The sequence below is a fragment of the Triticum aestivum genome, chromosome 1B (genome assembly GCF_018294505.1).
Source record: "Triticum aestivum cultivar Chinese Spring chromosome 1B, IWGSC CS RefSeq v2.1, whole genome shotgun sequence".
Taxonomy (NCBI): domain Eukaryota; kingdom Viridiplantae; phylum Streptophyta; class Magnoliopsida; order Poales; family Poaceae; genus Triticum; species Triticum aestivum.
Window position 1 is genome coordinate 439254502 of NC_057795.1, and position 72089 is coordinate 439326590.

General features: G+C 43.1%; 2 protein-coding genes and 1 pseudogene across 6 annotated transcripts; 2 read left to right on the plus strand and 1 right to left on the minus strand.

Annotated features, from left to right (window-relative positions):
* The first annotated feature begins 14620 nt into the window (after positions 1-14620).
* LOC123129620 (uncharacterized) lies at positions 14621-23739 on the plus strand (annotated as a pseudogene).
* A 1370-nt stretch (positions 23740-25109) lies between these two features.
* On the minus strand, positions 25110-28654 carry LOC123129654 (chaperone protein dnaJ 49). 2 transcript variants are annotated; one of them, XM_044549734.1, is made up of 4 exons: positions 28477-28654; positions 26085-27310; positions 25583-25592; positions 25110-25491 (listed from the first exon to the last, which is right to left on the minus strand). In XM_044549734.1, the coding sequence occupies exon 2, from the start codon at positions 27250-27252 to the stop codon at positions 26152-26154; it is 1101 nt and encodes a 366-aa protein (XP_044405669.1). In that variant the 5' UTR covers positions 27253-27310; positions 28477-28654; the 3' UTR covers positions 25110-25491; positions 25583-25592; positions 26085-26151. The 2 variants fall into 2 exon arrangements, with proteins under 2 accessions (XP_044405669.1, XP_044405667.1); XM_044549732.1 differs by having other exon boundaries at positions 25110-25592.
* On the plus strand, positions 28552-33615 carry LOC123129630 (serine/arginine-rich-splicing factor SR34). 4 transcript variants are annotated; one of them, XR_006463679.1, is made up of 15 exons: positions 28552-28900; positions 29305-29399; positions 30125-30190; positions 30810-30884; positions 31001-31100; positions 31182-31228; positions 31297-31354; positions 31494-31543; positions 31632-31688; positions 31816-31925; positions 32058-32099; positions 32482-32655; positions 33070-33100; positions 33173-33241; positions 33328-33615. XR_006463679.1 is itself a non-coding variant. In XM_044549727.1 (15 exons), the coding sequence occupies exons 3-15, from the start codon at positions 29310-29312 to the stop codon at positions 33340-33342; spliced, it is 810 nt and encodes a 269-aa protein (XP_044405662.1). In that variant the 5' UTR covers positions 28746-28900; positions 29030-29080; positions 29305-29309; the 3' UTR covers positions 33343-33615. The 4 variants fall into 4 exon arrangements, 2 of the variants coding, with proteins under 2 accessions (XP_044405655.1, XP_044405662.1); XM_044549727.1 differs by lacking the exon at positions 32482-32655 and adding an exon at positions 29030-29080 and having other exon boundaries at positions 28746-28900; XR_006463680.1 differs by lacking the exon at positions 32482-32655 and having other exon boundaries at positions 32058-32121.
* The last annotated feature ends 38474 nt before the right edge of the window (positions 33616-72089 follow it).

Consider the following 72089-nt stretch of genomic DNA (forward strand, 5'->3'; position numbering starts at 1 on the left):
CTCAAGTGATACGATCAAATGCTAAGCTTACGGTTGGGTCTGTCAATCACATCATTCTCCTAATGATGTGACCCCGTTATCAAATGACAACACATGTCCATGGTTAGGAAACCTTAACCATCCTTGATCAACGAGCTAGTCTAGTAGAAGCATACTAGGGACACGGTGTTATTTATGTATCCACACATGTATTGAAGTTTCCGGCCAATACAATTCTAGCATGAATAATAATCATTTATCATGAACGAAAAATATGATAATAACCATATTATTATTGCCTCTAGGGCATATTTCCAACAAATACATGGTGTAGCTACAATGCACACACACCATGTCAATTTTATAATTATGTTCGATACAACATACAAGATATAAGTGTAGTTAGCTAGCAACAAACTGTCTTTGAGAGTTGTCTAGGTATGCAATCATGGATCCATCAATATAATATACATAACCAACACATGCATCAAACAATCCTTCAGGTCACATAAGAAACTAAAAAAGCAATGCATCCATCAATATACATGACTAGCACACAACACCAATAACCATCAAGTTCATTGGCAGCAAATCAACAATTCACCATATCAAATCCACATGCTCATACCTAAATCGACATCAGGGGAATCCATTTTTTTAGCAAAGTTTGCAACAAGATACAAGTATGGTTAACAAAATCTACAACAAAAAAGGACTAAGGGAAGAGGAAGAAGTGCAACAACTGTTAGCAGAAAAGGGGAGGTGTTGGAAATATGCCCTAGAGGCAATAATAAATTAGTTATTATTATTATATTTCCTTGTTCATGATAATTGTTTATTATCCATGCTATAATTGTATTGATAGGAAACTCAGATACATGTGTGGGTACATAGACAACACCATGTACCTAGTAAGCCTCTAGTTGACTAGCTCATTGATCAATAGATGGTTACGGTTTCCTGACCATGGACATTGGATGTCGTTGATAACGGGATCACATCATTAGGAGAATGATGTGATGGACAAGACACAATCCTAAGCCTAGCACAAAGATCGTGTAGTTCGTATGCTAAAGCTTTTCTAATGTCAAGTATCATTTCCTTAGACCATGAGATTGTGCAACTCCCGGATACCGTAGGAATGCTTTGGGTGTACCAAACGTCACAATGTAACTGGGTGGCTATAAAGGTACACTACGGGTATCTCCGAAAGTGTCTGTTGGGTTGGCACGAATCGAGACTGGGATTTGTCACTCCGTGTGACGGAGAGGTATCTCTGGGCCCACTCAGTAGGACATCATCATAATGTGCACAATGTGACCAAGGGGTTGATCACGGTATGATGTGTTATGGAACGAGTAAAGAGACTTGACGGTAACGAGATTGAACAAGATATCGGGATACTGATGATCGAATCTCGGGCAAGTACTATACCGCTAGACAAAGGGAATTGAATACGGGATTGATTGAATCCTCGACATCGTGGTTCATCCGATGAGATCACCATGGAACATGTGGGAGCCAACATGGGTATCCAGATCCCGCTATTGGTTATTGGCCGGAGAGTTGTCTCGGTCATGTCTGCATGGTTCCCGAACCCGTAGGGTCTACACACTTAAGGTTCGGTGACGCTAGAGTTATTATGGGAATTAGTGTGCAGTTACCGAATGTTGTTCGGAGTCCCGGATGAGATCCCGGACGTCATGAGGAGTTCCGGAATGGTCCGGAGGTAAAGATTTATATATGGGAAGTCCTATTTTGGCCACCGGAAAATGTTCGGGATTTTTTGGTATTCTACCGGGAAGGTTCTAGAAGGTTCCGGGGTGGGGCCCACCTGCATGGGGGGACCCACATGAACGTGGGTAGTGGGGGCAAGGCCCCACACCCCTGGTAAAGGCGCACCAAGATCCCCCCTTAGAAGTAATAAGATCATATCCCGAAGGGATAAGATCAAGATCCCTAAAAAGGGGGGATAACAATCAGTGGGGAAGGAAATGATGTGATTTCTTTGCTCCCACCTTTGCCAACGCCCCGATGGACTTGGAGGGCAAGAAACCAGCCCCCTCCACCCCTATATATAGTGGGGAGGCGAATGGGAGCTTCACCCTTGCCCCTGGCGCAGCCCTCTCCCTCCCCAACACCTCCTCCTCCGTAGTAGTGCTTGGCGAAGCCCTGCCGGAGAACTGCAAGCTCCACCACCACACCGTCGTGCTGCCGGAGCTCTCCCTCAACTTCTCCTCTCCCCTTGCTGGATCAAGAAGGAGGAGACGTCCCCGGGTTGTACGTGTGTTGAACGCGGAGGTGCCGTCCGTTTGGCACTAGGATCTCCGGTGATTTGGATCACGATGAGTACGACTCCTTCAACCCCGTTCTCTTCAACGCTTCCGCTTAGCGATCTACAAGGGTATGTAGATGCACTCCCCTCTCTCTCTCGTTGCTAGTTTCTCCATAGATAGATCTTGGTGACTCGTAGGAAAATTTTGAATTTCTGCTATGTTCCCCAACAGTGGCATCATGAGCTAGGTCTATTGCGTAGACTCTTTGCACGAGTAGAACACAAAGTAGTTGTGGGTGTTGATTTTGTTCTATATGCTTACCGTTACTAGTCCAATATTGATTCGGCGGCATTGTGGGATGAAGCAGCCCGGACCGACCTTACACGTACACTTACGTGAGACAGGTTCCACCGACTGACATGCACTTGTTGCATAAGGTGGCTAGCGGGTGCCAGTCTCTCCCACTTTAGTCGGATCAGATTCGATGAAAAGGGTCCTTATGAAGGGTAAATAGCAATTGACATATCACGTTGTGGTTTTTGCTTAGGTAAGAAACGTTCTTGCTAGAAACCCATAGCAGCCACGTAAAACATGCAAACAACAATTAGAGGACGTCTAACTTGTTTTTGCAGGGTATGCTATGTGATGTGGTATGGCCAAGAATAATGTGATGAATGATATGTGATGTATGAGATTGATCATGTTCTTGTAATAGGAATCACGACTTGCATGTCGATGAGTATGACAACCGGCAGGAGCCATAGGAGTTGTCTTTATTTATTGTATGACATGCGTGTCATTAAACAACGCCATGTAATTACTTTACTTTATTGCTAACCGGTAGCCATAGTAGTAGAAGTAATAGTTGGCGAGACAACCTCATGAAGACACGATGATGGAGATCATGATGTTGGAGATCATGGTGTCATGCCGGTGACGATGATGATCATGGAGCCCCGAAGATAGAGATCAAAAGGAGCAAAATGATATTGGCCATATCATGTCACTATTTGATTGCATGTGATGTTTATCATGTGTATGCATCTTATTTGCTTAGAACGATGATAGTAAATAAGATGATCCCTCATTAAAATTTCAAGAAAGTGTTCCCCCTAACTGTGCACCATTGCGAAAGTTCGTCGTTTCGAAGCACCACGTGATGATCGGGTGTGATAGATTCTAACGTTCACATACAACGGGTGTAAGACAGATTTACACATGCAAAACACTTAGGTTGACTTGACGAGCCTAGCATGTACAGACATGGCCTCGGAACAGAAGAGACCGAAAGGTCGAGCATGAGTCGTATGGTAGATACGATCAACATGAAGATGTTCACCGATGATGACTAGTCCATCTCACATGATGATCGGACACGGCCTAGTTGACTCGGATCGTGTAATCACTTAGATGACTAGAGGGATGTCTATCTGAGTGGGAGTTCATAAGATGAACTTAATTATCCTGAACATAGTCAAAAACCCTTTGCAAATTATGTCATAGCTCGCGCTTTAGTTCTACTGTTTTAGATATGTTCCTAGAGAAAATATAGTTGAAAGTTGACAGTAGCGATTATGCGGACAGTAGAAGGCTTATGTCCTTAATGCACGGCTCGGTGTGCTGGACCTCGAACGTGGTCTGTGGATGTTGCGAACATCTGACATACACGTTTTGATGACTACATGATAGTTCGGTAATGTTAAATGGTTTAGAATTGAGGCACCAAAGACAATTTTGAAATGTCGCAGAACATATGAGATGTTTCGAGGGCTGAAATTGGGAATTCAGGCTCGTGCCCACGTCAAGAGGTATAAGACCTCCGACGATTTTCTTAGCCTGCATAATAAGGGAGAAAAGCTCAATCTTGAGCTTGTGCTCAGATTGTCTGAGTACAACAATCACTTGAATCGAGTGGGAGTTGATCTTCCAGATGAGATAGTGATGTTTCTCCAAAGACATTGCCACCAAGCTACTAGAGCTTCGTGATGAATTATAACATAACAGGGATAGATATAATGATCCTTGATATATTCGCAATGTTCGACACCGCGAATGTAGAAATCAAGAAGGAGCATCAATTGTTGATGGTTAGTGAAACCACTAGTTTTAAGAAGGGCAAGGGCAAGAAGGGGTACTTCATGAAACAGCAAATCAGTTGCTGCTCCAGTGAAGAAACCCAAGGTTGAACCCAAACCCGAGACTAAGTGCTTCTGTAATAAGGGGAACAGCCACTGGAGCAGAATTACCCTAGATACTTGGTAGATGAGAAGGCTGGCGAGGTCAATAGAAGTATATTGGATATACATTATGTTAATGTGTACTTTACTAGTACTCCTAGTAGCACCAGGGTATTAGATATCAGTTCGGTTGCTAAGTGTTAGTAACTCAAAATAAAAGAGCTACGGAATAAACGGAGACTAGCTAAAGGTGAGATGACGATGTGTGTTGGAAGTGTTTCCAAGGTTGATGTGATCAAGCATCGCCTGCTCCGTCTACCATCGAGATTGGTGTTAAACCTAAATAATTGTTATTTGGTGTTTGCGTTGAGCATAGACATGATTGGATTATGTCTATTGCAAAACGGTTATTCATGTAAGGAGAATAATTGTTACTCTATTTATTTGAATAATACCTTCAATGGTCTTGCACCTAAAAAGAATGGTTCATTGAATCTCGATCGTAGTGATACACATTTTCATGCCAAAAGATATAAGATAGTAATGATAGTACCACTTACTTGTGGCACTGCCATGTAAGTCATATTGGTATAAAACGCATGAAGAAGCTCCATGTTGATGGATCTTTGGACTCACTCGTTTCTGAAAAGTTTGAGACATGCAAGCCATGTCTATTGGTGTATACGCATGAAGAAACTCCATGCAGATGGATCGTTTGGACTCACTTGATTTTGAATCGCTTGAGAAATGCAAATCATACCACATGGGCAAGATGACTGAAAAGCCTTGTTTTCAGTAAAATGGAACAAGATAGCAACTTGTTGGAAGTAACACATTTTGATGTGTGCAGTCCAATGAGTGCTGAGGCATGCAGTGAATATCGTTATGTTCTTACTTCACGGATGATTTAAGTAGATACTAAGTATATTTACTTGATGAAACACAAGTCTGAATTATTGAATGGTTCAAGTAATTTCAGAGTGAAGTTGAAGATCATCGTGACAAGAGGATAAAATGTCTATGATATGATCATAGAGATGAGTATCTGAGTTACGAGCTTTGGCACGCAATTAAGACATTGTGGAAATTGTTTCACAATTAATACTGTGTCCGAACATCATAGTTGCACCCTATTGGATATGGTGCGTACCATGATGTCTCTTACCAAATTACCACTATCGTTCATGGGTTAGGCATTAGAGACAACCGCACTCACTTTAATAGGGCACCACGTAATTCCATTGAGACGACACCGTTTGAACTATGGTTTGGAGAAACCTAAGTTGTTGTTTCTTAAAAGTTTGGGGCTGCGACGCTTATGTGAAAAAGTTTCAGGTTGATAAGCTCGAACCCAAAGTGGATAAAATGCATCTTCATAGGACACCCAAAATAGTTGGGTATACCTCCTAATTCAGATCCGAAAGCAATAGGGATTGTTTCTTGAATTGGGTCCTTTCTCGAGAAAAAAGTTTGTCTCGAAAATTGAGTGGGAGGATGGTGGAGACTTGATGAGGTTATTGAACCATCACTTCAACTAGTGTGTAGCAGGGCACAGGAAGTTGTTCCTGTGGCGCCTACACCAATTGAAGTAGAAGCTTATGATAGTGATCATGAAGTTTTGGATCAAGTCACTACCGTACATCATAGGGTGACAAGGATGCGTACTACTTCAGAGTGGTACAGTAATCCTGTCTTGAAGGTCATGTTGCTAGACAACAATGAACCTACGAGCTATGGAGAAGCGATGGTGGGCCCATATTCCGACAAATGGTTAAAAGCCATGAAATCCGAGATAGGATCCATGTATCAGAACAAAGCATGGACTTTGGTGGACTTGCCCGATGATCGGCAAGCCATTGAGATAAATGGATCTTTAAGAAGAAGACGGACGTGGACGGTAATATCATCGTCTATGAAGCTCGACTTGTGGCGAAGAGTTTTTCGCAAGTTCAAGGAGTTGACTACGATGAGATCTTCTCATCCGTAGCAATGCTTAAGTCTGTCAGAATCATGTTAGCATTAGCTGCATTTATGAAATCTGGCAGATGGATGTCAAAACGAGTTTCCTTACTAGTCTTCATAAGGAAAGGTTGTATGTGATACAATCAGAAAGGTTTTGTCGATCCTAAGGATGCTAAAAGCTATGCTAGCTCCAGCGATCCTTCCATGGACTGGAGTAAGCATCTCGGAGTTGGAATATACACTTTGATAAGATGATCAAAGATTTTGGGTTTATGCAAAGTTTATGAGAAACTTGTATTTCCAAAGAAGTGAGTGGGAGCACTATAGAATTTCTGATGAGTATATGTTGTTGACATATTGTTGATCAGAAATGATGTAGAATTTCTGGAAAGCATATAGGGATATTTGAAAAGTGTTTTTCAATAGAAAACCTGGATTAAGCTGCTTGAACGTTGAGCATCAAGATCTATGAGGATAGATCAAAAACGCTAAATGGTACTTTCAAATGAGCACATACCTTGACATGATCTTGAAGGTGTTCAAGAAGGATCAGTCAAAGAAGGAGTTCTTGCCTGAGTTGTAAGGTATGAAGTTAAGACTTAAAGCTCGACCACGGCATAAAAGAGAGAAAGGACGAAGGTCATCCGCTATGCTTTAGACGTAGGCTCTATAGTATGCTATGATGTGTACCGCACCTGATGTGTGCCTTGCTACATACCTGGCAAGAGGGTACAAAGGTGATCAAGGAGTGGATCACCAGATAGCGGTCAAAATTATCCTTGGAGGAATAAGGATATGTTTCTCGGTTATGGAGGTGATAAAGAGTTCGACATAAAGAGTTGCGTTGATGCAAGCTTTAACACCTATCCGAATGACTCTGAGTAGCAAACCGGATACGTATAGTGGAGCGACCATTTGGAATAGATCCAAGTGGAGCGTGGAAGTAGTATTTACAATATGACCTAGAGATTTGCGAAGTACATACGGATCTGAATGTTGCAGACCCGTTGACTAAAACCTCTCTCACAAGCAAAACATGATCAAACCCCAGAATTCATTGAGTCTTAATCACATGATGATGTGAACTAGTTTAGTGACACTAGTAAACTCTTTGGATGTTGGTCACATGGCGATGTGACCTGTGAATGTTAATCACATGGCGATGTGAACTAGATTATTGACTCTAGTGCAAGTGGGAGACTGTTGGAAATATGCCCTAGAGGCAATAATAAATTAGTTATTATTATTATATTTCCTTGTTCATGATAATCGTTTATTATCCATGCTATAATTGTATTGATAGGAAACTCAGATACATGTGTGGGTACATAGACAACACCATGTCCCTAGTAAGCCTCTAGTTGACTAGCTCATTGATCAATAGATGGTTACGGTTTCCTGACCATGGACATTGGATGTCGTTGATAACGGGATCACATCATTAGGAGAATGATGTTATGGACAAGACCCAATCCTAAGCCTAGCACAAAGATCATGTAGTTCGTATGCTAAAGCTTTTCTAGTGTCAAGTATCATTTCCTTAGACCATGAGATTGTGCAACTCCTGGATACCATAGGAATGCTTTGGGTGTACCAAACGTCACAACATAACTGGGTGGCTATAAAGGTACACTACGGGTATCTCCGAAAGTGTCTGTTGGGTTGGCACGAATCGAGACTGGGATTTGTCACTCCGTGTGACGGAGAGATATCTCTGGGCCCACTCGGTAGGACATCATAATAATGTGCACAATGTGACCAAGGGGTTGATCATGGTATAATGTGTTACGGAACGAGTAAAGAGACTTGACAGTAACGAGATTGAACAAGGTATCGGGATACCGACGATCGAATCTCGGGCAAGTACTATACCGCTAGACAAAGGGAATTGAATACGAGATTGATTGAATCCTCGACATCGTGGTTCATCCGATGAGATCATCGTGGAACATGTGGGAGCCAACATGGGTATCCAGATCCCGCTATTGGTTATTGGCCAGAGAGTTATCTCGGTCATGTCTACATGGTTCCCGAACCCGCAGGGTCTACACACTTAAGGTTCGGTGACGCTAGAGTTGTTATGGGAATTAGTGTGCAGTTACCGAATGTTGTTCGGAGTCCCGGATGAGATCCCGGACATCACGAGGAGTTCCGGAATGGTCCGGAGGTAAAAATTTATATATGGGAAGTCCTATTTTGGCCACCAGAAAATGTTCGGGATCTTTCGGTATTGTACCGGGAAGGTTCTAGAAGGTTCCGGAGTGGGGCCCACCTGCATGGGGGGACCAACATGAATGTGGGTAGTGGGGGCAAGGCCCCACACCCCTGGTCAAGGCGCACCAAGATCCCCCCTTAGAAGGAATAAGATCATATCCCGAAGGGATAAGATCAAGATCCCTAAAAAGGGGATCCCTAAAAAGGGGGGATAACAATCGGTGGGGAAGGAAATGATGTGATTTCTTTCCTCCCACCTTTGCCAACACCCTGATGGACTTGGAGGGCAAGAAACCAGCCCCCTCCACCCCTATATATAGTGGGGAGGCGCATGGGAGCTTCACCCTTGCCCCTGGCGCAGCCCTCTCCCTCCCCAACACCCCTTCCTTCGTAGTAGTGATTGGCGAATCCCTGCCGGAGAACTGCAAACTCCACCACCACGCCGTCGTGCTGCCAGAGCTCTCCCTCAACTTCTCCTCTTCCCTTGCTGGATCAAGAAGGAGGAGACGTCCCCGGGCTGTACGTGTGTTGAACGCGGAGGTGCCGTCCGTTCAGCACTAGGATCTCTGGTGATTTGGATCACGATGAGTACGACTCCTTCAACCCTGTTCTCTTGAACGCTTCCTCTTAGCGATTTACAAGGGTATGTAGATGCACTCCCCTCTCTCTCGTTGCTAGTTTCTCCATAGATAGATCTTGGTGACTCGTACGAAAATTTTGAATTTCTGCTACGTTCCCCAACAGGAGGGACATGAGCAAGGGAAGAGGAAGGGGAGTCGGGGAAGAGGAAGAAAAAGAGGTCATAAGAGGTGGGGGTCTGGCGGTAGAGCATGTGGGAACGAGCAGAGTAGATGGGGAACCACGAAGAATGGAGGAGGGTGTCTGGTGGCATGAGAGGGATGCCGAAGCAAGGGAAGAGTAGAGAGTGGCGGGTGATGGATAGGGCCGGGTTGTGGCAGCCATGGGAGGATGAGATGGGACGGCAAGGAGGAGAGGAATGAGTTGCGACGATATTCATGGATCCATCAATAGAAACTTCCGAAGACTTGGTGCATACTCCAAGACACGAAGGCGATCTTCGGCATGCTTATCCTTAGATGTAACCGACCCATGTGTAACCCTAGGTACCCCCGAGGTTTCTATATAAGTTGAGGGGTGTAGACCATAGAGGCCAACTCATTCATACAAGATCTCGTGGTAGATCAACCTGTACTCTGTACCCCATCCATTAATACACTCAAAACATGATGTAGGGTGTTATTTCCTAGAGAGAGCCCGAGCCTGGGTAAAATCATGTGCCCCTGTTACCATCGCGCCAAGGCTACCAGCTTGGGGCCCCTTACTAGAGACTGCTGGATTCGACTCCATCAACCCACTACAATGCTTAACTCACTCTGAAGAAAAACCTATCAAACTTGGCCAAATAAGATGGTAGATCGAAAAACATACAAAGCTATTCAATTATACAACAAATAAACCTCAAAAAATTCAATTGTATTCAATGAACAATCTAATCATAACATGACAATTCATCATATGCCAACAAACACACCCACTAATTTACATCAGATGGGTCCTGATCATGTGAGGCATATATATATATATATATATATATATATATATATAGAGAGAGAGAGAGAGAGAGAGATAGATAGATAGATAGATAGATATAGAGAGAGAGATCTAGCTACTACCATGGACCCTAAGGTCCTAAGGGAACTACTTACACATGGTCATGAAGGTAGTAAGGTTGATGAAAAAGTCTCCGGCAATGGATCCCCCCTCCAGCAGAGTACCGGAATATGCCTCCAGATTGGACCACCTCGAAATAGAAGCTTGCGGCGCCAGAAAAATTCAAAGAAATCTTTCGAAGGGATTCGCGAAATATAGAATTTATGGGCGGAAGAATGGACGTAAGGTGGTGTAGGTGGGGCCCAATGGCTATGGGGCGTAACCAAGGCCTTGGTCGTGGCACCAAGTTGCGTGGGGCCCCTGTGGCTCCTCTTGTATCCCTCCGATGCTTCCTGGAACCTTCGCGCCCCCAAAAATAATTAAATCTTCAGGGTTTTTTTATCTCTATAGATATTGATTTTATGTAAAATTAAAAACATGCACAAAACAACAAATAACATTGGACACTTAATTAATAGGTTAGTCCAGAAAAATATATAAAATGACATAAAATGTGCGCAAAAGTAATAATATAGTAGCATGAAATAATAAAAAAGTATAGATATGTCTGAGACGAATCAATAAGTATTTTATATTGTTAGAAAAAATAGTGGAAAGGAAAGTTTGTATGTGATTTGTGATACATGATTTCTTAATCTGCAAGGCGAGGAAAGATATGATGACGACGTTAGGAAAGTTTGGTCTGTTGAGGATTGGAGAGGGAGGGAGGTGGGGTTTTGTTGGGGAAAAATCGGGGGGGGGGGGGGGGGGGGGGGAGTCATTCAGTGTGGTAACTAAGCAAAATGAATCGATGTATGCACTGCCCTTTAATGTAGAGATACCCACTCCCTCTTCAAATGATGTCGTGCATCACTTGTCACCATTAGACGAGATGAGAGTGACATTTGTAATGGGTACCCCTTGTCTAGTGATTTCGAAGGTGTCCACACTCATAAAATGCGTTATGTCTCGCCTATTGCAAGATGAGCCACCGTCTCACCTCTTGTGTTGTAGCTTGCACCTAACGACCGAACCAATGCAGCTTTCCTGAAGCGGTTTTGGGAAGTTTCTATCGAACGGTTTTAGTAGTTCCAAGTGATTTTTTGTTTCTATGTGTTTCGTATATCAATTTCATCCTTTTCTTTTTCAAATACATGTCGGCATTTTTTAATGCATGAACAACTTTTTTATACAAGTTAAACATTTTTCAATACATGATGAACATTTTTTAATAGAAGTTAAACATTTTTAAATACACATCGAAGATTTTTGAATACATGTGAAACATTTTCCAGACACACCTTGAACCTTTTCCAATACACATTGAACATTTTTTTTCCGAATACATGCTATTTTTTATAGATGCCATGAACATTTTTTGAAACGTGCTAAACATCTATAAAGTGTTCGAACATTTCTTCAAAATGTCACTATTTTTCTGAATGCTACGAAACATTTATTTGAAATATTATGTGAACATTTTTTTATATATATTTTAAATGGCACAAACATATTTTTAAATTGTACTCGCTGCATAAACATTTTTATAATGCATGATTTAAAAAAATTAAGTAAACTATATTTGGAAAAAATATATAATATTTATAAATATAAATTAAGTAGAGATAAATGAAAAAGACAACCAAACAACAAACATCAGAAAACCCAAATGAAGAACAAAATAACTAATTAGAGTGTACCCTTATAAATGTCACTCCCCACCTCCTTGTGATAAGTGGTACGCTGATTGTGCGACACTTATTGCAACCTAGGAGTTTTGTGATTTTTTTTGATTCATTTTTTCAACCGGAAAACCAAAAACAAAAAAGAAAGTAGAAACCCGAAAAAACAGAAAGCAAAAAATAAACCAACAACTGGAAGCACAACTGTGCCTTTTCAGTTATTTTGATAGCACAACTATGTTTTTTTTTCACTTTTCAGGAAGCATAACTCTGCTTTATGCAAAAGCACAACAGTGTTCTTTCACACAGTGTGCTTCACACGAGGAAAAGAAAGGATTCTTTTTAGAAAGCTTAGAAAAAGCCAAGCAAAATGCAAAACCCAGAAAAACCCAAAAATACGTGCAGAAAAAAAAACCATGCCCCCATACGATACAAGGTATGTGTTCATTACCAGTTGAGCTGCCGAATATTACTCATTAATTGGCCATGCAAATATTTAAAAATTAAATGCAACGGCAAATAAAAAAATATCAAAAATTTCGACCATTGAACATTTTGTGATATACACTGAACAAATTTTAAATATAGATTGAACATTTTGTGATATATGCTGAGCATTTTTATAATGCATGTTGAACTTTTTCATAAATATACGGTGAACATTTTCTTAAAAGACGACGAACACGCGGTGAAATATTTATATAACACGCAAAAAGAGAAGGACAAACATAAAAGAAAAAATGAAAAAAAGAAAGGAAACAAGAAACAAAGAAAAAAACAGAACAAAAAACCACTGAAAAACGCACAAAACATTGAAAAAACTGAAAGGAAAAATCCACAAAGGAAAAACGCAGGAAACGAAGGAAGCAGCAGCGACACGAAGAGCAGGCAAATCCTGTACGTGGGCCGGGCCAAGCGGAGGTCGGCTGAGGCTAAGGAGCGTCAAATGGATCTGCCCTCGTAAAAGGGGAGCAACTAATTAACGAGCGCTCCTCGGAAGCCTCGCAACGATCAATGCCATTTGGCGTGCTCTCTGTCATTCGCCACGTGTTGCACTCTGAGTCACGATTTTCTTCCACGAGAGCCACGGTTTTGCTTTTGTTAGAAGCACGGCCGTGCCTCAAAAACGAAAAAAATGCTTTTTCTATTTTTTCCTTTCGCGAGAGTCACGGTTTTGCTTCCACGAGAGGCACGGTTGTGCTTTCGCGAAAGTCACTGCCGTGCCTATCGGAAACGAAAAAAGAACGCGTTTTCTGTTTTTTTTTTCGCGAGAGTCACGGTTTTGCTTCCGCAAGAGGCACAGTTGTGCTTTCGCGAGAGTCACGGCTGTGCCTCCTCGGAAACAAAAAAAAAACCGTTTTCTATTTTTTTTCTTTCGCAAGAGTCACGGTTTTGCTTTCGCGAGAGGCACGGTTGTGATTTCGTCAGAGGCACGGGCGTGGTTCTTTCGGAAAGGGGAAAACTATGCTCCCGGTTCAGTTTTTTCGTCCGTTTTTTTCGTGAAAAAAGAGTTCGTCAAAACCTATTAACATGGGATGTAGTTTTGAAGATCTCGATGCGAGGAATTCAACGGCGAAAGCGGTTCGAGATTTGGACGCACGGTTTAAGAGATAAAACGTTTTGAATAAACAGATCTACGAAAAAAAGGAAAACTCCCAGGTTGCGACAAGTGGCGCGCTGGATGCACGCCACTTGTCGCAATCTGGGTAGTTGGAGTGATCTTCACAACGAGTACTCCTTAACTAGTGATTTCGTCGTAAAAGGCTACAGGCTTCCGTTTTTTTCATTTCATTAGGCCTAGTCGATCTGTGTGGTTGTTTTCTTTTCGCTTCATGGGCCGGCAGCCCAGGCGAGCGTCTCCGCGACATTGCACGCTCTCCGGAGCTCTCACACTGCGGCGGGCTCCTATATGGCGCATAGGGCCCCGCCGAGCGGAAAATCCTATACGACGCACTTTGTGTCAAACTGTCGGGGGTTCGCACAGGGTTCAGAGCGAGCAACGCGATCTGGGCCGGCCCGTTAGCGCTTACGAGAACATTTTTTGAAATTCATGAATGTTTTCTCAAACACGAAAATTGTTCTCATTTTGCCTCATCGATTTAAGAAATTGTTCACCAACTTCAAAATTTGTTCATGGACTTCAAAATTTGTTCACCATTGATTTCAAAAAATGTTCACCAAATTCAGAATTTGTTCATGAAATCCAAAATTTGTTCACATATTTTTAAAAAATAATATTCTTCATCAATACAAATTTTGTTCACCAAGTTTGAAAAATGTTCATCGTATTCAAATTTTGTTCATTAAATATAAAAAAAATTCATTGTTATTTAAAAAAGTGCTCATATAAATTTCTTTGTCAAAATAAGGAAATTTTTATTAAAATTCAAAAAAATGATCATTATTTTCAAATCACGAACATATTTTTCATAAATTCTCTTTAGTTGAAATTTTAAACTTTTATAATTACGAATTATTTTGAAGAAAAACGAAAAGCAAAAATAATAAAAAACAAATTAGAAAACTGGGGCGTTCAGCCCCGCTCATGGGCCGGCCCACTAGGGGGTGTACGGGAGCAGAGGGGTGCGCGCAGGCATGTTCGCCAGCGCGTCACGCGCCATATAGGAACACTCTTGCGTGCTATGGCACCCCGAGGTCTCCCATTCCCCACCCCTTCAAATAATAATAGTAAAAAAAACTTGGCCGACGCGCCGCCAACGCCCTCCAGATCCGCGGCGAGGTACTATCCCGCAGCACGCGCACCGCCCTTCCTTCTCGTTTGATGCCTGATCTGTTATGCATGGTTTATGTGTGTTGAAGTGTGCAGAATCTTGCCCTAGACTAGAGTACTGATGAAATTGTTAGTCGGGCCTTCTCTGACACGTTTACGGTCAACTTAAGCTGAATATAAATCCCTAGATAAATTACTACTGTCGCATCGTTCTTGATTGATCCAGTTTCCAATCTAGAGTATTAAACTCTCTGTGACGGTTCTCTAATAAAGAGCTAATGTCTCGTCCCCTCTCGTCAAGTTTTGCTGATGTTTTTCTGACTGTTGACTCACAAGTTCCTTACAAAGAGATGCCCTGGTAATTATAAGAGAAAGAAACTGGTGACAAAAAAAAGCAAGAACAACAAACTACCCTGGTAATTAACCAGTGGATATTGTTTATACTTCTTGAACTGTAACATCAAATTTAGCTTTTGGTTTCTAGATCTCCATAATGTCTATGCACCAGAGTTTCTAGCACCTGACTTGCATTTGAGAAACTTGTGCGGTCCTTCATTTCGCATTTACCATTGTTACATTTCAGGATTTTCGGAGTAAATACAACGTTTTCTATTTCCAGCATATGCTTATGTTTCAGTGACCCATGATTCATTTTAGATAGGACTCATTTTATCTCAGGGTTCTCTGGATCATGTTAGACCATTGCATGCTTTGTAGTAACCTTGTTTGGAATGTAATTCGAGATTAAACTTCCTTGTTTCAGAAAAACGAAAGGATGAAATTAAAATTTGAGGCACCATGGAAAAACGAGTTGCTTGCCCTGGACAAATACAGCGTTAATGGTAAAGATGAATCAATTATAGTAAGAAATGAGTATCCAAGCTACCCTGTCCCTTGTTTTGATGCTGAGGATTTTGATTTGAAACATGCCAAAGAGGTATGATAAATTGATAACTATCCATCTGTGTGATATTCCTCTCCCCTTGTTTTTTCTTTCCAAGTGCTGACTCTTGACATTCTCCCTTTCAGCTTATGCGAGAAAGGGCTGTTCAGATTGCCAAGTCCATAGAAAATGACATAATCATCCCAGACCCTGCTCCAGAGGTTTGTGTTACCTTCATATACATAATTTGATTGATGGGTCATCCCGTTATGTTAGTTATTAATCCGTTAACTCTGTAATATTATAGGGTAATTAAGTCTAGTAGTCTACTGAAACAATATGTTTATTGTTGTCATATATGAACCTTGGATAGGAACACGTGGATTCACATGCCTGAACCATGCTAGCTTTAGATCCCCTTACTTTCTCTTCCCTCATTGGTGCCTTGTGTTTGGTTGTTTCTTTAGCCTACACCAACTTGCTTGGGTTACAAGTTTTTGTTCTCTTCATTGTTGTTGCCATACATGCACCTTCATAGACCACAAGACAGTTTATTTTGTTGTGCTTTTAGTTGGATGACTGATGTCTTTCACCTTTTTCAATTGTGACGGATCCATCTAGTGGGTGTCTGATACCTTCTTGGAGAAATATGACGAATCGGAGCCCATCCTTGTAAAGGATAGTGTCCGGTGCTTCCTCCGATTATTCGTGAACTGTGCAGGCAAGGGCATGTCATGGGATCTTACCATCACTGCACAAACCTTAACTTTCATTGTCAGTTTCAATGCCCTGCAATGTGCAAAAGTTGTATTGAAGGGCATGGCACCTGAGCTTTATGGGATGCACGCCAATCCCAACTGCATAAACCAATATGGATACTTCGCGCTCCATGAAGCTGCTGAAAGGTTCTCTGTTGACATGATTGAGCTGCTTTTAAGCCATGGTGCATCAGCCAATGTGCGCACAGTTGGCAATAATATCATTGAGAATCTACTCCCGCTCCACGTCGCAGTTGAGAATACTTGCCTGCATAAGTATCTGGAGGACAACCTGGAGGACAATCTTTCTCGCAGCCAAAAGCCACTGGATTATATCTACAAGCTTATCCATCTGCTGTGTCTACCTGAAATGGTCTGTTTCACTTACCTCCCTATGTGAGTTACTACTTTTGCAGCATCACATAAAGAGTAACTGTGGTCATACCATTGACCCCTGATAGCTGTTATAATGAAATTATTGATACTAAGTATCGGCATCCTTTCATCTCAACTTGTCACAGAAAGTAAAGTTTTCGCTTGTTAATCCTTTTTGTCTTACTTCATGTGTTAGTGCATGCTCTTATAGGAAAGGATAAGAAGTCACAATGAAATATAGACAAATTGTTGCTAGTAATTAATTTTATTTTATTTGTCTTGGATATTGTCCCTAATCCATATTTACTTTGATAGGAGGAAACACAGCGAAACACAGCAATACATAGAAAGATTATTCCACATTACTTGCTTGCATATGAATGCTAAATGCACTTAGATTTTTGTTCCTTGTTTTACAGAAGATCTTCTTGGATACAACTAGACTGCTTGCAGAAAAAACAAATAATTTACTTCAAGAGCTCTGGAACTACATTGAGGATGGAAAACTTATCCAGTCTACAGTTCTACTACTGGCTGCTCAAGGGCAGATCCGTCGGGGCAGTTCTCCGAAGATAAATGACAGTAGTAAAAAAATGGGTTTGACATTATCAATAACTGTATAGTGAGGCTTTCATATGCCTTGAGATTGGAGAAAGGTTCACATGGAATGACACATGAGCTTCTGGAGGAAAGGAAGACACTTTTTGATTATGCATGGCTGCTTGTTGATGTAATTTCCCATGTCGGTGAAGATCTTTCTGCATACATTCAAGCGCATTCTGAGGTAAGCGTTTTTGGTATATTGTGGCTGTGTTGCCTCAGATGCTTTTTACTTAATATTTGTATTTTTACTATTGTTAGTGCTGTTTTTTTTAAAAAGGACCCCGATAAATCCCGAATGTTCGGATTTTAAGCATGTCATCCCGAACGTTTTTTCATTGCAACTTTAGTTGACGCGAGGTGACAACTTTAGTTGTTAAAACATGGCAACTTTGTCCCAGTTCAGTTTTTTTTTTGTCAGAAAATTGCCATGTTTGCCAACCTCGTGTGAACTGAAGTTGCCATGAAAAACATTCAGATTGCCATGCTTAAAATCCGAACGTCTAGAATTTATCATTCCCGTAAAAAATACATGCCCTAACCTTAGCAAGAAGAATGTTAATAATTCTAATTCTCACTGATAATAATAATTAATAATATTTTATACTTGCTCCGTCTGGATTTACTGGGCCTAGGGGCCAAAATGCTAGGACCAATTTTTTGGCACTCCGCATCCGATTAAAGTGCATGGATGTTTTGCCTCCCATCATTAACGGCAGCGGTTAATGCAAGAGTTGCTCCTGAACATACATGCTGCGCATGCATTGGCTGCATGCTCCTGATATTTATGTGCTACGGATTCCTCTTCTTCTAATTATCCAGCCAGCATATCATAGGATGATAGGAACAGACGGGCCTAAGCTGCTCGCTGGCCTAAAAAACGTGGACAGTGGTAGTATTTGACAATTTCGTAATAAGTGTCCATTCTGTTTAACAAATCTATACAGAAACTGAGCAAAATCTAACACTTTCTCGAGATAATCGGTTGTTTCACAACATGCCGACTCTGGTTGCATCGAGTGGCTATAGCATAGCCAACATATCTTCGTTCTGTTTAGTGGAGTTTCAACTTCACATTAAAAACATCACAAGATTATGCTTCCCCAAAAGTGTTGGATTCTCATTAAAAAAGAGAGCTTAAGAGCCCCGTTATGTTGATAAGCTAGAGGCCTCCTTACCTAGTGCTTGGGCACGGGCTTAGCCCATAGCCAGGGTGGTCATACCTTCCTAGGTTTGCTCCAATGATAGTCCTCATCCTTTAGATAGATTAGATATAATCTTGTCCAGTTAATCTGAGATAGGGTTGGATTAGTTATGCGAGTAGATACTATCTGTTAGGGCCTAGTTGGGAAGAAACATTCCGTGGGAAACTTAACCTTCACAAAGAACGCCCTCATCCTTAAGATAGATTAGATATAATCTTGTCTGGTTAATCTAAGATAGGGTTGGATTAGTTATGTGAGTAGATAGTATCTATTAGGTGCTACTCCCTCCAATTTTGTTTTCTCCTTTTGCTGCAATGTTTTGAGAGTTATCTTGCTTAAACCAATGAACTTTTCTTGCAGCAATTATCTGTCCCAAATTATCACTGAACTACTACTCCCTCCGATCCATATTACTGGTCGCTCACTTAGGATTGGAGGGAGTACATTTTTTAACCCTTATCCAGATTTGTACTTATTGTACTTATTGTGCTCAAGAAGAGTATTCTTTTTTCTTGCTTGATGCTATATATCAATTTAACATGTTCTCTAATATTTTTTCTCACTAAATTCTGTTCTTGTTAATTGAAAGAATCTCAAAACCCAGATGTTGCTTAGATTCAGAAAGTTTCCATCCACTTCACATTGGTTTGTTGCTCAAATAGCTGATTTTGCTCTAATATTTAGCCTGTCATATAATGTAATGAGACACAAACTCCTCTTATCTCTTAACACTTGGGAAAAGGTAATGACAGAGATAATGGAACAAGAGCAAATAATTGATGGGAGTAAAGCCGTTGTAATAGTTATTCTAATGAAATGTTCTATGTCAAAAGTATTAGTAAAAACCAGTCCATTATTAGTTATCCATATACTGATCCACATCCGATCCCCTGCCTGGCTACTTCTTTCCTTTTATCTTCATCATCGAACAGACAAACAAACTGTAATAACACCTTTTATGCTTCATCTTCTAAGACATTGTTTGATATTGTTACATTGCGAATGAGATTGCTATACGAGTTCATGATAGATACAATTATTGATGTTTTCTGCATTGAAGTCACACACTACAACTAGAAGGAGAATGGTAGTTCCTTCTCTGGTACGATTTGCATTTTTGTCATGGAAATGTGAATCTTACAATGAATACTTAATGCATGCATAAATAGTGAAAACATTGTTGATAGAAAAACTTGATCTCCATATTAATATTATCTGACACGAGTACAGAGTGAAATGCCAATTTTGTTTGTTCTTGGCTTCACTTGTGTCTATTTTCTGGTTTTGTCATTGCCTTGTTTGTTTCTAGCAGTAAAATTGCCCATATGAACATCAAGTGTTTGGTTAATGCTATTGCATGATGCATGAATAGAGAACATGCGCTTTTGTCATTTCTCTTTGTTTATTTCTGGACGCATGACAGATAACTTTGCCAAAATGAGCGCTTCCATGTTTTTATGCTGTCAACTGTTTGGCAGGACTCCCAGCTCCAAAAATTCTAGGAGCTGGAGCTGGGGGTATATTAAGGGTGTTTACATGAGCCTTCTTTGTTCATGTTAGACTGAAATCTTATGCTTAAGGTACTTTATTTAGCCTACAAACTTCAGATCCTACAAGAAACAGGGAGTTGGAGCTCATTACCTTAACTTTTTTGTGGCCCTAGAGGACAGTTCAATTTAGTTCAACAAACAATAGGTGTATGCAATTCATGACTAACCTCTTTAAGTTTGTCTGAACTTCATTTGGATCATATAGCCTGAAGAAATTGACACCTTTCTCTTTGAGAAACCAAAATAAACAATTAAAGTGATTTCAAACAATTGAAGTTTTCTCCTCCAAATAATTCTTTCCATCATCTCGCTGCTTACGATTGGTTATATACTTGCTACATCGTATATTAGTAGTTCTATGTTAGTGCTATATTTCCTTACGCAACAGCTTGTATGTCATGTAGGTGCCCCATGTGGAGGTCTTTCAACATGTTTCATCTATCCTTAAGGAGTATGGATTTTGCCCTCCTGGAGATTTCATGGACACTCTAAACCTGTACTACTCTTGTATTGCTTCACACAATAATTTTCTATGTGAATAAACGGTTATTTTGCTGATTATTTTATTTTCTGCCATTTCTTGAAGCCAGCCTTATGACTGCAGAAAGTCAAACGGAGAGTCATGTAAAGGTGTGTCGGGCTTGAGTTATTCTTTTTACATTTAACAAACTGAGTCCTATTCTCTCCCCTTCTTTCTAAATCGGATAATTGGGCTTGTAGATGCAAACATGGCAGTTACGGAAATGGCCAATCTGGATGCTGCAGAGGAAAAGGTAAAGATACTCATATCTGGGATTGGTCTAGTTTTGGATAGACTGATTATGTTCGGGAATGTGTAACGATACTGTGGCAGCAAAAAGAAAAAAAAACTATAAAATATCTGCCATTTCCTTGTTCTATTTTTTGTTTTGTTTCACATCAACTCTTCTAAAAAATATGTAAAGAAGTGATTTTTTTCCAAATTGACAAATCTCATGAACGCTTTCAGATACATAATAGAATCTTTGTTTTAAGGTATGTTTTCTTGACTTTTGACTCCGCGCATCTTGCCCTAATCTCTAGTCCAGGTAACAACTGTGGAAATGACACCCACCCTTATGGCACGGCAGCACACTACACAAACACAAGTAATCCATTATGCCTTAATACTGAGTATGGTACAGCAGCACCAAGCAGCTTTGCCTACACCTTATGGCAGAACCAATGGGTCAGCTTTGTAGTAGCGTATTCAGCCATATTTAGAGAGTAGAGGTATTCATGTTCTAAATGGACTTTCGCTACTGAACCTGGACAGGTTCAAGCTGAGCTACAAAGTATCTAAATCCTAGCCAGTGTGTGTTCACACACACGTATACAAACTAAATTTTGCTACTAGAACAGCCAAGCAAAAAAAGTGACCAAGACTTGCCTTTACAGATGGGAACTCTCTTTATTTACGGCATTGTTCATATCTGCCGCACTCGACAGCCACCATGGTTGGTTTGCCTTCCTCCTTTGAAGCAGAAAGAAATAGCTAGTTTAGCACTGCTTTGAGTTGCCTCCAAATACATATCACCTATTGCAATGCCACGACATTACAACCATGGTTCATCTCTGCCATCCTAATGTGTTTCCCATCAGGTTCTTTACCAAGGAAAGGGGGTAATAAATGCAATAATAAGTAGGCATAATTAGCCTTATAACATATCTGAACTGTGTAGATTCCAAGTAACATCAACATTGTGACTTCACCAAGGGGGCTTGCGTATTATTGTTGTTTCCAACACCTTAGTGTTCTTGGATGATCTGTTGCATCTGAAATTTATTTTGTGCCTGTGAGGAAGATTCTGATAGAAGATGCAGTGTAATATAATCGTTAGAGGCAATAACAAATGCATGTTTCTGTTGCAATGTTTGTGCCACACATTGTGCTGGTTCAACATCTTTTTCTGTTGCTTAAGCATGCTACTTGAGTACTATACTGCAGCAACATCATTCATATCTAATGAAACACCAATGTGGTTTATTGATCAACATAATACATCTCAAGCGAGAGGTGCTGGCTGGAAGTATGATTTTTCTGTTTTTTTTATGCTGTACCTCTACTGAAATATGTGACGGGCTGTGAGAAAGGAAGTAGGCGGAGGATGGGATCCCACGTATACGAAGAGAAGTTATTTCCCATATTGGAGATCAGTGTTAGAAGCCCGGTTTCCTGTGAGGGTATATCCAGCCTATGCAAGCTCAGATCCTAGGTCTGGTCTTAAACCTGGACAACTACGTGTTTCTCTGAGTAAGAACTTAATAATGGCCAATGGATCTACTCCAACTCAAAATTATAGACCTGCTCCAGTGCCAAGAATCTCGCCACTTACAAGCAATAATCAACCCAGAAGGTGCTTTATCACTGCTGCTACTGGTGCGTTCAGGCTCTTGAAGGTGCTAAAGTAGAGTAGAAAGGTATGCCGGGAGTTTCGTCTCCCTGAATCCTTGTCCCAAGTTTTCTGAATATGCCCCACATAAACACATGGGAAGAAAGAATTTGCGTGATGCACCTTTAACTAGTAAGATTATTCGTTGATCGTTCATTAAGGATTGGTGATTTGCTAGATAGGGTTAGGTATTCTATTATTGTGTATTTTTCCTTGCTGTTGTAAGTTTGTAGTCCAGGTTCTTCTACTTCAAGGGCTACGCCAAGTTTGGGTATGTTTGCTTGCTTAGCAACGTGCAGCCCTGCTGTTATTTATTTCCTCCAACTGGTCCATGTGCAGATAATTCAGATGATAGTGACATATAAATACTTGTGGATGTGAAGCAATAGAGAGTTCCACATGATTTCTAGTATGTTTTATTTTCTGAAGGCATTCTCAGCCCTGGGAATATACAACACATTTTATCCTATGGATAGGGATGGTATTAGTCAACCAAACACCCAACACTTGTTAATGCAGTAGGTAATTAGCTAACTAAACCATGTTAAAGATGCACTCATAATGAGCGTTTTCTATTGATGCTCACAGACATGAGAGTTTTTTTTTTACGATAATTATTTTGACACACACTACTCAACTCCATGTCAAAATATGGACTCTTGAGACGAAGAGTAATAGTGAACATGCTAGATAGATGTGTAAGCAGCACTGTATTATTGCAGCCCAAAAGACAGGTTCAAAATACTACATGAACAGCGACCTGTCGTTCAGAAAGGAACGATACCAAGGGGCTTGTATATCTATGGAACAAACAACTTGTTTTTCCTTGCTTATATGGCAGATGGCTCTGGATGTTGTTTACTCTTCTCTGAGGTCAGTTTCATCTTCTTTGTGATCTTTTGGAGGAAATAGCTCCTTTGCAATGTGGCTGCATGACATGAAGACATCAGTTCATCAGTGTTAGCTCCTTTGCAAGCTGCATGACATGAAAACATCAATTTATCAGTGTTCTGTGCGTTCAATCGTTCCATTGATTATTATAATCTCATTTTACTCACCCTCTTTTGATTTCTTGCCTTTAGGTAGATCATGGACCACTGGCAGTATTTTAATCGGTGGGGTGTAAGTTCACTCAAGAATTCAAGTGGATGGGTCGATGTCAGTGTTTGGTTTTTTTCTGTTGCGAGTAACACATCTTGATGCTCAGTGTGATCAATAGAGGGCAGAGTAGTAAGCGGATCGGATTGAAGTTGTTCGCTTGCTTGCAGCGAAGAGGACGAAAACTGCTCGATGTATTGTGACGTCGATGCATCTGCGAGAGGCAACGGAGCTATCGGTGGCCCGTCCTGTAGATGTAGATGTTCTGTTGCTTGCACTTGTAAATAGTACCGTATTTGTTGTTGTGTTGCAGGACATGGCCTTTGTCTATGTTTGATCTAAACAACAGTCACATTTTGGAATATTGATTGACACATTGTATTATTTGGCTCATGCTAATAGTCCATATATTTAAGTACTGGAAGGGAACTGTGAAACCAAACATTACGCATGTTAGAACCATTTCCCCTATTATGTTATTTAGCAATTGGTTCATTGATTGGAATCAAATCTAACCAAAGGAAAAAATGTCAACAAATCATTGGGAACTAAGCAAAAACTCTATTATGTTGAAGCAAATACCTAATTAAATATGGAAGCTTGTGCTTTGGTGCATTAATAAAACTAATGTGAGGGAAATACATGAGATTTTGTATATGTGAGCTACAGAATGGAAAATGTCTGTGCAACCCACCAATTCCACAAAGATAAGGATACAAATTCCAGTAGAACAAATTGTTCATAGAGCAACTTCCAGTAAAACAAATTGTTCAGAGAGGTCCATACATAGTCCGACACGGGAAATTATCACAAGGAAAAATTGCATACCTACATATTCCACAACCATGACAATTATACTACTGTGTTGAGACCTGAAATCACAAAGCTCAGTCTTAGCATGGGCATACCACCTACATATGCCCTGTTCAAAGTAGACAAAACATCATCATCGAAGAGCTTGCACACTTTACATAAATATTAGCTGCATGTTTTCATAACTTATGCTATTATAGCTCCCAACATACCGTTTAATATAGGGCGTCCTTGTATCGTCACATATCAAGTACAAATTCAAATTACTGTTCAATATAAAAGTTAAGTAGCAGCAGCAAACCCCGTCTAAACCTATCGTTGATTTAGTTATCAGCATTAAAATGACAATGCAAAATTAAAAATTAAGACAATTCTTTAGTAGATGCATCCTTCTTTCAGTTATGCCTTGAACTTGTCAATTCAGTGTACTGGCATCATTCTTTCCATGGTAGTTCCATGTTGACATGATCTAATTACTGAGTATTGTATATCTTGCTATAGGTTGTTTATGTTGAGTAAAACATAGTACAATATAGCAGCGGGTCAGATTTAACCTGGCAGTCAACCATGACAAAATCAAGTTCAAGTAGTGCCCTTGTTTTACGGCTTCTGGATATCCAAATCCTGAGGAAATGCACAACGCTAGCTCGACATCCGGCTGTCCAGATTAAAGAAATCAACTTCAACAGCACAAGCATCAAACTCGCCAAAGCGACACCAGGGGTTTCATGTTTTATAATTTTTATTTCAAAAGGTTCACAGTTCACGTTTTCTAATTTTCATTTCAAGGGGTTTACAATTGTTCAGAAGGAACAGCAACTACAACCAACCCAGAGAATTTCAAGTCAACAGTGGTTTCAGGCAGTACAATGACGATCTCATGATCGCTAGCCATTTTTCAGAGTCGTATATGTACACAATTTTGCACTCAGCAACTATAGGCAGGCGTAGCATGATAATCTGCACAAAATTTTGCACTCGCAGCTGTAGAATGGTAATTGCTCCAGAAGAATGACAGGCCGATGAACCCAAGATCACGCCTGATTGAACTCCACCATGTACACACTAGCCAGCCATCAAAGCCTCTTCATGTAGCAGACAATTTACTGGTCCATAATATGTCATCGAAACGTTATAAAAGGTAGGGCACCAGACAAACTAGAAATATATTGCTCATCCTTTTCCATAAAATCTTACCATGTTACACCTGCATCAATAAACAAAGTGCATGAGAACACCAAACAAAGTCCTATGTGAACACATTTCTAGCTCCAGATAAGACGTCAAGCTTTAGCTGCTTCTCAGATATCACATTAGAGATGACCAGAACCTCAATAAAACGATCAATATATAGTACCCCAAAAGTAGTTGATCACACATGTTAACTCAAAATGAACTGCTAAGCTTTCATGTTCCACGCCCTAGCTATATGCACCAATTAGTTCACCCAAAATTTACCGATACATCGACATGTGACTTCTATGCATAAACTTGAGAGCTTCTTTTCAATTTCCTTGAACTATTATTTTCCCAAGGACTGAAACATCATGTCATAAAATAGGACATTTTACGATTCTGTATGTCGTGTAGACACTGAATGCTCTTACTGAGAAACAGGGAAATGTCAACTTACACTTAAATCAGAATATACATTACGCGACCATACAGTTCGATTGAAATGAACATAGACAGGTTATACCTTCAAAGAGAGTGAACTTCTGCAAGACCTCAATGGAGACAACAAACTAATCACCACGTGGGAACTATTATGCCACATCAAGGCTCCGTAGCTTGTCACAGTAAGGCGTAGGGTAGTCATTGGCCCATTTACGCCGATGGAGTTCCACACGACAGTTTCTTCCTAGCATAGTCTTATAATCTCTGAAAACATGATCCTCAAGGTTATCTCTAGTAGGGCTTCCATGTGGAAACTGCTGATCAAAATCTTGTTTGCTGACAAAGTACTCCACCCCATGCTTATCAGTGACTTTTGAAATGGGAAAGTTGTATGTCTTGTGCAGGGCATATTGAGGCTGCTGCACTGGAATGAATGCAAACAAGACAAAAAGTAATACGACCGACAGGTGCATCAATACTGTTAAGTTTATGAACGACCCACCCTGTACAGGATGCTCCCTTCTCTGTTGCTCCTGCCTACCTGCTTCTCTTGTTCTGTAGACATTGTGACCACGGAACGAATTATCACGAGTACCATAGAAGAAAGACCTGAATATCTCATCTGGATCTAAATCTTCTTCATAATTATAGAAGCCATTTCTTGTTTGCCTCCTTCGCCTAGCAGTTCTCTGCCTCATGACATTGGAATATTGGTCGTTAACCTCATGCCCCTCAAGTGTGCCTGTCTGATCATAGGTCTTCCGTGACTGATCATTGCCTAGGCACTTGAAAGCCTTGCTGAGCATCTTGAATGCATCTTCTGCCCCAGGAGCCTTGTTCTTGTCAGGATGAATTTTCAGTGACAGCCTCCTGTAGGCCTTCCTAATCTCCTCCAAGGAGCAAGTCCTTTCCACTCCAAGAATTGCATAGTAGTCTTTGTTCTTCCTGATATCACGGATAACTCTAACATTCTCCTCGGTGTAACCTTTATCAACATTAGAAGGACCAACAAATTCTTTTGGCGTTTTTAGGTTTTCATGGCCTCTTGTGGTCTTGTCCTGGCAAGCAGTACCATTCAGATTCAGGGGATCAAACTTTTTGGTTGAGGTCAACAAATCAACAATTGGAAGGCTGGGATCCAATCTTTGGGCAATTCGAATAAATTTGTCTGCCCGCTGTCTATCTCCAGATGCTAGCGCAGTCTGTGCAAGCTTGACAGACCTCAAGGCCTCATCTTTGTTCCCCTCCATGACTTAAGTCGGTCGTTTCCTGCTGGATTAAATATAGGCAGGGCGCTAAACTGATGCCCTGTGAAACAAGAGTAGATAAGATATCAGAAGAAATTAAAAAGTTTTTAGTGTGACTAACAAACTATGCATTCATAAGAAAATGAACTGTATGAAAATGGTATATAATTCAAGAAATAGATCAGCATCAGGAATTAGTTGATGTAAACAAATAGCCCAACTAAGAATTAGCAAACTCCTGGGAGCTCTCAAAATCAGAAAATCCTGTACAACATCATTATGAGCAGATTTAGGTAAGACCAAAACTAAACAGATTATCGCGTTCATCCATTACACAAACAAAGTACATACGTTGAGCGAATTTTCTTGATGCCATAAACAAATTTAGCATGGAAAAACCAATTGGTCAAACATCGCCATTCCAAAATAGCACTGACCTGCACAAACTGGTGGAAGGAACCAAACAAGCAACGGACACAGTACATAGCTCAACCTTGATCTCTCCATGGAGATCCCAAGGACGCAAACCACATCCTTTTTTCTGGTCTTTAGCGCAGTTCATGTGGAGTTGTGTTAGGGAAATGTTTTCCTGAGATCCATCTACTTTTAGCCCCCTTGATTTGTTGTTTGTATTTGTTCTGCTTTGGGCCTGTAGTAATCGTAAACTGAGAGCCTCAGCGACAGCGTGTGGCGTGAGTGTGTAGGGCTGTTATGCGTGCCCGGTGTGGCTTTATTAATCTAAAGCCAGGCTCCGCTTGAGCCTTCCATCGAAAATAGGCTCAACCTAAGAACTTCTAGGCATTCAACAACTCAAGTAATCAGCAAGCAATCCGGCCGAGAAGGTCCAAACCTGCCATACATGGCCGCTCTGCTGGCCAAAGCTCCCAAGCAAGACCCACTTAAATTCTGTCTGCTCTAGAATTTGGGCTAGAGGAACCGGCAGATACTATTGAACTACACAGAATCCTATGCCTGATCGATCCAAATTAGCCGCCGAGTAGAAAAAGCAAGATCCTGGCTAAACAAGACCCACGCGTACACGAATCAGTCGACCCTACCTACCGCCCCGATTCTCGCAAACCCTAGGCCGCACAGCATCGCAATCAGGAGGAGCAGAAGAGTCCAAGTTGCCGCGAGTACCCGTGCCCGCGGCTACAGGATCAAGGCGAAACTAACAGAGTTGGGATTCTGGATTAATCTGAGAAGCGATCGACCGGAAGTTCTTACCGGGAGGAGACAGGAGACAAGCCGGCGCGGCGAGGAGACCCGCGCCACCGCCACCGTCCGACGGGGGGAGACCAGGAGAGGAAGAAGAGGATGGGCGGAGGAGGCACTTTTCCGCGGAGCCCCTCGGGTTTTACCCACTCTCACGATCCCCACCACCCAGCGGACGGCTTTCTGAGACTGGGGCTGGTTGGCGGTGGCTGGGGCCCGCCCAAAGCCCAGAAGTTTAATCCACGGCTGGTCTATGCGGCACGGATCGTAAAGCACGCGACCCCCCTCACTGCCTCACTCCACCTTTCATATCGGCCGCCGCTTTTCCCCCCGGCCCCGAAGCTTCTCGATCCCTCCCCCCGCTTCCGTTTCCGTTTCGTCCCCGCCGTCGCCCCCTCGCCGCGGCGGCGGAGTCGCCCGCACTCGCTGCGCGCAGGTCAGTCGAACCCTAGCTCTCCCGCGCGCATAAGCTTCCGCTCCTCCCTCCTGATCGCTGCTGCTCTTGCGTGTTCATTTTCTTCCTCTCTCCGCGCGGTAACGGCGTCCTGTTTTTTTTCGGGTTCAGCGATAGAGTTGTCGTCTTCGCCGCAGTCGTGGTCTTAGTGGTTTCCGAGAGGTGAGACGCAGTGCTTGTTCGTTCGGTTGTTTACTTAGTTCTTATTTCCCCTTGAGCAACTGGGTCGATTTATTTTTCCTTGACGAAATGGGTCGGAAATTTCTCTTGATTGATTCCCGAACTTGGGTCGCCACTTCTGCTATTTGATTCCCGCCGAGAACTTTGCTTAGGTTTGTGCGAGCTAGCAGCTAGTTGCTGATCTGTTTTTTTTTCCTTTCTTGCAGGAACGATGAGCCGACGTAGTAACGGCCGCACCATCTACGTGGGCAACCTCCCCGAGGACATCCGCGAGAGAGAGATTGAGGATCTCTTCTACAAGGTTAGGTTCTAAATAGTTTGGGTTCCTTCACCTGTACCTTGCCTTGGTGCTTCTATTCTGTTAAGAAATTGCCAGTTCAGTTGTAAGGTGGTCGGCATTATGTTCTGATATCAGCTTAAACTGCATACTTTGCATTAGCAGTTACACATGGAGGTTATTCATTAAAAAAATGAACCGATGTACTCCCTTCGTCCCATAATGTAAGACGTTTTTTCGTAAGACACATGTACGTATTTTCATTTTTCTTGTAGCATGGACTATTAAGAGTGTTTGCGCTTGTGTGCACTGGACAAGATAGATTGATATTGTAACGCCAGTCGAGACGTACTCTCAGTCTCTCACTGCGTCATCACCGTGACGTAATAAAAAAACTGGTGTTCAGTGTGAATTCCACAATGTCAAATTTTCAGTTCTATTCTCCACCAAAAATAATCAGTTTTATTTCACCTTAACCTAAATGGCACCTCTTGAGTTTATCATCCTATGTGGGTATTGCAAGAGGATTTGCAGAAGACAAGCCAATTTGGTTCACAATATGATACTCCCTCCATCCGGAAATACTTGTCATCAAAATGGATAGAAAGAGATGTATCTAGAACTAAAATACGTCTAAATACATCCCATTTTATTCATTTTGATGACAAGTATTTCCGGACGGAGGGAGTATTATTTTTTTTCTGTTTAGGGAAGCATTCATTTAATCTTCTATTACTTTGCTTCTGCAGTATGGTCCTATTGTCGATATCGATCTGAAAATTCCTCCAAGGCCTCCTGTTTATGCTTTTGTCGAGGTAATGTGCTGTGGTCATTGTTTTGTTAGAATATTTACTCTTGCTCACTTTGTATTCGTATTTTATAGTATAAATTATTTCATGGTTTATGCTTTCGTCTTTTGACCTTTGGGACACGTTGATTTTGCTCTCTGGCTTATAGAATACTAAAACAAGATGATTCCATCCCATCCCTAGAAGCCACTTAAAGCATAACCCCTTATAAGTGATTTTGACAACCCAAATCTTCTTTGTTCTGTACTCTGTAAAACTGTTACAGCAAAATCATGTTGTCCTATAAGACTCAAAATCTGGTAGTATAGTTAAATGGTTATACCTCCTTTTAAGAGGATACCCTGAAACCCTCATTGGCACATTGTGCAAAACAGCATGCTTTCATACAGAATCTAACCAATAGAATGTACTCCCTCCGATCCATATTACTTCTCTTAGATTTGTCTAGATACGGATGCAACATCCGTATCTAGACAAATCTAAGACAAGTAATATGGATCGGAGGGCGTATCAGTTTTGCTGAATGTTCTATTAAAAAATACTTTTCAAAATCATTCCAAACTAAAATTCTTTCTGGCTAGCACCTGTGACTATGAGTCTAACACCAAAGTGGAGCTTTTTGCAGTTCGAAGACCCACGTGATGCTGATGATGCAATTTATGGCCGTGATGGATATGACTTTGATGGCCACAAATTGCGGGTTAGTGGACCTTGTATAAATACTCTTTTTGTTTTCTGAGAGAAGAACGTTTTGCCTCGAAAAGAAAAAACATCTTTGATCTTTCTTATGAAGTTTACCTTTTATCCACTATCCAGGTGGAGTTAGCTCATGGGGGGAAAGGCCCTTATTTTATTCGACCAAGCAGCTATAGTAGTTCTGGACGTCATGGTGCAGTTAGGCGTTCTGATTACCGCGGTTTGTGTTTTTAACTTTATAAGCCTCACAAATTTGATGGTGAAATCCCCTATTCTTATTATCTCTATTTATGGGTCGCAGTTATTGTTACCGGATTACCTTCTTCAGCATCATGGCAAGATCTCAAGGTTTGGATGTGAATGTAAGTTCTTGAAGTTCATGCTTCAGGATTCTTAAATTTACTTTTATTTTTCAGGATCATATGCGGCGAGCTGGTGATGTCTGTTTCTCTGATGTTTATCCTGAGGCTGGAGGTTAGTAATGATCACTTTTCAGTTCGTATTTTGTTCTTTAATGAGTGTTGGTGGGGCTAGTTGTTTAGATATCTGACCTTCCTAGTTCATTCAAACTGTATTATCTTTTAGAAGCCTCATTACTTTTTCCGCGTTACAGCAATTACTGGAATAGTTGAGTATACCAACTACGAAGACATGAAACATGCGGTAAGATATGTTAAACACTTCTCTACGCTCATACATGTGCATACATGTCGATGAACATATATGCTTACTAGTTATTTTTATCTTGTAGATAAGAAAGCTTGATGATTCAGAGTTCCGTAATGCATTTTCACGAGCATATATCAGGGTATGGCTGTTTTTTGCCCTCCCCTTCTCTTAACCATACTGGAATCATATATCTACATGTTCGTCCCACATGCCCACCTCACTGAATTAAAGATTTCCATGCTCTAATCTACTTATGCTGCTAATAGGTGAGGGAGTACAATGCTAGGCGTAGCCGCTCTTACTCGAGAGGTAGAAGCCGAAGCTGCTCTTACTCAAGAAGCAGAAGTCACAGTTATAGCAGGAGCAAGAGTCCAAGGTATAGTTTAGTTTGTTCATACTTAAATCAGTCCATCTTGACAACCTGTTAAAGCAAGGTATTGAAGTCCATCTTTGTTCATACTCAAAGCAATGTCTATCATCTTAACATGTGTATACTTAACTGATACAGGTCTAGACCTGCTTCTCGGTCTCCTTCACCTGTTAAAGCAAGGTATTGAAGTTGACAACACTAGGTATCTGCATCCATGGTATTAGAAAACTACACGCTTTTGCAGAAATGGCGCTGTCATGTTCTTACTGTCGTTTATTCAGTATTTTAGATGATACGGTGAACTTATGTGGCCCCAGATAAGGAACTTCAAGATAAAGGGCTGTTAACAAGAAATAAAAATGACCTGCAAAATAAGAACAAGAAATAGAAGTGGCCTGTGATATTGAACTTCTGGAATCCCCTTCTGGTTTGCTTTGTGGCTTCTGTTTCCTGATGCATTATTTTGGGCATGGCCTTTTGAGTTTCCCCTGTCTGACTATTGAACATGTGTGCATAACCGGATAGCTGTCCATCTTTGAAGATTTTCCCTTCCCTTTACTAGATCTGGACCATGCGACTGTCTGGGGATTGCATTGGTAGGATATTGGCACGTTCAGAATCAAAGGATGGTTTTGGGCGTTGGATAGTTCTGCTGGATTGTGATGTACTGTATAGCAAGTGGAGTACAACCAGCGATAGGAGGGCTGGCACTAAACATAATGGAGTGGATTTTGTGGTATATTTGTATTACTGTTGACTTGAGCACTTCTATTCTCAAATATGCACTCTGCCCTGGTCTCATATATAAACAATGGCTTTAATGCTAGATTTTGTTTTCGGAGTACACATCTTTGCGAAAGAGAAAAAAAAAGGAGGTTTTACCTGTTGGATCAAAACCATCAATCATAGTTTCATTTTCATTCAAACACCTGTAGTTTTTACTCCTTGAAAAATAAAGGCTTGTAATTTTCAAATTTATTTTTTGGTGCAAAAGGCATGAGCGGCGGAGCATGGGTGAGAATCTGCCCAAATGCACACCCGCATATTTTATTGCTGCTGTGTGCATAGGTTAGTTGTAGACATATTGTGATCAAACCATACAAGTGCAAATGCTAAGTGACAATTTGTTGGTTTTTGGAATATTTTGTAGGTCATCATCAAGATCCCTATCACCTGCCGCTGTAAGTCTTTGGAGGGTATACATTCTTTTATCATGTAATTCCTTCCATATCATGATTCAAGTTTTTTTGCAGCCTGCCCATGACAAGTCTGCAAGCAGGAGCCCCGTCAGGAGCAGAAGTTTACCCCGTTCTCAGTCTCCTGTATGCCGCCAACTCCATATCTTGTCGCTCATAAAAATTTGTAAGCTTTATAGAACTGTATTTATTCGATTCTTTATTCCTTGCAGGTGAAATCTGAGTGAAGCCAGATGCACTCGAAGTCAGGGAAAAAAAACATATCAGGATTTGTTGGATTAGGACAATATAATATGGATTGTGGGTGCTCTGTCCCAAGAAGTACCATTGCTGTTCCTTGGAAGGAAAAACGTCAACTTTGTGGTTTGAGATCAATGTAGGAGTCTGGTGTTGTTTTACTTCTGCACTCAGTTGCGAGAACGTAAAAGCGTGAACTCATGGCTTTAACTTTAGTATGCTATAGTTTCGCGTCAAAAAACTTCATGCCACAGCAGAGTTTATATTTGGTGTTTTGTGATCTACTTCAACTTACATCAGTAATGTAGGGGTGCAAATGAGTACCCTTTAGGGTATTCTCTGGCCCTCTTTAGTTCAACCAAACGAACTAATTTTTCAGGAGTATCCGTGGATACCTGAGAGCCACAAATTTGCATCCCAACAGTAACGACCTCGAGGAGGTCTTGCAGCGGCCATTCGACCCGATGTGACCATAGTTGCCATGTTTCCGGTACGGTGGGAACGAGGGACGAGAGTTGGTAGCTGAAAAAATAGGGTACAATGAGGGTATACATCAAATTAGGCCTCGCGTTTTGGCTGTTGGATCCTCGAACCTGAATTGAAGAGCAGGCTGCGGGGACGCCGAATCTTCATCGAACCGTATTGAATCCGACCTTGTTCTCGAATCGATTCCGGGTCAATGAATCGGGATCGAGGGACGACCTACCGTTCCCGTTTCCGGCTACTATGGATGTGACGCTATTTGCGGTGTTGAGAAATGGTGCGAACTAGCCGCCTCGGTGCGTCCCTCCTGTGGATGGTTGATTGCGCGATCATTTGTGTGTGCTGTTGTGGCCTTTATGGGCACAAGACTTGTTGCCTGGGTGTTGCTATTTGTTGCATGATCTATGTTCCCCTTTGGTGCTCCGCTAGTGCGTGCCCCCCTTTTGCCTGCTTCCTGTGAAGAGAAAAGAGACGAATGTATGTTCTTCTGCTCGCATTCAAGTACTCCCTCCGGTTCTTTTTACTCTGCATATTGGATTTGCCGAAAGTCAAACTTAGCTAAGTTTGAGCAAATTTATATTAGAAATTATTAGCATCTATAATATCTAATAAATATAATATGAAAATATATTCCGAGATGAATCTAATGATGTTGGTGTTGTTATGTAAATGTCAGTAATTTTTTATGTAAACTTGGTCAAAGTTGGATGAGATTGACTTCAGACAAACCTAATATGCAGAGTAAAAAGGACCGGAGGGAGTATGTGTCTAGCTAGGTGGCTGGGGGAGCAGGGTTGGACAGTTAGCCCATGTATGATTGTACGATTTTGGCAGTGATATGGCAGACTTGTCTCTGCCTTGGCTAGAGAGAAAGATTGAAAGGGAGAGTGTACGACAAACTGGACCGAGCGAAAATGGAAATTCGTTGTGAAAATATACAAGGGGGGAAACGCAGGAGTTAGGTGGCATGTCTAGAATGTAAACATAAGAATTATACACAGTAAATGTTTGGCTGCTCCAGAAAAAAAAATATGGGAAACTATCTCTTGAAAAGAGAAAAGAGGAGAGCTGAAAAGACAAGTTGCGTTAGACTTCTCAAAGGAAGTGAAAAACACGAGGTCTTGAACAAAGTTTAGAATAGAATCTTCCAAAGAGTGGAGGAAATGGAGTAGTTCTCCAAGCCAATCATACAATCCAAACGACGCCGTAGGAAAATCTTCTATCGGATTTGATTCCTACGAAATTCCTATGAAAATCTTTCTAAACAGGGCCTAAAATAGAGTGCATCTTATTCTCGCTACCAAATAGGAGTTCAAAGGGATTGTTTATATATACTCGGGCATTGGCTCACAAAGCCGGTGGTCATAAAAAACACTAATATGTACTCTATTTTGGCAAAGAGGAAGTTTAATTGCAATAATGTTGGCTAAATATTGCACTCCCTCCGTTTCATATTAAGTGTCGCTTGAAATGGATGGAGTAGTAATGTTGGCAAACGCAAATACGTTGTTGGGTTTGTTGTGCTTTTTGCGAAGTTAAAGGGGATTTTGTATTCGGTAAACATTCGCGTTCGCATTCATTTGTCCATATTCCCAATTTATTCATTTCTGGTACTTACCTACTTCTATATTCATTTTCAAGATCTATGTATTCTTTACACTTCCGCTGATAAATAATAAGGAGACAAATGTAATAGCAGCAATTGGGTGTCCTGTTTGGTCCTGTCAAAAGAAGGTATACTGCCAACTGTTTGGTCCTATCAATAGAAGATGGCAACGTCAGATGAGAGTCCACTATAGTCGTTGATGTGGTTCTTGTGCCCGGTTGCTGTCGACAGCCATATGGACCGGTGTGAAGCTAGATGAGGAGTATTGCTTCTCTTCGTGGACAAGCTCTTCATGTGATGTGTGCTCTTCCGTGTACTTCCAATTGCCATTAACACTCAACCACTTTTTCATGCTCTACCTTGTACTTTTTGGGGAAGAAATCATGTTATGTCTTATCTAATTATTGGAACAAAAAACTACTCCCTCCGTTCCATAATCATAGTGTAGTGTTAAAAACGCTCTTATATTGTAGGACTGAGAGAGTAATATTCAAGGCTAGTAAGGCTCTCTGATTCACGGGATTCATCAGAATACATGAATATAGTAAAACTATATAAATTAGCCTAAAGGTATTTGATACACGGCATAGAAACATCGAGTTGAGTTGTAACAAGAATTTCAAGTGAATGTAAATTCTTCCTGTGAAAAAGGAGACAGAGGGATAGGGTTCCTCCGTCCGTTCTCAGAGGTGAGAGCCTAGACCTCCGCCGCCACCCTCTTCTTCATAATCCTCCAGTAAGGATATACTATGGCGCTCGGGTTAGTAGCGCGCCAGATCTTTCTGATTGAACTAAGAGCGCAGGGAAGAAATACAATATAACCTGTTATATAACACCCCTCCACTCCCACGTCGCCCGCGTCTGGCGACACGGGGGGAAACCCTCGCCACCGGGAGCTCCATTCGACACCGCCACGCCTGCATCGCCGCCGCCGGAGGGCCGACCAGCGAAGCCGCACCGCGCCTAGGGATGGCGGCGGCGGGGCGATTTTGTTCCTGCTCCTCCCGTCCCTCCATCGGGTCCGCCCCTCCTTCTGTAGGGGAACGTAGTAATTTCAAAAACATTCCTACGCACACGCAAGATCATGGTTATGTATAGCAACGAGAAGGGAGAGTCTTGTCCATGTACCCTCGTAGACCGAAAGCGGAAGCGGAAGCACAACGCGGTTGATGTAGTCGTACGTCTTCATGATCCGGCCGATCAAGTACCGAACGTACGACACCTCCGAGTTCAGCACACGTTCAACTCAATGACATCCCACGAACTCCGATCCAGCAGAGCTTTGCGGGAGAGTTTCGTCAGCATGACGGCATGATGACGGTGTCGATGATGCTACCGACGCAGGGCTTCGCCTAAGCACCGCTACGATATTACCGAGGTGGAATATGATGGAGGGGGGCACCGCACACGACTAAGAGATCAAGAGATCAATTGTTGTGTCTAGAGGTGCCCCCTGCCCCCGTATATAAAGGAGCAAGGGGGGAGGCGGCCGGCCAAGGAGGAGGGCGCGCCAAGGGGGGAGTCCTACTCCCACCGGGAGTAGGACTCCTCCTTTCCTTGTTGGAGTAGGAGAGGGGAAGGAAGGGAGAGAGGAGAGGAAGGAAAGGGGGGGGGGCGCTGCTCCCTCCTTGTCCTGTTCAGACTAGAGGGGGAGGGGGCGCGTGGCCGCCCCTGGCCGCCCCTCCTCTTCTCCACTAGGGCCCATTAGGCCCACTAAACCCCCTGAGGGGTTCCGGTAACCCCCCCGGTACTCCGGTATATGTCCGAAACCTCCCGAAACACTTCCGGTGTCCGAACACAGTCATCCAAGATATACGATCTTTACGTCTCGACCATTTCGAGACTCCTTGTCATGTCTGTGATCACATCCGGGACTCCGAACTACCTTCGGTACATCAAAACACAAAAACTCATAATACCGATCGTCACCGAACTTTAAGCGTGTGGACCATATGGGTTCGAGAACTATGTAGACATGACCGAGACACGTCTCCGGCCAATAACCAATAGCGGAACCTGGATGCTCATATTGGCTCCCACATATTCTACGAAGATCTTTATTGGTCAAACCGCATAACTACATACGTTGTTCCCTTTGTCATCGGTATGTTACTTGCCTGAGATTCGATCGTCGGTATCTCAATACCTAGTTCAATCTCATTACTGGCAAGTCTCTTTACTCATTACGTAATGCATCATCCCGCAACTAACTCATTAGCTACATTGCTTGCAAAGCTTATAGTGATGTGCATTACCGAGAGGGCCCAGAGATACCTCTTCGACAATCGGAGTGACAAATCCTAATCTCGAAATACGCCAACTCAACATGTACCTTTGGAGACACCTGTAGAGCTCCTTTATAATCACCCAGTTACATTGTGACGTTTGGTAGCACACAAAGGGTTCCTCCGATAAACGGAAGTTGCATAATCTCATAGTCATAGGAACATGTATAAGTCATGAAGAAAGCAATAGCAACATACTAAACAATCAAGTGCTAAGCTAATGGAATGGGTCAAGTCAATCACATCATTCTCCAATGATGTGATCCCGTTAATCAAATGACAACTCATGTCTATGGCCAGGAAACTTAACCATCTTTGATTCAACGAGCTAGTCAAGTAGAGGCATACTAGTGACATTATGTTTGTCTATGTATTCACACATGCACTAAGTTTCCAGTTAATAAAATTCTAGCATGAATAATAAACATTTATCATGAAATAAGGAAATAAATAATAACTTTATTATTGCCTCTAGGGCATATTTACTTCAGTCTCCCACTTGCACTAGAGTCAATAATCTAGTTCACATCACCATGTGATTTAACACCAATATTCACATCTGTATGTGATTAATACCCATAGTTCACATCGTCATGTGATCAACACCCAAAGGGTTTACTAGACTCAATAATCTAGTTCACATCACTATGTGATTAACACCCAAAGAGTACTAAGGTATGATCATGTTTTGCTTGTGAGAGAAGTTTAGTCAACGGGTCTATCACATTCAGAGCCGTATGTATTTTGCAAATATTCCGTGTCTACAATGCTCTGCACGGAGCTACTCTAGCTAATTGCTCCCACTTTCAATATGTATCCAGATTGAGACTTAGAGTCATTTAGATCGGTGTAAAAGCTTGCATCGACGTAACTCTTTATAACGAACTCTTTGTCACCTCTATAATCGAGAAATATTTCCTTAATCCTTACTAAGGATATTCTTGACCGCTGTCCAGTGATCTATTTCTAGATCAAAAATTATACTCCCTTGCCAAACTCAGAGCAAGGTATACAATAGGTTTGGTACACAACATAGCATACTTTATAGAACTTATGACTGAGGCATAGGGAATGACTTTTCATTCTCTTTCTGTTTTCTGCCATGGTCGGGTTTTGTGTCTTACTCAACTTCACACCTTGCAACACAGGCAAGAACTCCTTCTTTGACTGTTCCATTTTGAACTACTTCAAAATCTTATCAAGGTATGTACTCATTGAAAAATCTTATCAAGCGTCTTGATCTATCTCTATAGATCTTGATGCTCAATGTGTAAGCAGCTTCACTGAGGTATTTCTTTGAAAAAATCTTATTCAAGTATCCTTTTATGCTATCCAGAATTTCTATATCCTTTCCAATCAACAATATGACATCTACATATAGTATTAGAAGTACTACAGAGCTCCCACTCACTTTCTTGTAAATATAGGCTTCACCGCAAGTCTGTATAAAACTATATGCTTTGATCAACTCATCAAAGCGTATATTCCAACTCTGAGATGCTTGCACCAGTCCATAGATGGATCACTGGAGCTTGTACACTTTGTTAGCACCTTTAGGATTGACAAAACCTTCTGGTTTTGTCATATACAACTCTTCTTTAATAAATCCATTAAGGAATGCAATTTTGACATCCATTTGCCAGATTTCATAAAATGTGGCAATTGCTAACATGATTCGGACAGACTTAAGCATCGATACGAGTGAGAAAATCTCATCGTATTCAACACCTTTGAACTTGTCGAAAAACCTTTTGCGACAAGTCGAGCTTTGTAGATAGTAACACTACTATCAACGTCTGTCTTCCTCTTGAAGATCCATTTATACAATATGGCTTGCCGATCATCGGGCAACTCCACCTAAGTCCACACTTTGTTCTCATACATGGATCCTGTCTCATATTTCATGGCCTCAAGCCATTTCACGGAATCTAGGTTCATCATCGCTTCCTCATAGTTTGTAGGTTCATCATGGTCTAGTAACATGACTTCCAGAACAGGATTACCGTACCACTTTGGTGTGGACTGTACTTTGGAAGACCTACGAGGTTCTGTAGTGACTTAATCTAAAGTTTCATTATCATCATCATTAGCTTCCTCACTAATTGGTGTAGGAATCACCGGAACTGATTTATGTGATGAACTACTTTCCAATTCGGGAGAAGGTACAATTACCTTATCAAGCTCTACTTTCCTCCCACTCACTTATTTCGAGAGAAACTCCTTCTCTAGAAAGGATCCATCTTAGAAACGAATATCTTGCCTTCGGATCTGTGATAGAAGGTGTACCCAACAATTTCCTTTGGGTATTCTATGAAGATGCACTTCTCCAATTTGGTTTCGAGCTTATCAGGTTGAAACTTTTCACATAAGCATCGCAGTCCCAAACTTTAAGAAACGACAACTTTGGTTTCTTGCCAAACCACAGTTCATAAGGCGTTGTCTCAACGGATTTTGATTGTGCCCTATTTAAAGTGAATGCAGCTGTCTCTAATGCATAACCCCAAAAAGATAGTGGTAAATCGGTAAGATACATCATAGATCGCACCATATCCAATAAAGTGCGGTTATGATGTTCGGACACACCATTACGTTGTGGTGTTCCATGTGGCGTGAGCTGTGAAACTATTCCTCATTGTTTTATATGAAGGCCAAACTTGTAACCCAAATATTCTCCTCCACGATCAGATCGTAGAAACTTTATTTTCTTGTTACGATGATTCTCCACTTCACTCTGAAATTCTTTGAACTTTTCAAATGTTTCAGACGTGTGTTTCATGAAGTAGATATACCCATATCTGCTCAAATAATCTGTGAAGGTCAGAAAATAACGATACTCGCCACGAGCATCAACACTCATTGGATCGCATACATCAGTATGTATTATTTCCAATAAGTCAGTAGCTCGTTCCATTGTTCCGGAGAACGGAGTTTTAGTCATCTTGCCCATAAGGTACGGTTCGCAAGCATCAAATGATTCATAATCAAGTGATTCCAAAAGTCCATCTTTATGGAGTTTCTTCATGCGCTTTACACCGATATGACCCAAATGGTAGTGCCACAAATAAGTTGCACTATCATTATCAACCTTTCATCTTTTGGCATCAATATTATGAATTTGTGTATCACTAGATCGAGATCCAACAAACTATTTTCATTGGGTGTATGACCATCGAAGGTTTTATTCATGTAAACAGATCAACAATTATTCTCTGACTTTAAATGAATAACCGTATTGCAATAAACATGATCAAATCATATTCATTCTCAACGCAAATGCCAAATAACATTTATTTAGGTTTAACACTAATCCCGAAAGTATAGGGAGTGTGCGATGATGATAATATCAATCTTGGAACCACTTCCAACACACATCGTCACTTCACCCTCAACTAGTCTCTGTTTATTCTATAACTCCTGTTTCGAGTTACTAATTTTTAGCAACCGAACAAGTATCAAATACCCAGGGGCTACTATAAACACTAGTAAGGTACACATCAATAACCTGTATATCAAATATACCCTTGTTCACTTTGCCATCCTTCTTATCCACCAAATATTCAGGGCATTTCCGCTTCCAGTGACCATTTCCTTTGCAGTAGAAGCACTCAGTTTCAGGCTTTGGTCTAGCTTTGGGCTTCTTCGCGGGAGTGACAACTTGCTTGCCATTCTACATGAAGTTCCCTTTTTTTCCCTTTGCCCTTTTCTTGAAACTAGTGGTCTTGTTAATCATCAACACTTGATGCTCTTTCTTGATTTCTACCTTCATCGATTTCATCATCATGAAAAGCTTGGGAAACGTTTTCATCATCCCTTGCATACTATAGTTAATCACGAAGTTCCAGTAACTTGGTGATGGTGACTCAGGGTGTGCGTTCGGTTTTTTCGGTTTGATTCGGTTCGGTTTATACGGTTTTTGGTTTATACAGTTTTTATACTTTGGTTTATACGGTTTTATACATAGATATGGTTCGGTTTCGGTAATAATCGTTTACTTTTGGTTCGGTTTTGGTAATAACCAAATTAACCAAACTTGACGCGAATTTTTGAGCAACACAATGTTTGGGCACATGAAGAAACAAATATAGTATACAACAGTATGACACAGACATGAAATTTATTCAATATATGACACATACATGACAATACATGGCCACGATGTCCTGTACCGAGAGCCTCAAAGTCAAATACCAAAGCGTACTCCACGATGAAACTGCTCTTTTATTTTATTTTTATATTTAACCAACATAAAGTAGCACACGTTTGTCCATGTGTAGTGTAGTGTACTGTGTAGGCTCTCACAAACTCACACGCACACAATTTCTAGCATCACAACCCAATACTTGTTGATCCATCGGCCCATCTAAGTAGAAGTACAACACGGCAACGGCGAGAGGCGCTGGCGTGCAGACAATTCATGCACTAGTTTAGTACCACCTCGGGTAGCTACAAGAAATAAAGGAAGGTGGGTAGTATAAGGCTAGCAGGTGCCCGTTCATTGTCCTCAATCCCACAAGTGCGCAGCGCACTGTGTAGGAGTTTCTTCTCTGTACTCTTAGTATGAGAGAAGTTCTGTTTTTTTCGGTTTTTTCGGTTTAACCATATGGTTTTTGGTTATTAACCGAAAAAACCAAATTGAATATGGTTTGCTATTTTGCAAACTGAAACCATAACCAGAACCTGAAAAAACTAAAATTTTGGTTCAGTTTGGTTTTTTTGGTTTGGTTTGTGGTTTTCGGTTCAGTTTTGCACAGGGTGAATGGTGACCAGAGAACTCTGTTAATCACTATCTTATCTAGAATATTAACTCCCACTTGATTCAAGCGATTGTAGTACCCAGACAATCTGAGCACATGCTCACTAGTTGAGCAATTCTCCTCCATCTTTTAGCTATATAACTTGTTGGGGACTTCATATCTCTCAACTCGGGTGTTTGCTTGAAATATTAACTTCAACTCCTGGAACATCTCATATGATCCATGACGTTCAAAACATCTTTGAAGTCCCGATTCTAAGCCGTTAAGCATGGTGCACTAAACTATCAAGTAGTCGTCATATTGAGCTAGCCAAATGTTCATAACGTCTGCATCTGCTCCTGCAATAGGTCTGTCACCTAGCGGTGCATCAAGAACATAATTCTTCTGTGCAGCAATGAGGATAAACCTCAGATCACGGACCCAGTCCACATCATTGCTACTATCATCTTTCAACTTAGTTTTCTCTAGGAACACATACAAAACAAAGGGAAGTAACAAAGTGAGCTATGATCTACAACATTATTTGCAAAATACTATCAGGACTAAGTTCATGATAAATTAAAGTTCAATTAATCATATTACTTAAGAACTCCCACTTAGATAGACATCCCTCTAATCATCTAAGTGATCATGTGATCCAAATCAACTAAACCATGTCCGATCATCACGTGAGATGGAGTAGTTTTCAATGGCGAACATCACTATATTGATCATATCTATTATATGATTCATGCTCGACCTTTCGGTCTCAGTGTTCCGAGGCCATATCTGCATATGCTAGGCTCGTCAAGTTTAACCTGAGTATTCTACGTGTGTAAAACTGTCTTACACCCGTTGTATTTGAACGTAGTGCTTATCACACCCGATCATCACGTGGTGCCTCGGCACGAAGAACTTTCACAATGGTGCATACTCAGGGAGAACATTTATACCTTGAAATTTAGTGAGAGATCATTCTATAATGCTACCGTCAATCAAAGCAAAATAAGATGCATAAAGGATAAACATCACATGCAATCAATATAAGTGATATGATATGGCCATCATCATCTTGTGCTTGTGATCTCCATCTCCGAAGCACCATCATGATCACCACCGTCATCGGTGCGACACCTTGATCTCCATCGTAGCATCACTGTCGTCTCGCCAACTATTGCTTCTACGACTATCACTACCGCTTAGTGATAAAGTAAAGCAATTACAGGGCGATTGCATTGCATACAATAAAGCGACAACCATATGGCTCTTGCCAGTTGCCGATAACTCTGTTACAAAACATGATCATCTCATACAATAAAATTTAACATCATGTCTTGACCATATCACACCACAACATGCCCTACAAAAACAAGTTAGATGTCCTCTACTTTGTTGTTGCAAGTTTTACATGGCTGCTACGGGCTGAGCAAGAACCGTTCTTACCTACGCATCAAAACCACAACGATAGTTTGTCAAGTTAGTGTTGTTTTAACCTTCTCAAGGACCAGGCGTAGCCACACTCGGTTCAACTAAAGTTGGAGAAACTGACACCCGCCAGCCACCTATGTGCAAAGCACGTCGGTAGAACCAGTCTCGCGTCAGCGTACGCGTAATGTAGGTCCGGGCCGCTTCATCCAACAATACTGCCAAACCAAAGTATGACATGCTGGTAACCAGTATGACTTGTATCGCCCACAACTCACTTGTGTTCTACTCATGCATATAACATCTACGCATAAAACCTGGCTCGGATACCACTGTAGGGGAACGTAGTAGTTTCAAAAAAATATCCTACACACACGCAAGATCATGGTGATGTATAGCAACAAGAGGGGAGAGTGTTGTCCATGTACCCTTGTAGACCGAAAGCGGAAGTGTTAGCACAACGCGGTTGATGTAGTCGTACGTCTTCACGATCCAACCGATCAAGTACCAAACGTACGGCACCTCCGAGTTCAGCACATGTTCAGCTCGATGACGTCCCACAAACTCCGATCCAGCAGAGCTTTGCAGGAGAGTTCCATCAGCACGACGGCGTGATGACGGTGTCGATGATGCTACTGACATAGGGCTTCGCCTAAGCATCGCTACGATATTACCGAGGTGGAATATGGTGGAGGGGGCACCACACACGGCTAAGAGATCAAGAGATCAATTGTTGTGTCTAGAGGTGCCCCCTGCCCTCGTATATAAACGAGCAAGGGGGAGGCGGCCGACCAAGGAGGAGGGCGCGCCAAGGGGGAAGTCCTACTCCCACCGGGAGTAGGACTCCTCCTTTACTTGTTGGAGTAGGAGAGGGGAAGGAAGGGAGAGAGGAGAGGAAGGAAAAATGGGGGGGGGGGGCGCTGAGGGAGTCCGGGATAAAGGGGTCCTCGGATGGGGCGGACTATATACTTTGGTCGGACTGTTGGACTATGAAGATACAAGATTGAAGAACTTGTCCCGTGTCCGGATGGGACTCTCCTTTGCGTGGAAGGCAAGCTTGGCAATTGGGATATGTAGATCTCCTTCTCTGTAACCGACTCTGTGTAACCCTAGCCTCCTCCGGTGTCTATATAAACCGGAGGGTTTAGTCCGTAGGACAAGAACAATCATGATCATAGGCTAGCTTCTAGGGTTTAGCCTCTATGATCTCGTGGTAGATCAACTCTTGTAATACTCATATCATCAAGATCAATCAAGCAGGAAGTATTACCTTCATCGAGAGGGCCCGAACCTAGGTAAACATCGTGTCCCTTGCCTCCTGTTACCATTAGCCTTAGACGCACAGTTCGGGACCCCCTACCCGAGATCCGCCGGTTTTGACACTGACATTGGTGCTTTCATTGAGAGTTCCACTGTGCCTTTGCGATAAGGCTTGATGGCTCCTTCAATCATCTTCAATGACGCGGTCCTGGGGGAGGTTTTTCCTTCCCAGACTGATCTTCGTATTCAGCGGCTTCGTACTGCGGGCCAACTTGCTTGTCCACCTAGAGCAGATCGATAGCAATGCCCCTGGCCATCAGGTCAGGTTTGGAAGCTTGAACTATACTGCCGATATCCGCGGAGACTTGATCTTCTACGGATTCGAGCCCATGTCAGGTACACCGAACAGTCGTGACGAGCATGACTTAGATCTTCCATCAGACAGTGTTCGGGAGATCGCACGTGCGGCGGCCCCAGGAATCAATCCGGAGCAGATCGCACCCTCCGAGGATGGGTGGATGGACCCCGCCACGAAGGCCGCACACTCATCGGTGTTGGAACCGAACACTGATTCGACCTCCTATGAGGATAGTGTCATCGGACCCTCGGACTCGTCTCTGGCTACATGATCCAAACCGCGTACGTCCGTGCCTATCGAATCTGATTGGGCACCGGTCATGGAGTTCACCTCTGCGGATATTTTTCAGCACTTGCCCTTGGGTGATGTGCTAAATTCATCAAGGTCCCTTTCCTTGTCAGGAGATTCTTGGCCGAACTATGTCCGGCTCGGGTGGGAAGCGGATGACGAAGAAATTCGTTCCCCACCCACCACCCACTTTATAACCACTGTCAATGACTTAAGCGACGTGCTTGACTTCAACTCCGAAGACATCGACGGTATGGACGACGATGCAGGAGAAGAACAGGAACCACCGCCTATAGGGCGCTGGACAACCACCTCATCATATGATATATATATATATATATATATATATATATATATATATATATATATATATATATATAGGTGTGCTAAACTAAGCCTGCGCGTACAACACTAATAATGCGCTCCGCCCATCTCGCGCACACCGCCTGGCCAAGTCGCACAAACTGCTTGTCCTAATCGCTCTTCCCCCCCCCCCCCCCCCCACCTGCTAGTAAATTCTAGGAAACATATAGTAACGGAGTTTTTTTGGTTACTGCCTCACGTGCAGATCCACGCCGTGCCACCATATGCGGGCTTCTGGATACAAAATTGCTACTTTCATGGGCATAGTAATGAGACATGAGGAAGATGGTAACGGGATTAATTGGTTTACTGTCTGGCCCATTATTCTCACTAAATAATTAAGAAAAGTATGTTACTAGTCACTTTTCCATTTTCTTTCTCCTAACTTAATTAGCAATGTAGTGGATGATAATTAGGTTAATATACAATCCGGGTGTTAATACCTGTTATACGTCTAGTAATTGGTTTACGGTAACGATTTAGCCATTTAACTGGAAAAATAGAAAACGTATTTCTTTCTTGAACTTGACTGGTTGATCACTAGTAAATTTCTTAATTTTGTTACCATAGTATACTAACACCATTACTATCATTTGCGATGAGGGATTGCGAGGCAAAAGTATAGCGCTATGCAGCCGGTAATAGAATTAATCATGTTACTCCCTCTGTAAAGAAATATAAGAGCGTTTAGATCACCACTTTAGTAATCTAAACGCTCTTATATTTCTTTACGGAGGAAGTACCATTGTATGCTACCATCTTTACTGTCATTAGTGAATAGTGGTCGTGAGCGGGAAGTGATGTGCTGCGTTGGGTAACCAGTAACGAAATTAATTACGTTACCGCATATACCAGTAGCGATTACTACAAGCAGTAATGGATGTGGTTGGCCGAGCGGAAGATTAGATAGTGGCACAACGGGTGGAGCATACGATTAGCGTTGGTGGTAACTGGCATCACTTCTTTTATTACATTTAGTAAAGGTTGTTACGGGTAGGTGGGAACAGAGTATCATTTTGGGTCTTTACCATATTTCCCACATATATTACGAGGAGGTGGAGGAACTAGTGGAGGCAGTCAATGCGCGCGGCCTGGCCGGAGAGTAGAATAGCTAATTCTACGCTCAGGCTTAGTTTAGCGCCACCGTATATATATATATATATATATATATATATATATATATATATATATATATATATATATATATATATATATATATAGCAGAATAACTATTCTGCTAATATTAGCAGAATAACTATTCTGCACACCACTTCCGCACTGCACGCTGAACGCAAGTGCACGTCATTCTTTGAACCAAGTGTGCTGCAGTACTCACACGAGTGGACTTCTCGTCGGAAAAAACTGCACGTGTTATTTTTTCGGTACTGTTTTTGCTCTAATTTTTTAATCGTTTATCGGAATGAGGCGTGTAATATAGTGTTGAAAAGCTATAGATTGGGCGCAACTTCGACATGTTGGACACTTTTCGGGATTCCACACGGTTTAAGAGCAGTTTTGAAAATGGTGCGGCGGATGCCGAGTGACAGCGAGCGTTTTTTCGCGTTTTTTTCTAAACCGCTTATCGGAATGAAGCAAATGATACACCGTTGGATAGATATCATCGAGGCGCATCTTTTTCATATATAAATCTTTCTCTAATTCGTTACAGTTTAAGAGCAGTTTCAAATTTACTAAATCGCGGAATTCTGTTTTTCAAGTTTTTTAAAATTTTCGATACTGTTTTCGCTCTAGTTTTTAAACCGTTTGTCGAAACGAGGCGTGTGATACGCCGTTGGAAAGCTACAAACGAGGTGCAACTTCAATATGTTGAAATATTTTTGAGATTCCTTACGGTTTTAAGTTAATTTTGAAAATCGTGCGACGGACGACGAGTGGCAGCGGCTGTTTTTCACAAATTTTTTGCAAACCGCTGGTCGGAATGATTCAAACGATGCGCCGTTGGAAAGATATCGACGAGGCGCAACTTTTTCATGTAGAACACTCTCCCTAATTCTTTAAGGTTTAAGAGAAATTTGAAATTTACCGAAATGCGGACACTCTGTTTTTCGCGAAACCCAAATCGACGTGGGTACTTCATCCGACTGAAAACCGCACTGCATCGGAAGAAAAACGACACTGCATCAGATGAGTAAGAGAACTGCATGGTTTATTTTATTCAAACGTATTTTTTCAATGACGATAAAGTAGAGTGCATTTCACATTGGGTGTAAATGAACCACAACACTGTCAAGAAGTGAACCGCACTACTTTTTTTGCTTCCATAACATTTTTTTTGCACTTATGGGGATGAACACCATCATACAGCCGACCGTACTGCTTCAGAATGAAAACCGCACTGCATCGGATGGGCAAGCGACCTGCATAATTTCTTTTGTCGGACGTTATTTTTCTCATATGAGTTTTTGTTGTGTTTTTTTAACTTTTTTTATGAACGAGAGTGGACCGCAGAGAGGAGACAAGTGAACCGCGACATATATTGAAGTGAGCAACATCACTCTCCAAAGTGAGCCGCATTATTTTTTGCTAGTGAACTTCAATACCATTTATTTCATTCATCCCACAAACAAAGCAATTTGCATTAGAAAAAGAAGTGAACCTCTTGTGGGAATTTCTTTGTCTTTTTACGAAGCGAACCTAGCACTTGACATAACACACAGAGATCACGGAGCACAACAAAAGAAATATAAAAATAACATGTATCTGGTGGCTACTAAACTGCACACTCCTAGCTGCAAAACCACGACTATCGCTGATGAGCTGCACGGGGTCGCCATCTATACTGCTTTGTCGAGGGCGACTGGGACCTCATCGGGCATAATCTGTACTGCTTCCTACAACAACATGTAAACCGAACCTCAAGAGCAAACAATAGAGGACCACATTGCACTTTTCACTTTTTTCTTAAAAAAAGCAACAAAGGCAGTAGACTGCAGGTGCACACGGCAAATCTCATCACCACGGGGATGCGCCATGGAGGAGAGCACCTTCTATCGTCCCACTCCTCGGCAGTAAGTCAATGCAGTGCACTACATGAGCAATGTTGCGGCACAAGCAAAGTTGGTTAACATACACATCATCAATCATATCTGAGAAACAGAGAAGGCAAGAAAAAGTGAGAGAGATTGGGAGAACCTGGGCGCTAGGGCTGGCCCTTGGCATCCTCGGGCCGGAGCATGAGCTCGGTGACGCAGGAGCCGTCATCCACGAACAGCCTCCCGTCGCCGATTTTGTGGTCCACACGCACCACCACGCCCTGCCTGCCGCAGCGAGCACAAAAGTGTACTACACAGGGATTTGATGATGGCCGCATGTGCCTGCTTTGTGGACTGCTCCAGCAGAGCGACAAAACTCCTGGAGAGGAAGACCCTCGATCGAGGCACTACAAAAATGAGCCGTGATGAGCTGCACACTGAGCTTCAAGCCACGTTGCCGACGTCTTCATCCTCGGGCCGTCATCGTCGTCACGCGTAGCGCCCGGGAAGATGTGACGGTGGATCTCACCAGATCCGTGGCAGGGTCGGCCCAGAGTGGACGAGGCCTCCCGGATCTGACGCAGGGAGAGGAGAGGTTGCTCCTATCCATCACCGGTGCGGTGGGAGGTTGGTGCGGCACGGGGAGGGAGGGGCCAAGCTGGCTGGCTTCAAGGGCAGGGTGGTTGGCTGCGTGGGAGTGGCATGCTCCGGTGGAGATGGGGAGCTCTGGTGGTGGTGGCGGAGGGAATCGAGGCGGAGCAGATCAGAGAGCTCTGCCGCGGATCTAGCAAATCAGCCGACGGGTCTGAGGTGAGAGGCATGGCCTAGGCGGTTATTGGCGGGGAAAGGGGTGCCAGTGCACCGGAATGTTAGGCGCGGCGGCGCATCACCGGGTGGGACGAAGTGCAGAGGTTGGGGGACCTGCCATTGGGTGCAGGCAGGTGCTCAAGGGCGGCACGCTGGATCTCACAGCAGTCGGCTTGGAAGGGGCGGCGCCGACCATGGGGTGGAAGGGGGAGCCGCCATGGGAGTGGGTGGTTTGAGAGAAATAGGCGCGACGGCTATGCACTGAGGTCAGAGGAAGGTGGAGGCGGCTGCGTGCCGTGGTCAGAGGAAGGTGGAGGGGACGCCGGGAAGGGTGGGGTTGTGCGGGCATGGGGGAGTTGCGGGTGGGGGAATGGGGGTTAGGTGGGTTGTCGGGCCTCAGGCGCCACGGGGTAGGGGTGGGTTGCAGTTCGTCTGTCTGGTCTTTTTCTGATCGGTTCAGGGTGCTGAGCAGGTTTCAAAGGTGTTAGCAGAATAAGCCCCGGGTGTGCAGAATAAGGTCTTAAGGGTGTTATCATAATAGACCCACCCTTGGAGAAAGCAATGGCGATGAGGCAACGGAAGATAATCCCTTGGAGAAGTAATCTAGGCACTGGCGCCATAGGCGCCGCTCCAAGCCTCGCCATAGCAAAAATAGTGATACCGGCACAAGAGATAACAATCCGGATGGTGCCGAAGACGAAAACAATCCCGCCCAGCCAGGCTTCGAGCAGGACGAGCAAGAGAATGGGCAAGCTAGCCCTAAGGAACGGCAACAGATGGAGAATCAGAGGATGATAATCACATGCCTTTCTCCGAAGATGAAGTGAGCCTCGACGACGAAGAATTCATCGCGCCTGAGGATCCCGTTGAGCAGGAGCGCTTCAAGCGCCGGCTTATAGACACTGCAAAAAGCCTAAAGAAAAAGCAGCAACAACTTCAAGCTGATCAAGATCTGCTAACTGATAGATGGACCGAGGTCCTGGCTGCCGAGGAATACAGACTCGAGCGCCCTACCAAAAGTTACCCAAAGTGCAAGTTGCTACCTCAACTCGAGGAGGAGGCGTTAAAGCCCACACTACCAGCGCATGATGTGGCTGACCGGCCACCTCGTGGCCGAGACAAAGCGGCTACAAGCCCGAAGTCCAGACCGCACCCCGTCATCAATCAAACAATAATACTAAGGACTGGGGCTACACGAAGGACCTGCGAGATGTATTGGAAAACAAAGCAGGACAATCAAGATCGATCTACAGATCATGGGGGCGTGCCACAACGCGTGACGATAACCGTCACGTCGGATACACTAAACAAAAGTCCGGCTGGACCGAATACAACAGACCAACTTCATTTAAACTGCTACGGGATGTAGCCCGACATAAAGGCGCCGCACACCCCCTATGCTTCACTGATGAAGTAATGGATCATGAATTCCCAGAAGGGTTTAAACTCGTGAACATTGAATCATATGATGGTACTACAGACCCCGCGGTATGGATAGAAGATTTCTTCCTCCATATTCACATGGCCCGCGGAGATGATCTACACGCCATCAAGTACCTCCCACTAAAACTCAAAGGACTGGCTCGACATTGGCTGAATAGCTTGCCAGCGAACTCCATCGGGAGTTGGGAGAACCTGGCAAACACATTCCTTGACAACTTCTAGGGCACTTATGTGCGACCACCGGATGCTGACGACCTAAGTCACATAACCCAACAGCCCGGAGAGTCAGCCAGGAAATTTTGGACCCGGTTCCTAACTAAAAAGAACCAAATTGTCGACTGTCCAGATGCCGAAGCCCTAGCGGCCTTTAAGCATAACATTTGGGACAAGTGGCTTGCCCGACATCTCGGCCAAGAAAAGCCAAAGTCCATGGCAGCCCTCACAACACTCATGACCCGCTTTTGTGCGGGCGAGGATAGCTGGTTGGCTCGTAGCAACAACACAGCAAGCAAGCCTGGCACATCAAAAGCCAGGGATAGCAACGACAAACCGCGTGCAACAAATGCAAGCTTCGTAAAAATAGTGATAGTGCCAAAGACACGACAGTCAATGCCGGATTCAGTGGCTCCAAGTCCAGTCAGGGGAAAAAGCCATTCAACAAAAACAATTCAGGCCCGTCCAGTTTGGACCGTATACTCGACCGTCCATGCCAAATTCATGGCACGCCAGGAACACCAGCCAATCATACCAACAGAGAATGCTGGGTCTTCAGACAAGCCGACAGGCCAGGTGCCGAAAACAAGGGGAAGGGGTCTCAAAGCGATGATGACGACAAAGAGCCCCGATCACCGAACACAGGAGGACAGAAGAAATTCCCTCCCCAGGTGAAAACGGTGAATATGATATATGCAACCCATATTCCCAAGCAGAAGCGTGAACCAAGGGACATCTACGCAATGGAGCCAGTCGCCTCAAAGCTCAACACATGGTCCTCTTGTCCGATCACTTTCGATCGCAGGGACCATCCTACCAGTATCCGTCATGGCGGTTCGACCGCATTGGTCCTCGACCCCATCATTGACGGATTCCACCTTACACGAGTCCTCATGGACGGTGGCAGTAGCCTGAACCTACTCTATCAGGATACAGTCCGCAAAATGGGCATCGACCCCTCAAGGATCAAGCCCACAAAAACCACCTTCAAAGGTGTCATACCAAGTGCAGAGGCCTGTTGCACGGGTTCAATCACACTGAAAGTGGTCTTCAGATCTCCGGACAGTTACCGTACCGAAGAGTTAGTCTTCGACATCGTTCCCTTTTACAGTGACTATCAGGCATTGCTCAGACGAACTGCGTTCACTCAGTTCAATGCGGTGCCACATTATGCCTACCGTAAACTCAAGATGCCCGGTCCGCGTAGCGTCATCACGGTTAATGACACGACCAAGCTCCCGGACACCGCCAAAGGAGTCTGAACTACCGCGCGACAGGATAGCCCGGCTCGCCCGGAGCTTAATTAAAAAACACTCTGGCAAAAAGTTAAGACAAACCACATACCACGGCTCAACCGCTCTGTGGCGCAAAACCATTTCTTACATTTCTTTGCAGGTTCACCGCCTGGTCTCAGCATGTTCCGCAGTCATATTTCTTTTTATCACATTACCTGTACTCATACGCATTGACGTATTATTCAAATACAACATGTGAGTTTATATGATGCTCGTCTGCTACTATTTAGTATTAAAACTCTTTTGTTAAAAGGCAACTGCATATCCGATATGCCTTAATATGCTAGGGGCTTGTTTATACCCATACTACGACAAAAAAGTCCAAACAGCTTCACGGCAGTTCGGCACCCCGAACTTATAGCATTATATGCATCAGCTCCGAATCATGTCTTGGGTCAATAGTTGGGTTTGCCCGGCTCCTATGTTTTGGTACCTTATGTTCCGCTACATCGGCTAAGGTAGCATAGGGAGAACTACTGCGATTGTGTCCCAGTTCTTCCGGACGAGCACCTCAGTAGAGAAAGCCAAAAACTGACTGTCATGATGCAGCGAGAGCTGGTCAGCTATTCGAGAGGTTGTAAAATCTTTAAGGATTTCTTCCGCATAATGCCATAACCAATGCAGCGTGCGAGGGATCGGCTTTTCTTCCGATCAGGCGCCTATAGAGCCCATCGTGCGGTCTTCCGAACACCAGGGGTTGCGCCTACCTTCCTTTTAAAATTCCTATGGCTAAGTGAGAGTGATAAAGCCCTATAGTCTGATTGCCTGGTTCGCTGTGTTGAACACCTCCTTCAAGGACCCAAAACTGGGATAAAGAGTGTCCAGGTTTATCCCGAACACCCCTGTACTTACTACGTGGGGGCAGAAGCCGACTACTGGCCAACTCTCAGGATTAATATATAAAATGGCCGCACAGGAGGAAAAACTTTCAAACGATAAGCAATAAATGATAGAAATGATCTTGTTCAAACATTACAAAGCACAAACGTGATCGTATTCATGGAAAAATAATGTCCTTGGTGCATTGCTCCACCGCAAGGCGGGCTCCTTTCAAGACACCTTCATAATACAGCTCAGGCTTGCGGTGCTCCTTTCCCTCCGGCGGTCCCTCGGTCATTAGCTTTTCTGCATCCGTCTTCCCCCAATGCACCTTTGCACCGGCGAAGGCCATTCGCGCAGCTTCTATGCAGACCGACCGCTTGATGACTTCGAGTCGAGGGCAGGCACTCACAAGCCGCTTCACGAGCCTGAAGTAACTGCTCGGAATCGGCTCGGCGGGCCATAGTAGGATAATTAAATCCTTCATGGCTAGCTCGGCCGCCTTATGCAGTTCAACCAGCTACTTCAGTTGATCGGAGAAAGGCACCGGATAATTCGGCGCCAGATACTGCATCCAGAAAAGCTTATCCATAGTATTCCTCTCTTCGGCTCAATAGAATTGGGCGGCATCAGATATGCTGCGCGGCAGCTCCGCAAATACCCCTGGAGAAATCAAAATTTAAACTCTCGACTTGATTTTCTCCTTCCAAATACCCGCTTTGTATAGAAAAAACCTTACCAGCCGCAATCTTCCTCGCCTCCTGGATTTCCTTCAGGGTACCTTGGGCTTCCCCCCGGGCATCACTTGCGGCTTGGCGAGCCTGGGAGAGTTAGGATTCTTTCCCTGATAAACTCTGCTCCAAGGTCTCGCATTTCTTCACGGCCTCTTGAAGCTCTTGCTCAACCTCAATAACTCTGGCCTCGTGCTTCTCACGGAGAGCCTGCTTTGCGGCTGCCTTCTTCTCGGCTTCGGCCACAACCTTTTTAAGAGCCTCAATTTTGGCCGTCACCCCTAGAGCACATTACAAAAATATTTCATCATGCACACTTATTTATTTGTGCTAAATAAACAAGGTTTCTCCATACCTTGGTTATCCTCCAACTGTTTCTGCACTTGGCCAAGTTCTTCTTCGGCCCGCTCCAGACTATGCCTTAGTCCGGATACTTCCACAGCATGAGAGGCGGCAGACGCTACAGACACCTGCTTAATTAAAAGGAGATAAATGTCATCAAGTAAGTCTCCTGCGAACATAAATTTGATTCCCTGTCCGGTTCTTTCTTTCATCGAACAGTGTATCAGGGGCTGCTATCTATATCATGACACTCTTCCAAACCTCATACAACATACCTCAAAGCCTCTCATGAGGCTGACATAGGATTCATTCAGTCCACTCTCAGCAGACTGAATATTTTCAATCACCATACCCATAAGGGCATGGTGTTCATCAACGATGGAGGCGCTCTTCAGCGCCGCTAGTAAAGCATCTGGCACCTCTGGTTGGACGGAGATTGCCGTCAGAACATACACACCCCCTCCAGCCGATGGAGGCCACTTGCCTGATTCTGGGGCATTATGGGTATCTGGAACCATGTCCGGCTGGGGGCGGGATTCAAGACGACCCCCGCCATCGACGTCCACTGGAGACTTCTCTCCCGTGTGTCTGGACCCCGAGGTTTGACCTCCTGGCGTCGCCTTTGTGATCTTTCCTCCCCCTCCGTGGCCCGGGTCCTCCTAGGACGAAACCTCGGTGTCATTCACATGTCTGGGGGAGGGGGCCTTCGGGGGTGTCCCGCTCTCCATAGCATCCGAACCCAGCACATCCTCCGACGAGGATTGTTCGGCTTGGGGCCTCGCAGGACTGTAAAAAGTATGGCTCAGATTAAAACGTTATGCCACGACAAGGCTGGACGCATAAGAATGTTTGGATTTTATACTCACGAGTTCACCAGGGGCTGGGCCCTGGGATCCCACTCCGGGCTGCTATCGGCAGCGGCAGTGAACTCCTCTGGAAGGGGAGTTTTTCCCCTTTTAGGCAACTCGGACTCCAAGGATGTGGAGGCTGTCCTTTTCTTTCTTCCCCCCAAGGGGGATTCGTCTCCTTCCTCCTCCTCGTCCTCTTCAGAGGAAGAATGGGCTGGAGTCTTTGGATTTTGTGTCCAAAGCACCACAGCGATGGAGGCCGCCCTGGTCTTCTTGGCCTCCTTTTCGGCCTTCTTCTTCGGTGCCTTGTAAGGCGCCGAGACCAGCGTCTTCATCAGAAGTGGGCCAGCTGGTTCTTCTGGCAGCAGGGCCGGAGAGTAGATCCGCCCCGCCTTCTTTGCCCAGCCCTAGGAAATTGGTGGGAAACACGTTAAGCATTTTCCTAAGGATATGCAAATAAAACATATGAATTGTCAACGTACAGTTACTTACCGAACTTGCAGGGCGGGACAGTTGGTACCCGCGGTCCTCGGCAGAGTCTGGCCATGATTTGCCGGACTTGAAAAGCACCTTCTTAATGTCCTTATGCGAGGAGCCAAAGAGCTCTAGCAGGGTCTAGTGCTTGTCCGGGGTCAAACTCCCATAGATTGCAAGCCCGGTGTTGACAAGGTAGAATCCGGCGAACTAACATCACCTGGACTACATTGACGAGCTTGATGTTCTTGTCTTCCATATCTTGGACGCGCGTCTGTAGCACCGGTAGTTCGTCAGATGAAGCCCAGTTCAGGCCCTTCTTAGGCCAGGACGTGAGTCGCAGAGGGGCTCCGGATCTGAATTCTGGAGCAGCGGCCCATTCCTTGCCGCGCGGCTCAGTGATGTAAAACCACTGCTGCTGCCACCCCTTGATGGAATCATTGAAAGTACCTACTGGCCATGTAACGTTGGGCATCTTGCTCACCATGGCGCCTCTGCACTCAGCATGCTCGACGCTCACTACCTTAGGCTTCACATTAAAAACCTTCAGCCATAAGCCGAAGTGCGGCGGGACGCAGAGAAAGGCCTCGCACACGACGATGAATGTCGAGATGTCGAGGAAGAAATTGGGGGATTGATCATGAAAATCAATCCCATAATAATACATGATGTCGCGAACGAATGGGTGGAGGGGAAACCCTAGCCCGCGGACAAAATGAGGGAGGAATACCACCCTCTCGTGGGGTTCCGGGGTGGGGACGATTTGTCCCGCCGTCGGAAGACGGTGGCCGATTCTCTTGGCCAAATACCCCCCCAAAGCTTTTTGATATCCTTCTCCCGGACGGTAGAGGCCATCCACTTGCCTCCTGCTCCGGATCCGGACATTTTCGGGAAACCTTTTTGGACGGAGAAGACGAACGCTTGAGCGCTAGGGCTCAAGCGAGAAGGAATGGGTGAGCAGAGGAAGAAGGCGTGGGTGAAAGAGGGAGTCCTTATCCCCTTATAAAGGCAGCAAAGATCCTACACCTCCCCACTTGCCCGGTAAACTCGCTTATTCCCCAAGCGCCGCGATTGATGGCGCGGTTGGGTTACCCACACCTGTATTGATGAGAATCCCATGATAAGGGGACACGATATCTGCTTCAACAAGACGTGCCAATAAAACAGCCTCGCGATATGGGCGGTGGCAGGTTGAGAAAAATGGTTCGAACAATGACCGGGCTGTGGCGTGATGTCACACTATGAAAAGCTGTCAACAGATTAGATTTGTGGAATATTGCGCTCTCTACGGTGGTATGTGGAATTTGTTTTGCAGAGCGGGACACGATCCTTTTGTTCAAAATCTTCTATGGAGTATTCGGAGAAGGAACCCGCCTTGCAATACCGAAGACGATCTGCGTGCCGGACTCATCGTCATTGAAGCCTGCTTCAGGGGCTACTGAGGGAGTCCGGGATTAAGGGGTCCTCGGATGGCCGGACTGTTGGACTATGAAGATACAAGATTGAAGACTTTGTCCCATGTCCGGATGGGAATCTCCTTTGCGTGGAAGGCAAGCTTGGCAATTCAGATATGTAGATTTCCTTCTCTGTAACCAACTCTGTGTAACCCTAGCCCCCTCCCGTGTCTATATAAACCGGAGGGTTTAGTCCGTAGGACAAGAACAATCATGATCATAGGCTAGCTTCTAGGGTTTAGCCTCTACGATCTCGTGGTAGATCAACTCTTGTAGTACTCATATCATCAAGATCAATCAAGCAGGAAGTAGGGTATTACCTCCATCGAGGGGGCCCGAACCTGGGTAAACATCATGTCCCTTGCCTCCTGTGACCATTAGCCTTAGACGCACATTTTGGGACCCCCTACCCGAGATCCGTTGGTTTTCACACCGACAGCCCCCCTCCTTGTCCTATTTGGACTAGAGGGGGAGGGGGCGCGCGGCCTGCCCTGGCCACCCCTCCTCTTCTCCACTAGGGCCCATTAGGCCCACTAAACCCCCCGGGGGTTCCGGTAAACCCCCCGGTACTCCGGTATATGTCTGAAACCTCCCGAAACACTTCCGGTGTCCGAACATAGTCATCCAATATATCGATCTTTACATCTCGACCATTTTGAGACTCCTCGTCATGTCCGTGATCACATCCGAGACTCAGAACTACATTCGGTACATCAAAACACATAAACTCATAATACCGACTGTCACCGAACTTTAAGCGTGCGGACCCTACGGGTTCGAGAACTATGTAGACATGACCGAGACACATCTCCGGTCAATAACCAATAGCAGAACCTGGATGCTCATATTGGCTCCCACATATTCTACGAAGATCTTTATCGGTCAAACCGCATAACTACATACATTGTTCCCTTTGTCATCGGTATGTTACTTGCCCGAGATTCGATCGTTGGTATCTCAATACCTAGTTCAATCTCGTTACCGACAAGTCTCTTTACTCATTATGTAATGCATCATCCCGCAACTAACTCATTAGCTACATTGCTTGCAAGGCTTATAGTGATGTGCATTACCGCGAGGGCCCAGAGATACCTTTCCAACAATCGGAGTGACAAATCCTAATCTCGAAATATGCCAACTCAACATGTACCTTTGGAGACACCTGTAGAGCTCCTTTATAATCACCCAGTTACGTTGTGACGTTTGGTAGCACACAAAGTGTTCCTCCGGTAAATGGGAGTTGCATAATCTTAGTCATAGGAACATGTATAAGTCATGAAGAAAGCAATAGCAACATACTAAACGATCAAGTGCTAAGCTAACGGAATGGGTCAAGTCAATCACATCATTCTCCAATGATGTGATCCTGTTAATCAAATGAGAACTCATGTCTATGGCTAGGAAACTTAACCATCTTTGATTCAACGAGCTAGTCAAGTAGAGGCATACTAGTGACATTATGTTTGTCTATGTATTCACACATGCACTAAGTTTCTGGTTAATACAATTCTAGTATGAATAATAAACATTTATTATGAAATAATGAAATAAATAATATTTTATTATTGCCTCTAGGGCACATTTCCTTCACCGTCATCGGCTCCCTACAACACCGCCGCCGGAGGACCAGCTGTGTGATACATCCATTTTGCATCATGATTTTCTACTGTTATTTATAATGTTTTTATGCATAATAATGTTTTATGGAGTAATTCTAATGCCTTTTCTCTCATAATATGCAAGGTTTACACAAAGAGGGAGAATGTCGGCAGCTGGAATTCTGGACCTGGAAAAGCTACATCAGAGTTACCTATTTTGCACAACTCCAAATAAGTTGAAACTTTACGGATAATTATTTTGGAATATATGAAAAATACTGGAGCAAATAACTACCGGAGGGGGGGGGCACCTATTGACCACAAGACAGCAGGGCGCGCCAAACCCCCCAGGCACGCCCTGGTGGGTTGTAGTCAGTCAAGCCCACCTCCCGTGCCCATCTTTTGGTATATAAGTCATTTTTTCCTAGACAAAATAAGGAGGGGACTTTCGGGATGGAGCGCCACCGTCTCGAGGCGGAACTTGGGTAGGAGCACTTTTGCCCTCCGGCAAAGCGATTCCACCGGGGGAACTTCCCTCTCGGAGGGGGAAATGGAAGCCATCGTCATCACCAACAACCCTTTCATCTTTGGGAGGCCAATCTCCATTAACAACACCATCTCCTCTCAACCCTAGTTCATATCTTATGCTCAATCTTTGTACCGGAGCCTCAGATTGTGGGTGACTAGTAGTGTTGATTACATCTTGTAGTTGATTACTATATGGTTTATTTGGTGGAAGATTATATGTTTAGATCCATTATGCTATTTAATACCCCTCTGATCTTGAGCATGAATATCATTTGTGAGTAGTTACTTTAGTTCTTGAGGCCACGGGAGAAATCAAGTTGCAAGTAATCATGTGAATTTGATATGTGTTCGATATTTTGATGATATGTATGTTGTGATTCCCTCAATGGTGTCATGTGAACATCGACTACATGGCACTTCACCTTATTTGGGACTAAGGGAATGCATTATGGAGTAGTTATTAGATGATGGGTTGCTAGAGTGACATAAGCTTAACCCCTAGTTTATGCGCTACTTCGTAAGGGACCGATTTGGATCCAAATGTTTAATGCTATGGTTAGATTTTACCTTAATACTTTTGTCGTAGTTGCGGATGCTTACGAGGTGATTAATCATAAGTGGGAGGTTTGTTCAAGTAAGAACAACACCCAAGCACATGTCCACCCACATATCAAATTATCAAAGTAGCGAACGCAAATCAAACCAACATGATGAAAGTGACTAGATGAAATTCCTGTGTGTTGAAAGTGCATTATATAGACTAGAGGGGTGGTGAATAGGCAATTTTTACAAAATTCGTCACTGAGGAATTTCTAGGTGAAGAAATTCCTAAGCAACGACACACTAGTTGTGGAATAAGTACTCAGGTATAAGCATAACAGCGCAACAACACAGTCATCATGATGAAATGAAAACAAGCACAAAGTACAGATAGCGTGAAAACAGGATAAGAAGGCTGAAGACTATGTGACTGAAGAATTAGGATTGAGGAATTTGAGAAAGTCTTCAGTCAAAGTCTTCAAACAGTAATGATCAGGTCCATCAACACATGAATGAGGAAATGAAAGGGTTGAGGAAATAGAACCAGTTGGCTAGATGAAGACAATGATTTGGTAGACCAGTTCCAACTGCTGTGACAGTTGTACGTCTGGTTGGAGCGGCTGGGTATTTAAACCTAAGGACACACGGTCCTCACCGTATTCTCCTTGAGCTAAAGTCACACAGACCTTGCCCAATCACTTGTGGTAAGTCTTCGGGTGACTTCCAAACCTTCACAGACTTGGTCACTCGGCGATCCACAATTCCTCTTGGATGCTTAGACCATGACGCCTAACCGTCTGGAGGATACACAGTCCTCAAAGGTAACAAGCATCGGTTCCACACAGGAATAATCTCTTTAGTGATGGTCAATCACTTTGGGTTTGTAGGTGTTTGGGTTCAGGTTTTGGGTTTTTCCTCACTGGATGATTTTCGCTCAAAGTCCTTGGAGGATGGGATGCTCTCAATGACAAGTGTCAGTTTCTCTCGGAGCAGTCAACCAGCTAGTGGTTGCAGGGGCAGCTATTTATAGCCTAGGGATCAGCCCAACATGATAAGACATAAATGCCCTTCAATGATATGACCGTTAGGTGGGTAGATATTTTGGACAGCTAGCACATAGCACAACAACGGTCGGAAATATGAGGTTCAAATTCCTCAGGGCTATCATGTTCCTCACTGTGTAGGCAATCCACACTGGGGAATTCCTAACTCCTCAGTCAGAACAAATTTCTCAGAGACCAGAACATCTTCGTATCTATCACTGAAGAAATTGACTGAATTGATATGAGATTTCCAATGGCTTCACTCGAAAGGATTGGGTAGGTGTAGGATTTTGAGATGAGCATCACTTGGAAATCACTTTCCTTAGTATTACCTCGACCCCCTTTAACGTACGGTGTTTCCTATGACTCAAGAATGAGAAAATGAAACAACGAAAACAAAAGTCTTCATGCTTCATAATCCTCGCATGAATATCCAAGTCTTCAAGGTCACACCAATTTCTTCACTTTCAAAATCTTCAGGAGAACCAAAGTCTTCAGCTGAAGACATACATTTTTAGGGGTCGACTTTCATCGTAAATATCAAACTCCTCATCGACTTATAGAGCCTGTGTACACTCACAAACATATTAGTCCCTTAACCCATAAGTCTTCAATACACCAAAATCACTAAGGGGCACTAGATGCACTTATAATCTCCCCCTTTTTGGCGATTGATGATGAATAGGTTAAGTTTTCAACGGGGATAAACATATCAATTGAAAGGGCTAAGTATTGAGGAATTTGATTGCAAGATATAGAAGAACTCCCCCTGAAGATGTGCATATTTGAGGAATTTGCTTTGGATAGGAAATGCACATTGTAGAGTAATATCATGGAGATCTCCCCCTATATCTTGTAGTTCATACACGCATTTAACATATCGTATGAAGAATTTGAAATGCATGATGAAATATGGTGTCTGATGAAATTGAACATGCGTGCATTAAGTACTTGAGGAATTAAGCATGCGGAAAGTAGTCAAAAGTATCAGACCACCATAGGACTTAGGTTTACAACTCGGCGAATCAAACACATCAGAAGAACGAGAGTTGTAACTTAACAAAAAAACGCCCATATAAGAGACCCACTTGAAGACTAACTCAAATTTCTCCCCCTTTGTCATCAAATGACAAAAAGGGACGAAAAGTGAGGACTAACGTCCCTGAAGAATATCATCATGATGTTGATGGAGGAGCTCCAGCGTTGTTGGGGTCATCTGTTGTTGTAGGGCCTGCCACAGTGTCATCCAAATCTTCAGCTTTGTCTGTCTCGTGCGATGAAGAAAATGAGCTGATGAACAGCTGAGGAACTTTGACCTTCTTGAATTTCTTCGAAGGTGGCTGAGACCAGTCAAAGTCCTGTTGGAAGTCCATCTTCTTGAGTTCATCATCAGTGTAGATATGCGAAAGAATAGCCCAGGTGCAGTCAAAGACTTGATGTAGATAATGGTGATTCTTCTTCATAGTGTTTTGAGTGATAGTCATGTTCTGAAGAATTGCACCAAATTGACGCTTGACCCACTTGTAATTTCTATCCACCTTCTCATGAAGACTTAGGAGTAGCTCACGGTCAGTCATCACACACGGAGTAGTTGCCTGAGGATATTGCTTTGATGCATTTGCAGCAGTGTCATGAGTGGCAGAGTCATCATTTGTTGAGTAGGATGCTGCATTTCGAAATTGACCATCCAAAGGATGAGTGCCTTCATCAATAATTACAGCCTTGCCCTTCTCATTAGCTGAGGAAATAGTCCGTTTGAGGACTTCAATTGGGGGCAAATAGATGAGATGATTCTGAAAGTCAGCCTTGTGATGAATTGAAGTCTTTGATCTGATGAATTTCATGATCTAGGGAGCGTAAGGATTCAACTCAAATGGTGACAAAGCAGCATTGGCCAAAGTCCTCATGAAGAAATCGTGGTAGTTGATTGGAATACCATGCATGATGTTGAAAAGCAGATTCTTCCTGATGCCAACAACTTCTTCTTCTTCTTTAGAGTTGTGGCCCTTAATTGGACTGAGGGTTTTGGCCAGAGTGCCATAGATAGTCCTAGGCACATATAGAAAATCGTTGACGAGGAAATTGGTCCTTGGAGCTTGGCCAGCCTTCAACGGCTTCATCAGCACTTGCATCAGATGATTTTGCAATTCAGGTTCTTCATATAGTTTCAGAGCGCCTTCAGTGGGTGGACCGACTGGGATGGCGTGAAGCAATTCATAGGACAGAGCTTTGTGATGAGTATTTTCAGTCATCCAGTCCAGAACCCATGAATTCACATCGTCAACATTGCCTGTCAGATGCAAAGTGGCAGAGAACTGAAGAATAAGCTCTTATTTCAGCCATAGATGTCGGTGCAGAAGTTGAGTAGCCCAACGTCGTGAAGAACACTGAGGACTGGGGTGAAACATCGAAGAGACTCCATATCCACATGAGGAATTTGCATATGTTCAAGAACTTTATCCTTGTCAAACAGCAGTGTTGAATAAAAATTCATCTGAGAAGCAGTCCAGAAATGCTTGCGGCGAAGGCGAGCAGAGTCATAAGGATTGAAATCAGAGAAGAAATGACGCTCAGCAAAGAAGTCATCAACTTTGAACTTCTGCTTTTTGGTGTGAGGATTCTATGGCTTGGGCTGAAGATTTGCAGTGGAAGTCTACACAGCCTCTTGAAGCACCGCCTCTGGAGCCTGGGGCTGAGGAATCTCAGGAGCAGTTTCTTCTGCTATCTTCTTCTCCATTTCATCAGCACTAGTGGCTGGAACTTCTTTAGGGATAGACTGAAGTGAAGCTTGACCTTGATCAGAACCTGTATGAATTTCTTCAGTTTGCACGGTGGACTGAGGAATTTGTTGCAGAGGAGTGGTCAGAGGATTGGGATGATGACTTTCCCAATAATCATCATTTAGCACTGGACTCATAGACCCGATGTCCACGTCCTCTTCTTCAGCTTCAATTTCTTCAACGCCGACCTCTTCAGCAGTGAACTGAGGCAGGGCGATGATACCTATAGTGGTGAAGGGATTTCATCCACATCAATTTCATCATCCAACTGCTCTGACATAGCAGCAGATGGATTCTCTTCATCAATGTCATCAGTGATGACATATTCTTCACCAAAAGGAACAATCTCCTTTGATGGCATGACAATCAGAGGAACAACATCAATTGGATTCTCGAATGAGCTTGTCAAAGTCTTCACTTTCTTCGGAGCTGAAGACTCTGAGGCATCTGATGCTTTCCTCTTCTTCACAACTGCCCTTTCTGTAGCCTTTGTCTTCTTCACTTTTGATGCAGAAGGAAGGTGAGTGCTTTTCATCTATGATTACTTTACAGGAGGAGCAGATGAAAGAGGCACAGATTCTTCAGGCACAACTATTGCAGTTGCCCTGGCAGGTTCAGTTTCTTCAGGCGCAACAGTAGATGTTTTAGCTGGCCTGGGTTCATCTTCAGGCGCAACATTGGTGGTTGCCCTGGCAGTTTCATCAGGAGCTTGAATAGCATCATCAGCCCTGGCACTCTTAGTGTCATCAGCAGCCTGATTTTCATCAGTTGTGCTGGCATGTTCTTCAGTGGGCTGAGCAGATGCTTCACCCTGAGGAATTTCTTGTTGTGCTTCAGCAACATTGGTCTTGAGTCGTTTCGCCAGCTTGACGAATCTGACTTTGGCACCTAGCCAATCAGCATGATACGCGTCAATTTCATCACTGAGAGCTTTAGTTTTAGACTGTATAGTCACAAGTTCTTCAGTGGACATTTTCAAGACATTTTTCTTCATATGATGCTCCTTCTTGTATTGAGCTTTCTTCACTGATCTTGCCTTATCGAATTTCCACTTTGTCTAGGTGTGAGGTTCATATCAGGAAGAGGTGTGTTGGGATCTTTATGCTAAAGATCGATGAAATCAAGGATCTTCTTCGGATCTAGCAGAAGTGGCACAACACTGCCTTTGGCACTAGCGGCCCAGTGTTGTCGGTCTCTGATGATTTCTGCAAGTGCTTCATCATCAGCTTCATCATCAGATGACAGAATTTCAAAACCAACTTTCTTCTTGTGAGGACTTGGCCTTGAGCCGCGTCCAGCAAGGCCTTTTTCTTCAGTAGATGAGGCTGAGCTGAGGAACTTGCTGAAGCTCCTGAAGCAATTGACAAGCATGTAGTCCTTTGGCATGTGGCAAGGTGCACAGGTGCTGATGACTTTGCAGGTGCAGCTGAGGGCTTTGCTTCAGCTGGTGGCCCTGAGGGATTTGAAGAGCTGGGCCATGAGGGCATTGCAAAAGAAGATGGCTTTACAGCAGATTTCTTCTTCATGGCCTTCTTGGGCTGACTAGCAGAGGCTTCAGCAGTAGCAGCAGCAGAATCTTCATTGAATTTCTTCACTGCCTCTTTTGCTACCTTGGTCAATTTTCTTTGGTGCTTGGCCCATTGCTTGGGAAATTCCTCACCTCTTCTAATGCTAGTATGATCAGCTTCTTGGCCTGGAGCCAAAGGAGGTCTTGGGCATGGAGGATTTACTGTGAATTTATTCATGTACTTTGGAGTGACATAGTAGTATTCCCTCCATTCTCTTGCCCATCTGCATTCAATCCGCTGAATGCGCACCTTGCGCTGATTTTTGTTCTCCTTGCCATGAGTGGCCTCATCAGGAGTACAATATTCTTCATATATTTCTTCATGGATCTCAAAAGCAGTGTTAGTTTCAGGCCTTTTTCCTCCCTTCTGAGGATGCTTTTCTTCAGCCATATTCTTCAACTGAGGATTCTGAACAATAGATGTCTCTGAAGAAGTATGCAATTTTTCTTCGAGAACGCTGTAAATGAGTTAAGTTGATGAGAACCTAGTGATTCGGCAGCAGACATGTGTACCTATGAACAGAGTATAGGTGCGAAGAATTTGGAGAGGTCATATGCGTTCTCAGAATTTGTTTTAAAAGGAATCAAGATTGAGGAATTTGATCAGGGGAGTCTTGAGGAATTTCACTAAGAGTTCTTGTCTTAGGTTCCAGAAATCCACACAATTGAGGAATCTTGAAGAAACACATCTTAGAGAAATAGATCAAGAACAGAAGCACAATGGTGTTTAAGGATATGGAAGTTGAAGAATAAACACCTTTTGAAGATTTTGTGTAAATCATCAGAATCAACAAGGGTAGTAAAAATGACTTTTATTTACACTTGACGAAGAACATGATGAACTGTGAGATGAACTGTGGAAGTTCGTCCGTTCAGATCTTCCACGCCCTAAATTGGCGAAGGAAGACAGCTACGATGGCGGCGGAGATGAAGATTTCCACGGTCGGCATGAGTACGATGGCGATGAGGTCGAGGCAGCTAAGCTCTTCCTCACTAGCGACGATGGAGATTAGCGGCGGTGCTAGGTCAGAGAGCTCGAGCGAGGGAAAGAGATCGAGTGGAGTAAATGAACTGAGGTGAAGGGGAGGGGTATTTATAACCGAAGTGAAAAACCCTTCGTCCAAGGAAATTGGACGAACATGCCCCTGACCCTTGCTATCCTAGCGACATGTGTCACCCACGTACTGAGAGGTGGAGATCGTGTGAGATCGTGGGTGAGTTGTTTAATCATGTCGTCGGATGCGGAAGGATTTGAGCGGCAAAAGGTGAAAAAATTAGATATGAAAATTTTAACATTTCGCTCACAAATTCTTCAGCTATCAAGGACATAGTGAAGATTTTGAATGGGTTTCAAATAGAACGCACATGAAGAATTTGTGAACAGATTGGGTTGAGTTTAGCATAGAGGGGGAAAGGGTCCGATCACATTCACTTAGATGAAAAAGCAACTTGAAGAAATAGCTATAAGTGAATGCTACAGAGGAAATGAAAAACTCAAATATATATAGCAATGAAGAACATAGTCGGAAAGACTGAGGAAATTGCAAAGTTGAAGAATTTGGAAATTTGAAGAAATTGCAAAAACTCAAATTGAAGATTTTCAACTTTGGTTGGTGGCATAACCCACCGTATAAGAATGATGATTTCAGACACCGCGTACAATTGACGTAGGGTTCTAAGAATCAAATTCTTCATTAATTTCTTCACACTTAGAGGGTTAGTCTTCATTGTTTGAAGAAAAACATTACTTCATGTGTTGCACATCTAAGTTATCAATTTTGCATAAGTGTTAGGATGTGTGTCCTTTTCAAAGAACATTTGAAGATTCTAAGATATTTAGCTCACACCGCAACTTGCTAAATCTCTTCTCATCCAAGGGCTTTGTGTAGATATCCGCTAGTTGATTTTCAGTATTCGCGTGTTCGATGGAAATGTCGCCCTTCAACACATGGTCATGAAGAAAATGATGACGAATCTGGAGGTGCTTTGTCTTCGAGTGTTGAACTGGGTTGTAAGAAATCTTGATAGCACTCTCATTGTCGCAGTAGAGTGGCACATTCTTCACATTGATGCCATAGTCCTTGAGGGTTTGCTTCATCCATAGCAATTGAGAACAGCAAGATCCAGCAGCAATGTACTCAGCTTCAGCAGTAGAGAGTGATACGGAGTTCTGCTTCTTCGAGGGCCAACATACCAAGGATCGTCCGAGGAAATGACATGTGCCTGATGTTGACTTGCGATCCACCCGATCACCAGCATAGTCAGAGTCAGAATATCCAATGAGAGCAAAAGCCGAGCCCTTGGGATACCATAATCCAAGTGTTGGAGTGTGAGCTAGATATCGAAGAATATGCTTCACAGCCTTATGGTGTGATTCCTTCGGTGTAGCTTGAAATTGGCCACACATGCAAACACTAAGCATAATATCCGGCCTAGATGCACATAGATACAATAAAGAGCCAATCATGGAGCGGTATACCTTTTGATCAAAGTCTTTACCATTTTCATCGGTGCATAGATGGCCATTTGTGGGCATAGGAATTTTGATGCCTTTGCAATCTTGCATGCCGAATTTCCTCAACACATCCTTGAGGTATTTCTCCTGGGATATGAATATGCCATTGTGTTGTTGACGAATTTGAAGACCTAAGAAGAATTTCAACTCTCCCATCATAGACATTTGATATTCCTCACTCATCATATAGGCAAATTCGTCACTGTAACGTTGGTTAGTACAGCCAAAGATAATATCATCAACATATATTTGGCACACAAATAATTCATCATCATATGCTTTGGTGAAAAGAGTTGGGTCAAGTGAACCGGGTTTGAAGCCTTTATTCATGAGGAATTCCTTCAATGTATCATACCACGCCTGAGGTGCTTGCTTGAGGCCATAGAGGGCCTTGTTGAGTCTGTAGACGTGATCTGGAAGTTTTGGATCCTCAAAACCTGGTGGTTGAGCAACATATACTTCTTCCTCAAGCTTACCATTGAGGAATGCACTTTTCACATCCATTTGATGTAAGATGATATTATGATGGTTAGCATAAGCAAGCAATATGCAAATAGCCTCAAGTCTAGCAATAGGTGCAAAAGTTTCATCGAAATCAATTCCTTCAACCTGTGTGTAGCCTTGAGCTACAAGACGAGCCTTATTCCTCACCACAAGGCCATTTTCATCTTGCTTGTTGCCGTAGATCCATTTGGTGCCGATGATATTATGCTTGCGTGGATCTGATCGCTTGACAAGCTCCCACACATTATTGAGCTCGAATTGATGCAATTCATCTTGCGTAGCTTGAATCCACTCAAACTCCATGAATGCTTCATCAACTTTGGTGGGCTCTGTGATAGAGACAAACACAAAATGTCCACAAAAGTTAGACAAATGCGAAGCTTTTGAGCGCGTGAGAGGACCTGGTGCGTTGACGTTGTAGATGTTTCTCTCAATCTGCACTTCATTTGAAACGCAAGGATGAGTAGGTTGACGACTTTGATTTGGCCCAACAATTTCTTCGGGGCCATTTTCTTCAGTAGCACCAGTGTGATTTTTCTTCACGATCCGGAATGACTTCTTCAGCAGATTCTTTGGTAGGGATGACATCCTAAGTAGCCTTGAACTTGATGGATTCCTCGGGTGACATTTCATCTAGCACAGAATGTAGGTGCTCTCTTTGCGAGCCATTAGTCTCATCGACTGCACATCTACAATTTCAACAACCTTGTGATGATAGGTGTTGAAGACTCTGTAGGTGTGCGAATCCTTTCCGTAACCAAGCATAAAACCCTCATGTTTTGGTGCAAATTTAGAGTGGTGGTGAGGATCTCTAATTCAGCATTTAGCACCGAAGACTTTGAAATAACTTACATTGCGTTTCTTGTCAGTGAGGAGTTCATATGAGGTCTTTTTGAAGAATTTGTGAAGATATACCTTGTTGATGATGTGGCATGCAATATCAATAGCATCAGGCCAGAAACGAGGTGGAGTCTTCTATTCATCAAGCATAGTGCGAGCCATCTCAACAAGAGTCATGTTCTTGCGCTTCACGATGTTTTTTGCTGAGGAGTATACGGAGCAGATAACTCGTGAGTAATACCAAGTATATCAAGATATTCATCGAGACCAACATTCTTGAACTCGGTTCTATTATCACTCCTGATATGCTTGATCTTCACACCGAAGTTCATATATGCTCTTGAGGAAAATCGTTTGAAGACTTCCTGCACTTCATTTTTGTAAGTGATGATGTGCACCCAAGTGTAACGAGAATAATCGTCAACAATGACAAATCCATGTAATGATGCAGAATTAGAGAACGTGGCATAATGAGTAGGGCCAAAGAGATCCATGTGAAGTAATTCAAAGGGACGAGAAGTGGTCATGATAGTCTTCGCGGGATGCTTTGCTCTGGTGATCTTTCCAGCCTCACAAGCCCCACAAAGATGATCTTTGAGGAATTTGACACCCTCGATGCCAATGACATGCTTCTTCTTCGCGAGTGTATGCAAGTTCCTAATCCCAGCATGACCAAGTCGTTGATGCCATAACCAGCCTTCTGAAGCTTTTGCAAGTAGACACGTGGCAGGCTGTGGTCCTACAAAGAAATCAACAATATACAAGTCTCCTCTCCTAGAGCCTTCGAAGACTTTGGAATTGTCAGATTCCATTAGCACAACGCAATGATATTTTCCAAAGACGATAACCATATCAAGATCACAAAGCATTGAGACAGACATGAGGTTGAATCCTAAGGACTCGACAAGCATGACTTTGTCCATGTGTCTATCCTTTGAGATTGCAACCCTACCTAGACCCAATACCTTGCTTTTGCCTTTGTCAGCATAGGTGATATGCTTCAGATGAGATGGAGATAAAGCAGTGTCCATCAATAAGTTCCTGTCACCGGTCATGTGATTTGTACATCCACTGTCGAGGACCCACTCAGTAGCTTTGGGTTGTTCATCCTGCAGATGAATTAGTGCAACTTACGAACCCATATACTTCATCAGTGAAGAATATGATATCAATTACATCAACAATATAATAGATATAGTAATATGAGGATGTGAGAAATGAATAAATCATTTCTTCATGATTAACTTGCATCCATTCAAGCATATTCATGTCTCCAGCAAATTCTTCAGACGATTAAGTTCGTGTGGAGACCTGACCCTGCATAAGAGATTAGTTCTTTTTCTTCACCACCCACATTTGAAGGGGTGGCAAAGAGTTCATCATTCTGTGAGCTCCATAAGAAAAAGATGACATAGAAGCTAGTGCACTTCGTTTCACAGAAGAGGGGTTAGGATAAGCATATGAATAAGCAAAGAAATTCTTCGAGGACTTATGAACATAATGGTTTGAAGAATAATGCACATATTCATAGCCTTTAGACTTTCCCTGCGAAACAGAAGTGTTAGCACGATGATGTTCATATGAGGATTTTGATCCACGTGAGGAATTTGATCCAGATGAAGAATTTGGTCCATATGAGGACTTGGATCCATATGAAGATTTTGATCCATATGAAGAATTTGTTCTGGGGTTCCTGTTCTTCATAGGTGGTGTCATGATGACATTCACCTGAAGATTTTCAAGGCACCTTTTGGGAACCCAGATTTTCTTCATAGGGGGACCATTCCTGCAGTTAGTTCCAACATATCGAGCAAATACTTCACCATTCTGATTCTTGAACAGTTTATAGTTGGAGTCAAATGACTCATCAGAGGAATATGAAGATTCACAGGTAAAGCCAGATAAAGTGCATGGATCTATAGGAGGTCCTTTGCAGCAACCCATGAGGTTTTGGGGTACTGCTCAGGTTTCCAGTAGGTCCCATCAGCATTGAGTTTCCTCTCAAAGGCAATACCCTCTTTCCTAGGGTTCCTATTCAAGATCTGCTTTTTGAGCACATCACAAAGAGTCTGATGCCCTTTGAGGCTTTTGTATATGCCTGTCACATACAATTCCTTCAACCCTGCATTATCGTCAGTGATACTTGTGGTATCCTCAGATGAGGAATTTGTGACCACAGAGACAGTTGAAGAATTTGCAGCAATAGAAGCATTTGAACATTCAGGTGAAGAATTAGCAGATTCACGCTCAATGCATTTCAAACATGGTGGAATAAATTCTTCCTGAGCGGAACTGATCTGTTGAGCAAGCAATGAATCATTTTCCTTCTGAAGATCTTCATAACTCACTTTTAACTTCTCAAGATCTTGCTTTCTCTGAAGAAATTCATAAGAAAGCTTCTCATGATCAGTTAAAAGAGAGTTATGATGACCCTGAAGATTTTCAAACTTAAGCTGAAGTCTCTGAAGATTATCAGTCAAAGTCTTAGTTCGATTCAATTCCTCACCCAACAGGTCATCGCTTTTGTCTAGCAGATTTTGAATCTTTTCCAAAGCCTTTTGTTGTTTAACAACAATTTTAGCAAGTTTGGAATAGCTAGGTT

Excerpts from the sequence above, each read along its gene's own strand:
- LOC123129630 (XM_044549720.1), top strand. The coding sequence starts at position 28,567 with ATGGGCGGAGGAGGCACTTTTCCGCGGAGCCCCTCGGGTTTTACCCAC. Across the intron at positions 28,901-29,304 it reads CCCGCACTCGCTGCGCGCAG|GAACGATGAGCCGACGTAGT; the intron begins GTCAGTCGAACC and ends CCTTTCTTGCAG. Across the intron at positions 31,355-31,493 it reads TGTTTATCCTGAGGCTGGAG|CAATTACTGGAATAGTTGAG; the intron begins GTTAGTAATGAT and ends TCCGCGTTACAG.
- LOC123129654 (XM_044549734.1), bottom strand. The coding sequence starts at position 27,252 with ATGGAGGGGAACAAAGATGAGGCCTTGAGGTCTGTCAAGCTTGCACAG.